Source organism: Amblyomma maculatum, chromosome 1 (genome assembly GCF_055883805.1).
Source record: "Amblyomma maculatum isolate TAMU_Amacu chromosome 1, ASM5588380v1, whole genome shotgun sequence".
In the NCBI taxonomy this organism is placed as follows: Eukaryota; Metazoa; Arthropoda; class Arachnida; order Ixodida; family Ixodidae; genus Amblyomma; species Amblyomma maculatum.
In genome coordinates, this window is record NC_139344.1 from 386,664,622 (window position 1) to 386,736,710 (window position 72,089).

Below are 72,089 nucleotides of genomic sequence, written 5' to 3' on the forward strand. Positions count from 1 at the left end.
CATTGTCTTAGTGGCATTGTGACACAGTGTCGTGCTGCGCAAATCATAAATGAGGTGAAACATGCTAAGTGACAAGCCGATTATTAAATTTTGAATAGGTAGCGCTCTAAGTTTTAGATGTAGTGCCTGGTTGTAATCAGAGATTTGTAGTCGGGAGTTAGTAATTATCATATCAGTGTCTAGAATTTCGATAACACAGTGATCCTCGTCTTTGAAGCTCCAAACAGAAGCCATCTCTTTGCGCAGGTATATTCATCATAGATGTAAGTTGGGCCTTTCCCTTTTCTCCTGGCAATCTGGGTATGTTATGCCTCAGACGGTCATCTTCATCATCATAATCATCATCAGCCTGACTATACCCACTGCAGGGCAAAGGCCTCTCCCATATTTTTCCAGTTAACCTGGTTCTGTGCTAGCTGCATCCACTTTACCCCTGCGAACTTCTTAATCTCATCCGCCCACCTAACTTTCTGCCGCCCCTTGCTACGCTTTCCTTCCCTTGGAATCCAGTTTGTTACCCTCAGCGACCATCGGTTATCCTCTCTTCGCACTACATGTCCGGCCCATGTCCATTTCTTCTTCTTAATTTCCACTAGAATGTCGGTAGCTTGAGTTATTTCTCTGACCCACTCTGCACGCTTCCTATCTCCTAATGTTACCCCTACCATTTTTCGTTCCATATGCCTCTGGGTTGTCCTCAACTTAAGTAGAACTCTCTTGGTTAGCCTCTCAGATAGTATCAGACATACATTAGTGTGAATGTAACAATGGGGGATGAAGCATTTACTGATGCACGATGAAAATCATGCCAGCGCGATAAAAAGCGGGGCAGAGGAGCAGGTGCATGCCGCCAGACGAGCACGGTAGAGGCTTTTTCTTCTGATCTGTACACTTCGTTATGATACTATAGGCACAGTGCGACTTCGCCTGTCGTACTATGCTTAAAATAGGGTTATGTTTATTCGATGTTATCATTTACACATACCTGAGGCGAGAGTGCGCCCATTTGAGTGGCGAGTGTGCTCAAGCCTCGAGCTCCACAATCGTACTGTTGAGCGGGGCACGTGTGCATGAGGCAGTCATTGCTAGGTGAGAGGGAATATGTTGCAGTCAACGGCTTGAGAATGAACTGAAGGCCGACGTAGGCGTAATATTGTAGTGCGAACGTGTATCTGGCGCCTGTCCAGCTGGCAAACCAATGCAGTCAGCGACTGGTATTCATGGATTGTATCCATGGCATAAGATATTTTGTCGGAAATGTTGAGATAGATAATGCAACCTGGGCACTCTACATCGGTTTTGAAATTGAAAAATTGGAAGCTCCATGCTGCGCCAGCCCACAAAGGTAATCTTCTAAGTTTATGTGAACACACTAAGCGCTTGCTCAACATGTCCACTATATTTGCTTTAGAAATCGTAAAAATACTTCATACGTTCATTCTTGTCACTATGAATAATGCATTTGCCCTCATTAAGAGGCAACTATGAGCGTGAGATCTTTTCAGGACTTTCCTTAAACGGCTGTCGACCATGTCTCTAGTGGACAGACACACTCACCCGAATAGCGTAAATGAACACAAGTACATACATCATGGAAGCCTTCAAAAATGTTTGAAATGTCCTAATGGAACACGTTTGGACCACACGCTACACTTATAAATCGATAGATCTATCGACATGATCTATATGGTGCAGCAAAAGGGCAGATTAGGAAGGTTTCATTAAGTGGCTTCTACCAATGCATGTATTAGCTTGTAGGCGTTAAGAGAAATTAAACTGCGCTTCAGGAGCTGGAATTCGATCCTTTCCCTTCTTGGCGCGCAGATCCGCCCCTACCCCAGGTATAACGGCATCACATTGAGGTTAACAGCGTTGGAAGGAAGGATGGCTTTATTTTGGCACCGCGTATAGAGCTTTTTTTTTTTTAAGTCGATATTTATTGCCTCAGGGCATCAGTAGGTTATGAGATGAAGGATGAATAAATGATTAAATGAATGGAGAAAGGTTGGCTGATTTTATGAAGTCCAGAAGTGAGCGATGATGAGGTCCCTGCGTCCAAGTGACGTATGAGGCAGGATTGGTTGCTGAAAGGGCAGCTATTCTCAGGTGCCGGATTCGTGTTGGCTTGAGTGCTGGGCAGTCCCACAGCAAGTAGTGGATGTCGGCCTCGACATCTTCGTTGTTACAGATCGGGCATCCTGGGCGAGGATATAAGTGTTGGAAGTATGACCACGTCCTAGTTACTGCTGGTGTAAGGGCAACACCGACCCGGATCCTCCTAAGCGCAACCTTCTCTGCACGGGTGAGACCGCGGGGAAGGGATATCGCACACGGAGGGATAAGTGCACGTGTGCGGCGCCGGAGGTGCTCCTTTCTTGACAAAAGGAGGGTAGCGTCGTCGACTTCGAGAAGCCGTGGGATTGATGCGTCTTGGTTCACGAGGCGGGTTGCAAAATCAGCTTGACTTTGGTAAGGCAGCAGATCCCGTGGGACCCACTCAATGCGTATTGACTGTGGGATGCGCGCCGCAAGCTGGTGGATGTCCTGGCAAATTTTAGGGCAGCGGCTGACACGTCGGAGCAGACGTACTGCTTGAAGTGCGTCAGTGCGGATGACAATGTGGGCTGTAGGGAGCATGGTTATAGAAGTCACGGAGAAGAGTGCCCCTTGAACTGTCACAAGCTCAACGCAGAAAGATGTAAGTGGTTCCGAAAGCTGAAACGTAGTTGTCTGATTCAGGCTAGGTCTCCGTCGACAGTGGATTGCCGTTTTGGCTTCACAGCCTTGCAGGCTTCCATCTACGTACACTACTATGGAATCTTGAGGCAGGTTAGTATCTTGCTCTTCAAATCTCTGGCGTAGCAACGATGCAGAGTTGGCAGACGTCGGTCTGCGGATGTCAGTTGGCTTGTTGTCTCCTAACTGTATAAATTTCCAGGGAGGGAGAACTGGCGCAGGTGGCTGAAGAATAATGTGTGACGTTGCATACGCCCTCAGTGCTTGCGTAGAATGTGACAAAGTGGCCTTGAGTCTGCGAGCATCTCGGCGCTGCTGCACCAGTTCATCGATGGTGTTGAGCTGCGCATTCTCCTGTAACGCTACGACCGGTGTGAGTCGTGGAAGGCATGTTATGGTCCTCATAGCTTCTCGATTTACGGCTTCAAGGCGATCCCATTGTGCCCTTGTAAGATGCTGGAACTGGGCCTGATAAACAATACGGGGCTGCAGAACCGCCCTCACTAACTGGCGTGCAACAGACGAGCCAGCGTATAGAGCTTCCTTGCCAGATACACATGTGTGCACAAATGCGGACTATGCTAAAGACGTGAAATCGGCAAGCGGGACTATTCTTCCATATATACTCCATCCACGCAAAAGCAGTCGTAGAGACCGTTCGCACGCCGCACACATTAGCGGGAAGAGGAAGGCCGATGGCCGTTTTCCCTTTCCTCTGACCCGAGCGTCTCGTTCTCTCGGTGAAGTGGCCCACTCAGCCGCAGAGACCTTGGACGGTCCTCGCCGTGCCGCACGCGCCTTCGGGTGCGTATACTTCCGCTACGGCTACGAAGAAAACCACCTACGGCTCAATGACGGCTTTCAGAGCCGAGCGCTCATTGCTGCTCGCGTTGCACCTGTGGATATAATGTTGCGGTCTGTGCACTTGTGGCAAGGAGAAAACGTTCACTCGTTTCTGTATTCTTCAGCGGTGAGTGGCACCTGTTTGATCACATTTGCTGCAAAGCGTCTTCGCTGTTTTATTGTTGTATGGAGACGTCACGTACTGTATGCGAATGAACAGAAGCAGCGACAAACACTCGACAGAACGAATGGAAACAAGATTGTCTCCCTCCATCTCTGTTGTTACCCTCGCAATTTCTTTCTTTTGTTTCTTAGCTCTTTTCTAACGGAAGCTAATATCAGTGGTACAGCCCCAAGCAAATATAGCACTGCTATTTTTGTGGACGTAGGTATTCTTCCTTGTCAAAGCCGATAATCGACTCTGAGCGTTACAATGGCTCTGTCACTGTACGGCTAATATCTGCTGCATGGTTTGACGCTATCCGCACAATGCTCATACCAGTCACACGATGCTGTAAGTTCTCCTTCCTTTCATGAACTTTATTACTGATTTATATGGGATAATGTGGCTCCGCAAAAAGCAAGAATTTATTTTTAGGAAGCTTTGCTGGTAAGAAGCAAGGTGATGTGAGCTAGAGTACTGGCATAGAGAGCTTATATTTTTGGTTCTGTGTAAAGCCGAAACGGTACTCGCGGTTGCAACGGTCCTTGTTCGAAAAAAAAATTGGAGCTCTCGTTAAATCAGCCCGACATGAAACTGCTTGAAGGCAAATACTTCAGCCGTGTTAGCTTGCGCTTATGCTGGAGACGATATGAATGATCAAACAAAGCCTTCAACTCAGCACTTCTGCTGCCGCACAATATTTACAAATATATAACCTTTTTGTGAAACTTTACGAAGTCTTGTGCAATTTCCGGTAAACATTAAATGCAAATCACACGCAGGCGGTCCATAAATCTAGTTACTTTGCACCCTGTCACGGTCACTGGGAGCAAGCTACTTTTCTCCTGGAGGTTTGCACATTTACACACTTTATACTTACTTTAATAACAAACACCGTTTTAGAATTCGCAAAATATAGCGCGGGAAAGTAGAATTATTTCGTTCTTAATTTTCTGTCGTGAATACCTACTTCTACTTAGTCAGTTGCGCCCATAATTTGTCTTCAGATCTGAAGAATGTTTCAAGTACTTATAGCAAGAACTATGAGCACTGGAAATAAAAAAAGCTCAGACTATTTTACTGACTGACACTCTGTGTGGAAATTAGAGGCAGCTTATGCACTTCATATTGTCCGACTATAAGGAATATAAGGAAGCCATTCAGCGATGATTACTGAGGCAGGCCTTTGCTATGGTATCTTAAAAAGGTGAAACGAAAATCCTTCACAAACTTGTTACATGGGAACGGGTTCTGGAAAGCTGTGTGTTACGTTGCTAGCTTACTTTCATTATACTATATTTTTTATTATTAATTTTATTTCATTACTTCTTATTGTCTCAATATCTATCTTTTCTTTACCGATTTTAAAGTAAGAGAAATTTTCATCTCCTGTTCCTGCAGAAATATTGTTCTTTAAGATGGAACTCTTTTTTTTCTGAGGTAAAAAAGTGTTTACAATGCCTGCCATACATTGATTAAATATTTAAACACTCATATAAATACGACACCACGTCAGAACTTCTCTTTTGTGGTTTCCACATTCAGCCTCCGTCGCCATTTTAATGCGAACCGGCTACATGGATGAGAGAAGTTAAAAGAGGTACTTAATTGCCCAGAGAAATAAATTGTAATACCTTTCGAATACAGGCTCCTTCACTTCGTAGCTTTTATGGAATACCTGGCAGATTTGCAGAGATGAAGTGGATACTAAGGAAGGAGGCTTTCTCCTTTGAAAACTGCTAGAAGCTGTAAACGGAAAGCCCTATGTTTCGATAAGAATCTTTTCAGCTATGCCCTTAATATCTCGAAAACGAATAATTGTTCATCTACACTGCACCGAAATGAGCGGCATCATTTTTAGCTACTACGGCTAACTTTCCCCGGAGATTGCACTAAAAAAAAAAAAAAAAAAAAAAAAAAAAAAAGAAAAAAAAAAAAAAAAAAAAACCTATGATTTCCGCAGTATTCATTCTTGTTTTAGACTGAAGTTCTCGCAGTAAGCAAGATGTGCAGCACGGAACTTGAACAGCGACACAACAAAAGCACGAGGGCAATGCCCAAGACGGGCCAACCTTAAGCACTCAGACTTGTTTACGGTTTCGTCCGAGGATACAGATTGTCAACGCAGCTGCCATGACCGCTTTTCTACGCCCCCTCTCTGCTTTCGTTTGCTCTAGGCCCCCGGCGCTTTTATTATTACGTGCAGCACAGATATCATTGTTTTCAGCGTCCATTGGAAAGCGTATTGTGTTGAGCCGTATCGCCGGTTCGAGGGCGAGCAGAAAATTGTAGCTCAAAGATTTGTCTCAACAATATATAGAGTGCTAAGACTTCGCGCGTTTCGTGTCTCATCTCAGTGCACCGCGACAGAGGCTCCTTTTCGGAAAGTAGCGTAGCTATAGGCGTGCACGGCAGTGTGTACGGTTCGTTGATTCTCGTTTGGCGCTAATTGAACGCTCGTTTGTTTTAAACATTTCGGAGGAACATATTTTATTAGGACACAAGTTATGTCTGGCGCAGCCGCACGAGGCGTTAATAATTCAGGATTTTTATATAGTACGAATAATTATTATAAATTAAATTAGCGTTAATATCTACAACGTGCGAATGACCCATGTAATACGTTATCGTTAGTCAGAGTGAAAGCGTGCCTAGATATGTGTTACGAAGGTGGTTATAAATTAAAATATTGAACGTGAATTGATCGGAGCACTCATCTTGTTGCTTGGAAGTGAGCACAATGCACTTTTTAGATATTTTGCTCTTAAGCCTGAGGTGTGTGCCGATGCCTTCAATTGCACGTTTTCTCGACATTTGTTGAGTGCGCTTTGTCGAATGTGTCCTCTCACCCTCGCAATAATATGCAGGAGAAACTAGTAAAATTCTATAAATACTGCTTACGCTGGTGCATGCCAGTATTAATATATTAATTAACATATTACCCAGCAGAAGGCCGGGTAATATGCTGAAATATTTTTGCTATACTTTTCGGTACAGCACAGCTTGCTTGTGTAGCAAGAGTTAATCATGTGACAAAGCTTTAAAAGGTTATCGGAGGCAGAGAAACAGACGGCCGCATAGTCAAATGAGCCCACCCTCTTGTGGCTGTGCGGAATCCCTAATAAGTATGAAAGAAGAGTGACTTTTTAAATTAAAATATATATATATATATATATATATATATATATATATATATATATATATATATATATATATATATATATATATATATATATTTCATTTCAATGGCTTCACAGCGGACTGAGCTAAATATATCTTAATGGTTTACTCTAATACATATATAGTAAAGCATAAGGGGGGAATCCTGCTGCCCTGATGAGCTATAGCTTATTGCGAAACATGTCATGCACTGCATGCCTGTATGATTTTCAAGATTTTTCCAGGGAGTTAAAGAAACTAAGTTGAGAAGTTTAGACAGAACAGACGGGAATGGCGTGGAAGGTTTCTGGCTCCTTGGCTTTGCAAGCCTGTCACGAGATGTTTGTAAAGGTGCCAAAAATGAGAGGTATATGCACCGCCATCATCGGTCGTATATATACCTGTGTACACTTCGGTTAAGACAGGTGAGGATTTTTTGTAGCTCTATCAGGCGCATTTGTCAGTATAATTAATTTTGTTATTATATCAAGGTGCTATTGCAAGCAAAAGTAAGAGACTTTTGCAAGCGCGTGCCGCCATCATGCAGAACTGCATGCGTGCGCCATATCTGACGAAGCACTCGATGTCAAGCCGGGCGCACTCTGTGAACTGATTTGTCAGGTTGCGGACTACGCCATTATCGACACCAGAAGTACTTCTAAAGCTGGTGCAGCTTTACACAACCTAGGCACGCGCTGGCAGTGGTCTCTTACATTTGTTTGCGAAACAAAAAAGTGTCAATAAAAGCAGGAAAGTTATTACACTGTGTTCATATCAGCATTGAAAAAGGCATTGTATTCTAAGGCAATGAAGCAAATATTTAAATTAGGATTTACACCTTTAAGCAATAAAGCAAAATATAGTGTCTTGATTTTAATATTTATTTTTCTGGTGCAAAACATATGTCCAAACTTTAAAGCCTTGCTTACCACAGTAAGGAAGCTTTCCTTGCTTTTATGACACCATCAGTCCCTTTGAATAAATCTTTACTGAGGGGTCCACAATGAAGGTTTCTTTTTTTGGCGTTGCTAGGACTAACGCAGCTCAGGCCTTCCGCCAGTCGTAACCCTGGACCAAAGCTTCTGCTTACTGCGGCTTCGCATATGCTGGAAAGTGCATTCAGTTGTCCCCTGTCGGTGGAATGCAGCGAGACACGAGCCGAGGGTTAATTTAGACAGGAGATAACAGATATCTTTAATATCCTTATGTTATGTTAAATTCGGAACGGCGACCGAAGGAACTGAAACTTCCAGATTGTGGGCCATAGAACAAGTTGCACCGCAGTGAAGCGTTAGACCATCTGCGTTGCTTTAAGCAGCGAGGACGGTCCTTGTGTTTTTATACACAAGGACCGTTTTGTAGTTCGCCTTGATTGAAATACTTGTTACACGACCGGGTTCAAACCCGCGACCACGTACGTGTTCAGAGGCTGAATGTCAAAGCAGTTAAGCCACCACGACGAGCAGTACATCAACTCGCCAGCTGCCAAAGGAAAGTGAATCGAACAAGGAAATAAAAGTTAACTGACTTTCCGAACAATTCTGAACGTCTGAACAATTTATCCGGCGAAAAATGAGAGTTTTTGCCTGTAAACACGACTCATACTCCTTGTCAAGCCCTATAGAGCCGTTTTAAAAGTTTGCCGTTGAAATGCATTGAAAAGAAAAAAAGAAAACAAACTGAGAGAGCATTTTCATGCTCGATACAGGTGTGTAAAGAGGTGTTTTCGGGTGAACTGCACTTTGACATTGTTTTTGTAGAATCTAACCCTACCGCACCTATTTGCACTCATTCTTGTTTTCCTACCCATGAATTCCTACTCCCGTTTACGGCTATATATAGAATACGATAAGAAGGCCCGTGTGGACGAGCTAGATCGATTCCCACTTGGAATTTTGCAGGCTACATGCGAGTGAGAGGTTACTCGCCATGGAAGGTGGTGAGTGGGGCCCGCTGACAGCATTACTCTGTATCGTGGTGCCCCTGTGCATTGTGTGGGTACTTCGAAGAAAGCACCAGCAAAGGCTGTTCAAGAGATATGGAATACCTGGCCCAGAACCCAGTCTTTTCTTGGGGAACTGGAAGGAGCTGAAGCAAGACCGCCTCAAGGTGAAGAACTCTTGGCTTTTGCGCTGTATGCAAAAAAAAAATCTTATAACAAAGTGAGTTGATAAGCAAGTATACTTTTAATAGACTACAGAAGGTGTGATGGGCTACGCTACGCCGACTCACGTTATGCTGGTTTCCGATGAATTTTTGTTCGGACGGCATAGAAATTAGTGTGGAGATGTAGCATGTCGATGCTAACGTCTCAAATTGACATACGGGCTATAAGGACATCGTTGTATAGGGCTCTATAATGACCTTAATGCCAGGAATTCTTTAACGTGCGCTGAAATCACGCAGTACACGTGTTTAAAGCTAGAGCCATGGAACCTCCGCGTCGGATCAAGAAAGGCGAAAAATGAAAACGGCTACTGAGGTACGCAGGCGAGAGGTCTAGCGTTTGTTGTGGAGTCATGAAGGGCTTAACAAAACAATCTCCTGGCGCCGAACTTAATGCTCGGGAAGATATTTAGAGTGCCGTGTTTCTTTAATCTATCATACCAGTTTGTGAAGCAGTCCTTTTTTGTTCCTTGAGTCTCAAAACGCGGTATTTTCTCTGCGTAAATTTAATATGAGCCTTAAATATTTATTCAAATGCTATGATAATGTATTCGACAAATGACTTGAGATAGGCGTACATTTCCACAAGCGTCAGGGTAACTTACACAAATATGAAACAAAACATTGAATAAAACAATTACCGGAGCATTAGTCCAATAAGTTTCATAATCTTTACCGCCATTTTTTTCACCTTGTATTCTCCGAGCCTGGGAAAGCCTCAGCAGCATAAATATCATCACTAGCGTCATTTCTTGACATAGGGTTCGAAAAATTAAACAATGATTTTGCATAATGCCGAATTGAACAAATAAAACCAAAAAGATCACCAGCGATATCTATATGGTGTTATGCTTTTGCCATGTTTTGAGGCCTTAAAGAATTGCTCTTGGTAATTTGCTAAAATTGAAGTCCTATGAAAGCATGCGCCGATGTAGATTCTGAGTATGCAGATTTCGAGGTAGGCCAGGAGTCTTGGAGCAGGTCATTAGGCATTGTGAAATTGGGAATTTACAAAAGCACCATCAAATTTTGTGTTCAACTGCTCAGCGTGGAATTTTGTTTTGATAATTTCAGTGGCGGAAGAGTACTATGTGAGAGTAAAAAAAAATAGTAATGAATGTAATCTAATGTTACCATCAGGCACGATGCCAGATGACCATTAGCTTCAGTTGTAGGCGCTGAGATTACTAGTTCATGTTGGCCATGCTTTCTGTGCACAGGCACCATCTTACAACGCACCGTTATATTTGGTACTTCCCATAGTTCCTAACTGCCAACACACAGACCTAGGTTTCTTTCCCCACCACGTGTTCTCATACTCACCATGGACAGACCGAAGCTGCTTTACAAAGATATCATACGCCAGAACAATTTACTCTTCGCATAAGAGCTTCCATGAAAAGCCTAAAACTACACACTTTCTGCCATCGTCTTCAGAGCATCAGTGCCGCGGACAGCTGGGCATATTTTCGGCTCATTGCAATCAGATTACTCCAAAATTTACAAATTTGGATCTGGCTCACTTATTGTTTTCTAGGAAAACATAACAATGTCTTATTACCAATGGCCAGAAAATGGCAATGTTATATTGGATACGTCCTAATATTGAGTGTTTTGTGACAGGGAATATACCTTTGCTCCCAGGAATTATCAGTAGACGGTCATTATAAATTATTTTTAGGACAAGTGATTTTCTCAGTCGCACAAACATGTACACCACACCAGCCGCCGATAACCCCTGCGCCAGCAAACTTATTAACCTTAAACGTCCATCTAATATCCTAGGAACAGAGGAAAGCTTTTCTTCCTAAGTCGATGCTTATCTGGCAGAGCCAGCCTTTCAAATCTGAAAACATCATTTAATTCTCTGTTACTGTCGAAAATACCGTTACCTTGATGCTGATCCATTTTACTGCAGTCTTTTCATGCATTCCAGAACTCAAAAGTTATCACAAAGCCAGTAGAAGTTCAGGGCGCTATGCCAGTGAAATCATTAGTTTCTCTGTCTATCTTTCTTTAAAGAAAAACCGATGAGCTTAACTTGAGAGACGGACAGAGAGAAAAAGGAGGCCCATAAAAGCGCTTGCATGCATTGGGAATGTGTTTGGGAGCGAACGCCAGAAAGGGAACGGTGTATTAAGCAGAAACGTTATTAGGCAGTCGTTGAAGCTGTAGAACAAAGCGGAATGCGCAAACGTTTTAGAAGTAATGCAGAAGTGCATTTTCTTGCCAGTGGACAGTTAAAAAGATCAGTGCCTCATAGAAACGAGAATGGTTAAGCAAAGTTTGCGAATTGAGCGAATCTCCTTCAAATAAGCGAATAAACGAAGGATTCAATGCGAAGTTTATTCTTATTGACACACACCAGAGTTTCCGTTCCATTCATGCTAACTTCTCGCTCGTCAGCTTGAATTTCACGTTCAAAGAGAACGTGTTGTATGCTTTCAATTGAACAACAGTTGCCACAGTGGTCTGCTATAATGGCCTATACGATATCAGGAGTAGTTTCTAAACAATGCATTCAGCTGAAGACGCATCTAGGCAAATTTCAAGTAGCGGTAGAATTTAATTATGAGCATAGTGTTTAAGTATGGCTCAATGTAACAAGGAGATGCATAGTGACGTGGCATGGTTCAGAATGAATTGTGTACTTCCTAGGGGTATATTTTATCGTTTGGGAGCATCCAGTTTCGGTAACAGAATCCATCTCAGCTCGTGGTTATGGTTGCTTCCCTCAAAACAAAGTGGCGCATAGCCTCAAGCGGAGCTAGCCATAATCAAGCGATGACTTGGAGTCTATTTTCAAAATGGAATGTTTAGTAAGAGGGAAATAAAATAAAAATACCTTGAATTCAGGAATAGCGATTACAGAAGGCAGAAAATGATCGCCATGAGCTAAACATAGAAGCTGATGTAAGGAAAATAGCCGAAAAATTATGTAGCTAGGTATTTCAAGGAGGATATCTTCAATATCATGGCATAAATTTGCGTCGCCCTGTCTAAGCATAGGTTTACCAAGTGATAGACCGGACGCGCTGAAACTATTTACTGATTAAGAATTTCAAGCATCCACCAGTGGAGATAACGAGGGGTTTTTTTCTGGATATTTGGTTTAACACTACTTAAAAGTGAACAGCACAAACACAGGAAAAAGAGAGGAACGAAAAACTAAACTAGACCGTATACTTAACGGCTTAAGCGAAAAACACCGGTAAGCATCTTCTGTGAAAAAATTACGGATTTGGTCAATAGCCAAACAACGCCGGTTCTAGATACGTGTACACTAATCTGAACCCATTCTAGAGGATAAACTCGTCATTTCATCCCAAACTTAAAGAATTACCATGCCCTCAAAAAAGTTTTTACTTAATCAATCCCATTTCATTCCCTTCAGTGCGCAAAAACGGGCCAGCAGCCAAGAAAAAAGTAGTCCAAGGAGGGGAAATGCTCGGGGCTCTTCCTCAACAACCACAGAGACGCACCCCCTGACGTATCCCGTTGCTGTAACAATCGATCATTTGCACATATCGGTTACTCAGCTACTCCCCAAGGTTGTTTTCCAGCCAAAGTAACTCGTCCCCAGACGACATTCTCGCATTCTTCGTGTACTTCTTCGTGTAAGTAGCGGTAGAATTTCTAGATCTGTTAGGAAAGCTTCTGCATAAATTCAGTCGATTGAACACATCTACAGACTCGTAGTGTGAGACGAGTCCGAATGAAGCAGCTCGATGCTGTCAGTACAGTTGCGAGCGCTGTTGTCTACCTTCCTTTGTTTTGGGCCCTGTATGCTTTGACTAGCCACAATTAGGCCTTGCGTCTTTGGAGATTTCAGGTTTCTATTTGTCAAGCGCTAATGTTGAGCGAGCATTCTGAATACTGCGCGATTGCAACAGAAATGAGTACGCTGGTAGGGCTGATGACAGCCTTTATACGTATGCTTGTGTATTGTACAATCAGCAATAAATAGCGATTGCTCAACAGACAACAAAATACCTGCCTATTTGCTCCTATAATATTTTGTGGTGTTGTTAATTTTTGCCCGATAATCGTCGCATTTTGCCGTTTTCCCCATGCGACTGGCTGAAAAACACCGCCATCCGCTGAATGTTCAAAAAATAAGTCCCAGAATATACACGGCCTACTTACCACTAATGTTTATTCGAAAAAAGCACACACATCATGTAGTCTCGAGGAAACTGCCAGCTGAGTCAGCGTTAGAGGTGCTGCAAAGGTCCGGGTAAAAGCGACAAAATGCTTAAGGCTATAAACGTTTCAACAAGGAAAGATCCCTGTGTGGAGAGTAACATGAGAAAATGAAAACAAAAAGATACAGATTAAGAATGAATAACAGGCATGCCGTTGAATGCAGTTAAATAAAGAAAGGAGAATTTATGTAAAGGGGTAAGAAGGTGTTCACATGGAGATATATGATTACTCTCTCAGACAGGCAGTTTTTTTTTTTTTTATAATAGGTTGCACGCGTCGCCACGGCTTTGAAAAAGGTACACTTATCATCCGTGTGCGGCTTTCGTGTTATCTTTTCAAAATCTTCCTCTTGTCGAAGGCTGGTACACAAAAGCCTTTCCTACAGTGAATGGGCAGGTTGTTTAATGCGCCAGTATTGAACGACGTTGACTAAGCTGAAAGCTTGCCTGGAGACCACTTAATCAGTGTACTTCTATCGAATAAACTCCAGATGTAAGCCAGCGCCTGTGCTGTTCGTTGCTCTCCTTGTCCTGATCGTACGCCGTTCCCATTTAAGCACCACGGACCTCTGCGAGTGACTTCATCCTCCCTTTAGTTCTCCATAATTTAAATTCTGTCTAATGTTATGCGAAGGTGCTCATTTGAGGTCGGTGGGCAAAGGAGGCTTGCGGATAGCTTTCCTAATAGGTTTGAAGGGCTCTGTAGGGTGTCTTTGTTTATACTTATCAAAGAAGTAATTGCTCATTTACCTTCTTCTTACATCTAATATATCTAGCTTCTAACATAAGAGAGTATATGTCTGGAACTAGATTTTCATGGCACTTTGTACATCATTATCCTAAGGACAGCGTTGTGCGTCAGGAAATGTGCATTTTGAGCTGAAATAAGCTGTAGGCTGCAGACCACGTTTAGGACATAGGGGAGGTAGTGAACACTGCATAACATAAAAACAAAATGAGTTAAGAAATAACATAAAAACAAAAGGAGTTAAGAAAAAATGACGTGGTATTTGCATGGTTTTAAATATTTTAACGGTGCTAATAAGACGGACGTCGCCTGGTCTGTGTGGATGCCTTTTTTTGTTTCTTAAATAATAACAAAGTGATTTTATGAGTCTTTCTCAAAGCACAGAGGTAAAAAATCAATTCATTTGTTTTTATGTTATCATGCAGGTAATGAACGAGTGGATCCGGGAGTATGGAAACGTTTTCGGCTTCTACGAAGGCGAGCTTCCAAAAGTCGTCATAAGCGATCTGGACACCATCAAGGAATGCTTCGTGAAAGAGGCACGCATTTTCCATGATCGAATGCCCTTGATAATTAACGTGGAACCCATTACAAGCAGTCTCCTCGCACTGAAAGGTACCTTTCCCCAAAGCAGTTTCTTTTAAGGTCTCAACAAAGGTAGCCACAAAACACGGCAATATTTGTGAGAAATAATGAGCTCACAATACAAATAATCCTCCACAAAATTTGTCTGCAAAAGGTGTGCACAGGAAGTGCATACAGAAAGTGCCTGCCGTACCCACACAATTGGTTTTCTCGACCCCTGAAATATTATATAACCAAATCTGATGTCCAAACTGAGCCGATTGTGGCCAATTCAATGACGACCTCCAAATGTGTGTGGGTGAGCCCCAAAATGGGGTGGCCTTCTGATCCACTAAAATTTGACCGTCATCACAATTGGACCAAATGTTATCTAACGTAATTCAACCCGGTGAGATCAGTGGTAACCTTCAAACCTGTGTGAGCCAAACACACAATTACCCCCCCCCCCCCCTCCCACCCCACTTGGAACTCCGAAATTTGACTTCGTTCGAATATTACCAAAATCTGCATGCGATCTCATTTCAGTATTGCCAACTCAGTGGTGACTTTCAAACTTAAGTGCGCCACACCACTAGATATGACCCCTTGACCCTTAACATTTGACTTCTTCAGTTAAAAATGTGATCAAAATTGATGTGCAACTGAGTGTGAGTAAGCACAATTCAGCGGTGGCTTCTAAATATAAGGAGGCCACTGGCAAACTTTAGCACGCTTGCGCATTCCGCACTCGTTGGAGTCTAGTGCACTTAGAATTCTTACTTATTCTCGTTTCAAGAAATGACTGCCTCTTCGGTATTACAGGCCGAGCAGCGCACGTCTGTAGTGTGTGACGTAAATAAGCTTCAGAAGGATGGGTTATTCAAACTATTTTACCTGCGGCTGTTTTCTTTCTGCATAAAAAGCATTTTAGTCTACATGGCTTCTCACCAATAAAGCACATCACGAAACAAACCTAGCATCATGGCTATAGTGCGGGCTTTTTGATAAGCATCATGGTTGTAATATTCTTTCTTTGCTTAGGGAAATGGTAATGTATCATAAAAAATAGTTTTCTACGAATTTAAGAATAGTGCGAATAAAGGCACCAGTGGCAGCGTTAGAGAGTGCTTTGAGGCTGTTTTATCTTTATTTTTTGGCACGGCTCCTTTTAATGGGAAATACATACTGCGCAGAAACTTCATATGGGTAACAACAAATGGTAACTAACATATACTAACTAAACACCACTGGGCTATACGTAGGCAGCAGGGAAGTACAGTTTTTCGAAGCCTCAAGCTATTCCTTTGTAAAAATATAGAACGTCTGCAGATTAGGGTTGCGCTTGAAATGAACCTTTTATGGAGCGACAACTGCCTGCTCCCATAGAGAGTGTGGCATTATTTGCTTATCGCACTAAGTCATTAAATACATCAGTGTTTTCCAAACATTCATTACTGCTACCATCATGTCATCAATATTCCTTGTGTATTTTTTTACATTCCTTATATTCAACTGACTTCAAATACACATGTAAAGGTTTTGGAATACGTTGTGTAAGATGTTGGATAAGATGTTCGTGGCTAGGCCTGTGTTTTTGCAACCGAAGGGGCAGTTTTATTCGGGCTATATTCGAAGCCTGCGGACTCAGAAGGCAGCCAAAGCACTAGGTGTCATGTAGTATATGCACTATGTATAGGTAAGCAAAGCAGGTAAACAATACATTTATGGAGACTTAGAAATTGACATACAAAACTAAAACTGTCTTATAAGCTCTTGGGAACAAACAAAAAGCAGTAAGGTAAAGTAAAGGGAGTGAAAAAGCTGATTTCCGATAACTTATCAGCGCTATCAAATCGTTATTTGGGAAACCTGTATGGTAAAACAATTCGCTGAGATATACCTATTTAAAAACATCATTACCGCCTACTTGAGGAAAGCAATTTGCATGAAGAGTACATCTGTTCCATTAGGACTAACGCTAAGCTATATAAGTGGAAATTTTAGACTATGTCTTAATACGCGGAACAGTTTGCAAAAGTGTTCAGGTTTATATAATTCTGGCAACTAGCTAATGCCCCAACCAACCGACACCAGACCGAGCAGACAAAATTGCATCACTACTGTAATATATTTACAGCACTCGTAGCGTAAATGCGCCGTCTTTCTGTCCTTCAGGTCATTGCAGGTAAAAGTCGGACAAACTCGGACAAGTGAACAAAATTGACTTTTTGAAAGGGCCCAAATAGACGTTCACAATAACAATTAACCAATTTGTGCCGGGTTTTTTTTTACAGGGTCTAAATTTTTTATTAAAAGCGAACTTCTTTCAGATGCATTTTTGGTCTGAGGCTGTATAAAGGGCATCAAGTAACAGGCACACTGATTTAAATTATTTCGCTAATTATAATATACATAAAATAAATTTTAGCTGTTATTTGAGGTATTATGTTGTAATTTGCAGGATTGGAGCTTGTCCTCGAAGCAGCAACGCCGAGGAAAAATTTTCTTAAATATATTTGCAGCTCGTGCTAAGAGGCGCACAAATGTCAGCCTGATAAATGGCTTCACACCGTAGCACAGCGACAGTGGACACTGCCGGCGTAGATCGCGGCGTCACGGCTCCTTCAAAGCAGGATTGGGACTGAAATGGCATTGCACATAGGGTAATAACGGGACAGCGATCCGCGCGGCCACAGTCGAAGGGCAATTGGCAACAAACCGTCGCGTGCCCGTTAGGATTTGTGTGGCAAACCTCTGGATTGAGCGACCTACTTCACATGCGCTCGCTGCACCTTCGTTACAGTGTGAAGACACCTATCATTGTGGGAACTGTGAAAACCTGCAACATTTTTTTTTAAATTTTTTCTTGGCTAAACTATTTCGAGGAAGAGCTCCAATTCTGCACATACAAAAAAAGAAATGGCTGCAGATTTGCTTCGGTTATTCCTATTGTGAAGCGATAGCTAAGGCGTGCATCTGTGCTGCTCGTCGCTCACGCCGTCCAGCCTCCCCGTGGCGGCGTTTCACAAGACGCTTCTCACGTTGTTTCGGCGTTTCCGCTGCTCTTTTAGCTTTAGCCTGTTCCGTTCTCTTCCGCAAACTTTCAGCTCGCAATACAATGCCCTCTGGATTGCCACATGTAACCAACCACAATAGTAACAAGTGCGGCTGCTCAATTGCTCTTACTATGAGTCCATAGCGCGGCTCCGGCCAAGGCGCGCGGGGCGCCTTTATGTATACTCGAGATTGATGTCAGTGATTATGCGTCTCGCCACATAGCTGCTCACGCCCTATGCTCTTTCCCACGCCAGTTGACCTTTGACCTTGACTTCAGCTTTACCTTTGGTGGAAATAAAGCTACCCAAACTGATTGTGGCTTAAGTTTCAATTTGACCTCAAAGCTGTTTCAAGGTCATCGGAAGCACACGGCGACCTTGGCTTTACTTCTCGTAGTGAAGCTATCGCTTAAAAATTATTTACGTAGTTAATAATTACCGTAATAATTAAAGCAGTCTATCTGTACCCACTCTGGCCTATAATGTAGCCTCGGCTTTCCTTATTTATCTATATTTATACTAATAACTACAAAGAACACCCTGTACAGTGTTCGACAATTCGATGTGGCTGACTGTGCGCCAGCCCTACATAACTGCTCCCATTCTGGCAGGTGACGAGTGGAAGAGAGTGCGCAGCGTGCTCAACCCGAGCTTCAGCAGCGTCAAAATGAAGCTCATGTGGCACGTGATGAGCGCCTGCGGTGACACATTGGCAGAAGTCATCTCTCAACACATCTCTACTGGTAGTGGAATCGTTGATGTCACTAGGCTTTCCCAGGCACTTTCCATGGACGTCATCACCAAGTGTGCTCTCGCGTGGCAGGTGAGGTTTCAATTTACAAATGAAATAAACTTGAATAAGCAGAAAAAGGTCTGAGTTTACATAAACCGCAGCCACCTGTCTCTCCGTCACAAAAAAACAAAAGAGCTATTCCGTCTCAAAGCTTGAATTATAAAGTTATTTTATGCATATGTGCATGAGTATCTTTTATAAAGTGCGTCATGTGTGAAATACAAAGATTGTGGATAGCCTAAATGCGGGCAAGTTGGTAACACTATCTTTTGAGGCAGAAAACCGCACAACTGGTTGGCCGTCTGCTATCCGTCTCGGCTAAAGGAAACCAATTGTTTAAATTAGACGAAATGTCCTAGCCCCATGAAACAATCTGAGCCCTGTAGAGGAATTGAATTTCCCATGCGGACTATTTTCCCTACTGAGTTAAATAGTAAAGAAAAATAACTAGCGTTTCAATTAGTTGCTTCAGGAAAAAAATGTTAATGTATAAGTTTTAGGTCGTATTCAAAATACCGCCGATAAATGTTAGCACAGAGTTAGCGTTTACATAAAACAGGTTTGTTATCAGTCTCAAAAGATTGAGCATGCAATAAAAGTATCATGGCCCTAAGATTGTGCCTTAAATATGGTTAGCACTGTTCTTGATAAGTAACGTGACTGGCTTTTCTATGTCATAAGCTCTATAAATTGACACCTGTCCCCGTGTGCCGGTATTAATTTCGGGAACGGAAGTGCTAGAAGTTTCTATATACATAATGCCAGATACAGCATACTGTCCATAGAATAATTAGAGATAAGAGCATTCTTGAACAGCATGTACGACATCCGTGAAAACTTAGAGCGCGAGAATAATATTGTTTAGGCCATGTTGAGGTGCTGCGTATCACCAATATATGAAACATCTTAAGACGAAAGGAAGTTGCATCATTCCCCCCGCCCCCCCCCCCCCCCCAAAAAAAAAAAAAAATCGTCGGCATTTCCGTTGGAGCTACAACAGCCTCACTCTATGCCCCAACTGCATGCCCTTTAGATTTTTGGCTCTGCAAATGTGGTACTATATTTAAGGAATGTTATCTTACTGGCGCCGCCATGCTGCGAGCTCGGGAGACTGGCACGCGCTCGTCTTCTTCGCTCTCGCTGCTCACCCGTCAGTCGGTTCCATGCCTTATCTTGCCGGTGCTTTTGCTTAGTTGAGAGTAAACCTACTTAACCAGTGTCACTTGCTTCTGTGACAATATGTACGGCTGTTACCAGGGGATGCATCGGGAATATCTTGGAATTCGTAGTTGTTGACTGGACTACGCTTTACTCACACGCTAACTCGATTCCAGGTTGACTGCCAGCGGAACTCTAACGACCCCATCCTAAAGCGCCTGCGGAGTATCTTTCTTGATGTGGACCAAGACATGATGGCATCTGCCGTGGCGCTTCCTTTCCTCCGAAAGATCTACGCTTGGACTTTTCCTTTCCTCAGTTACGGAAAACTTTTCACTCTGATCACGGACAATCTTCGCAAGGTCATCAGTGCTCGCACCCAAGACACCCAAGGGAAACCGCGAAGCACAGCAGATATTCTTCAGTTAATGCTGGACGCAAAACAAGAAGCCGCTAGCCAGATCGATGATAAACCGGGAATAACAGAGCGACACTTGGTGGCAAACTGCTTCGTTTTCCTGGCCGGAGGCTTCGAGACTACTGCCACGACGCTCGCGTTCGTACTTTACGAGTTGGCTAGGCACCCAGAAGAACAGGAAAGGGTATACGAAGAAGTTTCCCTGATGACAGCAAGCTCTGGGAAGCTGAGTTACGACGACATTCAAAAGCTCAAAAGATTAGATATGGTGATTAGCGAATGCTTGAGACTCTACCCTCCCATAGTCTTGTTCACGGCTAGGGTCTGCTCGAAGGACACAAAGTTAGGAGGTTACACTGTGCCGACGGGTGCGCACGTTATTCTGCCGACGTGGCACGTACATCGAAGGCCAGACTTGTGGCCGGAGCCGCACCGGTTCCTGCCGGAGCGATTCATAACTGACAGAGATCAAGCGGAGCGGAGACACATGGCTGCCTATGTTCCGTTCGGCCTTGGACCTCGAGAGTGCATCGGCCGACGGTTCGCTCTTCTCGAGTTAAAAACAGTTCTCGCGACACTGATCAGCCAGTACGTTTTCAGCACGTGTGAGGAGACGGAGGAACCTTTGGAGCTAACTGTGCCAACTGTCACTGTGAATCCGGTGACGAACATAAAGCTGCGGGTAGACCGAAGAGAAGTCTAGTAATGAAGGATTTGTGGCTCGCTGGCGCTGCGTCGAAACATAAATCGCTTAATCGCAGTACGGCCATCTCAAAATACTAACAAAGGTAGGTCTTCATCTCCATGAAAAAAAAAAAAAAAAAAAAAAAAACGTACTTCGCACTCTTAAATTGAAAACGATTATAGCGTGTCACACTGACTACGAAATTAACAAATGGTGACCTAAATAATGAACTAGTCGGCCTAGCTGATTCTATTTGTCGGAAATCGTGAAGGGAAGTTGTGTCTTTACACTCTTACCCATTGGAACATTGCTGATTATTCTTTCGCGATCAGACGAGTACATACATCGCAAACACTAGTTGAAAAGACGCAAATCAGTGAAGGAGAAGCAAACAGTACAGAGGTTGGACTAACAACTAAAATTCCTTGATGACTTAAGAGGACTCGCATAAAAATGCGCACGGACATACCTGTAACAGTGAAAGGGTGAAAATCGCATTCCGCGCCGTGTAGAAAAAAAAAAATACGACGCGCAGGTTGAGAGGCAGTTGTTGTGCCCCACCTTAGCTCTTGCACGTGATGGAGTAAGCAAGTGTCAGTTCCTGCTGCGGGCAAACGCGAAGCTCACCACGACAGCAAATTATATTTTGCGTTCCTCGAAGTAAGGTTAAGCAAAACGGTATTACCTCCCGTCTCTCGAATTACCGCACGTAGAAGAAAGTAGAGCGCTTAAACATCATGGTTATAAAAGGTTTTAATGCTTCAAATTTTACCTTTGGGGTTGGAGGAAGGCGAAAAGAAGCTCTCAAATAACACTCCCATAGACCCTATTCACCACCAGGTTTAGCAGGCGGCGGTTGTGGCAACTCTGTATTGCGGAGACGCCATAACAATGGGCGGTTTGAAACTAAAAAGCGTCTACCAGCGTCCTCCTTGCTGCGCGTTGCTCATTTGTTGGATACTTGACACGCCGTTAGGAACGCCGTCCAACCAGAGGTAGGATTTCACCGACGCCGTAACTGATTCGCCGTAGGCCCTCTCTCTCCCTTTCTTTCTCCCTCTCTCATGCTGCCTTATGCGTTGCATGGTTGCCAAGAAGGCTGCAATGACGTCACGTGAATAAGCTCTATAGGGGGTGTTTCAAGGGCTTGTTTTAGCTGAAAACAACATGTAGAGTCGACTCCTGTATTTCATTTTATGAACTTTTCTGACATATTAAGACTGCATTTTTATTGAGAAAAGCTTGTTAATTTGTGTAATAAGAACGATAGTTATTCATACAAAGCCCAGACAGGCAGTTGCTATAATGAGCGCCTCCGTTAGCACTTTAAATACTTAGAAGAAATGCAACTTGTAATCAGGTTTCGCAGGGTCTGCCTAGCGAAATTAAATCAGAAGATGGAGCCTTAGTCTTTCATGCAGCCTTCCGTCAGGTTTTGAAGGATGTGTTGATGTGTTAAACAAACCTGAAGAAGAATAGTTGAGGCGTGCTATATTTATAAAGAAAATGGCACGCGTACAGCAAAGCTGCCCGTCAATCTTCAGCAGAATTGATTCGCTTTTTTAAACACTTTTTAGAGCAACGTTGATTGTAGTTTGATGTCCGCCTTTTCACTGTGTGGTTCATGTGTGCCTGCTTTTCCGCGCGAGCTTACTTTCGCCTCTTTCAACTAAATTTCGGTTTGCCCAGCCTCTTTCCACTTTCTTCTCGTTTTCTGTGTTACGTTTTCTCAGTGATTTTTAAGATGAATCAATCCTGACGCACCCAGTGGTCAGCGTTACTGTAGTAGTTAATGCATATCAGAGCATAATCCGTAGACTTTTATGAGTCTGATGTAGCTACCAACACTGATCACTCATCATTTTTTAACGCCCTTGAAAGCGTGCTATATTAACAGATGCTTTCTCGTTGTAAAAACAATATTCATTCTCTATGTTTTTTGCATATAGCTTGTCAACTACGAAACAGTGCCTTTCTTGTTATGTTGGTTTATTTATTAGCAAAGTGTTCTTGGATATTTTTTGTTTTTTAATAACACTTGATGTTGACTGCCGGGAAGTATGTCTGACAGATCGTTAGTTTGAAAATTTCAGATTTCAGTCGGCTTCTTCCATATTTATGTAATGCCAACTGAAGGCATTTGGGGTACGTAAACAAATAGATAAAATTTATATTTATCCTGCGATGAAGCGCTCTGAATAAAAAGAAGCAAAAATTTTCGCTTTAAAGTTCTGGATGCCTTGAAAACAAAATCGAACACTCTTTGTGTTTAAAACTCACGCCCTCTAGAAATCCGGAAAAAAAAGGGTTGCATAGCTAGAGGTACTGTCGGGTCCTTTAAACGGGTGCGGTTTCTGATTACTGCATCTATTTAAAGTGCGCAACAGTACTACAATACACTTTAGTAAAACACTTCTGAAGGAAGAGTTATAGTGACGGAAAGGGTAGGATTTTATTTACAGTGGACTGATGTGAACACAGGGGAACAAAAGCAGGGATGCAGCGAAGCTGCACTGCACACTGGACCGATCACATTGCATGGCTTGGATGGTTCAGCGTCACGACACGGTCCATTAAAGACACGGCATGCATAACGCTCGCACACGGCCTCTAAGCTTTTACAACGTGGCATGACTAATATAAGTTAAACAAATCCTAACTTGCCGCAGAATTCCGAACTCTATGCTTCATATGGAACCCTTTACAACGTGATCTGATGATCCGTATCACGAGCAGAAAAATGAAACTTTGTCTTCGTTTATCAGTGTCAGTACTCTTTTCGAAACGTTGGCTAGTGGAGCGCGGTTTCCGTTTAAACCGCGTTCACAGAGTTGTCACAAAGTTTCACTCAACGCCTGATGCATATAGTCTTGTGGAGATCACTGTTGCGTCTCTTGGCAGCTATCTTTCCACTTTTGGGAACGTGGTCCCCAACGTTTGCAAATGTGCATTCGCATATGTAAGTATAAGTAGCAACTGGTCATGAAACCATGACTCGTGTCTGAATTGGTTCTTCGATTGCCTTGCGATTCAGCAGTAAAACTTAACTACACATATATAATTCAGTTAGGTAAAAGTACCATTCTGACACCCGCACTTTACGACTGCATAAATAACGTGATACTCGGATGCATTGTTGGTGCATTTCGAATGTATTTCTTGGAATTTGAAGACCTGTTCAGCAGAAGCTGAAATCAAGTCGATGGCATTCTACTAAGAAAGCGGCCTCTTAGAGGTGGACGAGCACTTGTACTCTAGAGTACTGTTGCGATTCAGGTCCGGGTTGTCAAGGCTCAGTGTCCACGAGATTAGACTAACAAAACGCGTCTTTATACATTATTTTCATTGCACTGTCCCGAACGACATCGGCACAGGGGCCGAAAGCTGCTGACTAGACGCGACTGTTATCACACAGCTAGGGCCAAGAAGATTCGCCGCGTGCAAAGTGAGAGCTTTTCGTCAGTGGAGCTTCTCATTTTTGCACTCTTCGGTTCTTCGGCTGACAAAAAAGCTGGCTGGAAACGTTTTTTTTTTTCGGTGCTCTTGAAAGCAGATATTATAATTACCTGATATACTGTGGCCAATGCGCGTCGATCCAGGTCGTGAAAATGAGCCGCGGACATTGTTTTCAAAGCGCGTATGTTGGCAGGCGCTTTGACATAAAAACAAAAAAAAAATCAATGCGGAATCACTCTTCGAAGACGATAGGCGAGCGATTGCGCATAAAGAACCATTAAGGCACTGTCCTGCTGCCTGTGTAAAGGAAGGGTGCACTTTTAATTATTTATTTATTTCAAAATACTAAATATACTAAAAATATAGAACGAATTTCCGATCGAGGTAAAAGTAGCCAGAAATTTTAAAATTACTTGGAAACTTTATTTCAAGTCGAATCAAATTTTTTCTGATACTCTTGTCTTGTGACTTATTGACACATTCTTTCTCAATGCATTCTGTGTATTGTTTTCGTATTTCTGTATTCTATAGTATTATGCATTCTTTTTATTCTTAGCGTCTCCTATATTCTTTTTGTGTTTGTGGTGCGTATCTTGTAAACGTGTCCTAGTGTGCACATTATGATTGACTTTTTCAGCCTTCGGTGCTCTGCGGCTGAACTACAAATAAAGTTTTGTATTGGACCGGCCACTAGCTTTTATAGCTATCGGTCCAAACAGTGTTCGCGCATATTTCTTGTCATCGCAATAAAGTTCACAATAAAAAAAAAAAAAGGTAGCAGGGCTGCCAGGAGGGGCTTACATAAGTTCACAAAGAACGCAAAGCTAGGAGCTATAATATAAGCACAATCAGGTAAGCTGTTCCATTCTTCTATTCCGTAAGAGAGCAAACAAAATTTGGAATAGTTTCGTCCTGCCATAATATGGCCGCAATCTCGTTTGCATGGTTCAATCTTGGTGGCCGTTATGGCGTTGACAGCAAGTATAATGAAAATGGCAAGTCTACTTTATTGTGGTGCATCAAGTACAAACATTTTAACCAGTCACTCTGTCTACGCACCTGCAGTGGCTCCAACATTGGCTGCATCGTATCAGCCATTAGTTACGGATGAAAGCTTGTGATAATCTGACAATATTGACTGGGTGCAAATGAACCTGGCAGCATGCCGTTGAATGCGCTCCAGTTGTTCAATATTTATGGCATGATATGAATCCAGAACGATGCAGGCGTACTCTGCGACGGGTCGAATCATAGTGCGATAAGCTCCGAGTTCTACGTTAGAAGAGGACCCTTAATTTTTGTGTAAATTGTAAAATTCCTGAATCCTTCTATGCATACGGCATTAATACCAGTATCACGCTTAAGATTGGCAGTATAATGGTTTGGCATAGGTAGTTGATCACGTAGAGTAGCCGGGCCAGGTATTTAATGGATGTGACTGAATATGTGGGTTGATTACCAACTTTGTAAACGTAATCTAAAGAACATTTTTTTGCTGTCAAAGTCATCGATGCTTTCCTTTAAAAGCTGATTATTATTGCCTCAGGTTCACATTAGTCCGTGACTTTACAAAGGTTAGTATTGGATTGTTGGTAGTTGGAAGTATTCTTAACAACGGAATACATTACACAGCCACCAGCAATTAATGCACGTGTACGCAGTGCCCTTCTTTGTCGCGGTTTTGGACATGTTCCCGACAATGGCACAAGACATGCGTACCATGTTATCCTTTAGTTCATGCCGACCGCGGCCAGGGGAGGTAAGTTAGCTGCTGTCCGAGGTCAATGATCTATCTACGTTTTCCGATAAGTGGTACCTAACGACCGGAGCCATTCACCACAAGCCGAGGCACGCCATTCTTGCGGCAGTTTTCTCTCTCCGCGAGATTAGCAGCGAGAAAATGCCTCAAGTCGTTCGATGCAGGAGGAGATATCTTCTTAGTAGAAACCTTCTTCTTGTTTCTACACTTACTCTGCGCAATCCATAGTTTAGTTATCTGTTGGAACGCAGTTTTTAAGCTCCGGAACCAGGATCGCGCATGACAGTACTATTGACGATTCTGTTAATGTTATGGTCTGGCTCAGTTTTGCAATGGCTGCTGTGGTGCCGCTAGGGCGAATCCGAAAGAGTGCTTGTACGTATTGTTGTGTGGTGGGTGCCATAACAGCCGCTCTAACACCAGGGGCCGACAACCATCCATCAAACTCGACCTTTCTTTCCAAGCAGGACGTGAAAGGTGAAAGCGCACCGTAATTTACTGCACATTTTTTTTTATTGGAAGGCGACGGTTGCCAGAACTCGGCAAGAGGAGGCAGCCGCACTCGATTTTTCTGGTCATACCTCGCCTCACCTTATCTCATCTCCTACATTATTAAGTCCTGTAAAAATATCACAGAATAAATCAGTAAAAATTTAATTTGGGAGAATGAAAATTGCACAGGAGCAAACGAACTGAAGAATTATTCACTTCGACCGTGTGCCATGCTGATTGCGTATAGGTTTAGTCCTGTTAAAAACACTCATAGTTGTCAAAAGTAATCGCATTAAAATCGCCTTGTGTAATTTCATTTGAAGACATCAGATCGCTGTCTTTAACACTGAACAGCTATTTTCTAATAGCAGATTGGAAAGACAGGGGAAATATACTATAACGAACCGTATTAGATAAACCTTTCCTGAGGAGTAAACTGCGTCTACTAAAGAAAAAAAGAACGCCACCAAAGTAACAGTCAACAAAAAGTCCGCGGTTGAAACAGCCCTCTGTGCTCTAACGGCTTGACTGCAGAGGACGCAAAGATCGAACAAAGTTAAAGAAAAATCACAAAGTGCTAACCGCAAAGTCATCAATTGACAGCACGGACGTCCATTCCAAGCTGACTTCGGCACGGTTGAAAGCCGACCAATTAAGACATCGTGGACAGCCAGAATCGGTCAGAGAAAGAAACATTAGAGAAGGCAGCCGGAATAACGCAGTTCTGGGAGACATTTTTGTTTCGGCATAAAGAAATTCACAGCTAGAGAACTACATACAACATTAGTTCATAAGTTACACACAATATTTTGCGTTTCAGAAACCGTTAACCTGAATTACTGTATGTCTTTCCAACCCGGGTGGTTAAAATAAAAGCACCCTGAAAAAAAAAAAAAAAGAAAATGCCACCGCTAGGATTTGTGGTCATTCCAGCGTGGGCGTGTTCCGAAGACCATTCGCTCCTTCCTTTTTCTTTTTTGCATGATCAAGTGGCGTTCTCGGTTGTTTTTCGCCCAGCAGAGCGTAACCGCGGAACCGTAAAAACTGGAATAATAAGAACACAAAACAATTGGGCGTAACCAAGGTGTTCTGTTATTGCTCTTTCAGGGACACAACTACGCGACATAACCGGAAAAGGCAAGCTTAATTGCCTGCAGCCGGCGAACATGAAGCGAATCCTTTAGTGCATGTCACAGACTCAGTCATCGGAAAGAGACAAAAGTGAGGTTGCGTGTTCGATTGTTTCAGAACGTAAATGTTTCTCGGAGAGGCGGCCATGATCAAACAAGCAGTGGTCCTCAGTGCCTCCCTGCTATTCACAGGTAAGCGAATGTTCATACCTTAGATGTAGTACTTTCTAGAATATCAATATAAGCTGTCTGGCTCCATTCATTCCGCCACTATACTAAAGACACATAACATTAAGCGGAAACCATTTATAGAGCACATGCTTTCTTCGACATGATCTTACGTGATTTCGTAGGTGTTGGTTGGATACTTGTCACTATCAACTTCACTCATTTTAGAAAGTTCTGAAATATGTTTATAAATCGCTGATTCGGGCTCTATTGAAAATCTCTGCTGTGCAGAAAGGCAAGCGTGTGTCTCCACTGGACCGAATATTGGTGTAATAAATTAAAGATCTATGTCAAGATAGATAGATGGATTTTTTGAAAGGAAAAGGCAGGAAGGTTGGCCGGAATAATTCAAATCTGGCCTGCTACTCTGAACTGGGGAAGGGGAAGGAGAGAAGAAAGAAGATCGTGATGGGTGACGATGTGGGAGAAGGCATATGAAATACTTATCTACAGGCACTGTGCCTGTAGATATGTCAAGAGGTTTTATTGTGCGTCTAGCAATGGCTTTCTGGGGTTTTGCTTTCTTCAACCGTTGGAATGGTAACCAAATAGCACTGTAGCTGAGTTCAAGCGGCAGAAACAGGTTCGGATGACAAAAAAAGAAAGTATCGGTCAAATAGTGTTTTATAAAAGAATAAGACTACAACGGCGCAAACGTGGAAGTGTGCGGTACACGTGAATCACTGACGTTCGTGAGTCGTTCATGTTGTTTTTAGCAGATAAGTGCTCCAAATATACATTCAAAAATCTTTAAATTATTTTACATAGTAGTACATTATGGGTGGTGGAAAAGGCTAGTGTTGACACTGCTGGCATGTTCTCCTTCCAGTTAGGGTATATACGTGATTCTGTGCCCGCACCGGTTCCTACTTAGCCCAATAATGTGTAAATAATCGATGCTGGAGGATTGGCGGGTGTATCAAAGTCGTACATGAAAGAAAAATTCTATAGCTCCATAATATCTATTTTCGCGGCCGCCAGCACTCTGTGTCGGCGTGAAGTCTGCTGCAGCTCCATCGAAGTTAAGTGCAACGGACCGGACCTTTATGCCGAGTAGTTTTGTGAGCTGAGAGTTAAGTGCGGGCAATAAGAAACGAAACTTTAATCACAGATATCTATGGCCTTCATTTCCGTTCCACGCTGAGGACCCCTTAAAATTTTAAGGTAAACTCATGAATGGTTGGTTGGTTGGTTTGTGGGGTTTAACGTCCCAAAGCGACTAAGGCTATGAGAGACGCCGTAGTGGAGGACTCCGGAAATTTCGACCACCTGGGGTTCTTTAACGTGCACTGACATCGCACAGCACACGGACGCCACTCCGTTTCGCCTCCATCGAAACGCAGCCACCGAGGTCGGGTTCGAACCCGGGTACTCCGGCAGAGAGTTGTGTTGCATACATTAGCGCCAGCAGGACGTTTCCTCGAGGAGATAACCGAGAAAAGGCAGTAAGAATCTCTCCTCAGCGTTTTCACTTTCAGCTGTGCTGTTGGTACTTTTTCTGGTTATTTTGCGCTTGTTAACCGGGTGATTCAGTGGTTACATCGCAGCCTCGTGATCAACGGTTGGCGAAAAGTACTAATTTGGACACTTTTCTTTTCTAGTACTTCTAAGCAACGCGCAAGGCCAGTTCTTTGGTGGATTTTTTCCCTGGTGGTCAAGGTGGTGCAACGTAAGTGCCGGAAGGAACATCACCATGTCTGTACCAAATTTCTTGAGTGAGTGAGATTAATCTGTTACGAGTATATGCTTTTGAGGCAGTATTAGAGACAGTTTCGCAGATCTTGACTTGTTCCTTCAAGCTCACGTATCATATAGGTGTACAATAGGGTTTAGCTACAGCTTTGTCGCAAGTGGTGGGGAGAATAAAACCCATAGTCCACTGCCCATAAAGACAGTTGTATTTTCGACCTCTACGAAGGAGACGAAGGAGAGAATCGAACCAAATGAGAAATAAGTTGAGCGACACTCCCTTCGTGATTGATGCATTACAAAAATGAAAATACCTGGAAAGGTATTTTGTAGCGATTACTTATGCTCCATAATATATTGATATGCGGTCTCATACTATATGCGCAGAAGAAATGTACAAAACAGGGACTATTTGACTAAGCCGGCATCTTTTTTAACGCCTTTGTCTTTGACGCAGGGAATATGGTGCCCCTTCGGAACACGTTGCGTCTTCGTTTGGTGCGCACAATTTCCGTGCCCGCCGCTTAGCTACTGTAAGTGGTTGAAATCCCATTGCATGATTCCTTTCAGAGTGCTTAGCGAGTTCTTAAATATCGCAAAATATATTATCAATAATTGTGGTCTAGCTCTCCTAGAATAGGGATATATTGAGACCAATTAAATGCACGAGTGACTAAAATGTTCAAGCCGTAAGCAGTACTCTTCACAAGCACTGTTTTTGTTTAAAAAAAAAAACGAAATTTTCAGAAATACTTGCAGCTCGGCTTTCCTGCTTTCTGAGGAGGATGCTGTAAATAAGTCTGACTTCGGATTCATTTGCATTTGAGAGCTACAAGTTCAAATGTTGGGTATTAAGGTAGTATCAATATGGTTTTCCGTTTTGCCATGGTTCTCGTGTCAAGCTTCCAATTTGAACAGCATGTCCTTTTTGTGCAACCAGTTCACGGAAACTATTTCACCACGTGATCCTTTTTATTTCAGGTGCACCGTTTTTAGGCTTCGGGTAGATCACCAAAAGCCGTTGTGAAATTGCTGCTCTGCCGATTCTTCCAAAAGGTTGTGTTAACGTCACGAACAAGTTGTGTAGAAAGAAACCTTTTTTCACCCCCCATATAAATCGATTCACACAAATAATGGAATAAAACGCTGCAACAAACAATTTCAGTCCTGTCCTTTTCGCTGCTGCTACTGGCCAACCTTTTCAGACAAATGTTCCAATTTATTCTTACCCTAGGTCTGTCACAAGCAGTAGCATATATATTAAATTTTTAAATATTATCCAGCCTATTATTTTTACGCCAATTGATGCTTTTCTAAGCAACTCTGACGTTACTGGTTAAGGAGGAGGAAAACTGTGGTGCTAGCAATTCCCGTTTCTCTTCGAAGCCGAAATGATCTAACTTGTATTCTGAATAAGGCGTCGCTGTTATAGTTATATACTGGTAACTACATGGGGTGCAATAGATGCTCCATGAGCCTTTTAAAAGGTACGAGAGTTAGGAGCTGACAAAGATTTCACCAGCCATTCGGAACAATTCAGTACTAAGAGCGCTGGATTGTGAATATTTGAGAATAAGTGTTGGAGGCTACAGCAGTAATTTGAGATTTGCTGAGGATGAGACCGCCGAAGAATTGACGCGTTTGAATTGTGGTGCTGGCGAAGACTCTTGAGAGTTCCTTGGACTGCCAGAAGATCAAATCAGTCGATATTGTCGACCATAAACCCAGACTGCTCATTGGAGGGTCAAATTCTAAAGTTAAAGCTCAGCTACTTTGGTTATCTGATGAGAAGAGAGGAGTCGCTGGAGAAAAATTTGATGTTGGGAAAGGTTGAGGGTCGCCTGAGAAGGGGTAGGCAGCGAACGCGATGGTTAGATGGCATCCTCGAGGCACTGCAGATGAAGTTACGTGATGTTAGGAAGATAGTGAGAGACCGGAAAGCGTGGCGTGACGTGGTCCATAGCGTCACGAAGAGTCGGACACGACTGAACGACTGAACTGAAGGATGAGATTGCCTTGCTAACCAGCTCAGGTGACAAACTGCAAAGAATGGTTAATGACCTAGACAGGCAAGAGAGAATAATAGGCCTATACATTTGTGTGCAGAAGAATAATGTCCAACAACCACAGAAAGAGCAGCAATTTGCGACGGGTAACTAGGATCTGGAAATGGTAAGTGACTATGTCTACTTAGGACATGTAATAACCGCAGATCCAGACCACGAAAAACAACAAGAGCACTCAGATTGGGCTGAGCGTATTCGGCAAGTTTTATTGCATCATGAATAGTAGTTTACTGATATCTCTCAAGAGAAAAGTATCTAACAGCTGTATCTTACTGGTACCCCTACATGGGACATAAACGTGGAGGCTACCGCAAAGAATTCTACGGAAATTGACTAACCCTAAATGGAGCTATGGAACCGTAAATTGTAGGTGTAACGTTCAGAGGTAGGAAACGTGCCTAAGTGATAAGTTTACAAATGCCGGTCATGATATTCTAATAAAATCAAGAGCACTCTGGAATTTACGGCACAAATGCGAAAGCCAAAGCATTGCTGGCGAGCATAGTGCATGACGTTTTCTCTCAATATCATTACCACACAATGCACCGTAATTATAATTGCTGGCGTCTCTCATAGCCTGAGTCGGTTTGGGACGTTAAATCTTCCAAACCAAACCAAAATATTATCACCGCTAATGTGATCATTGTCATCATCATTACTTGCAGCGTCATTGTCATCGCTACTATCAACCTCACGGTAGAAAAGGAGAATTATAATGTGCGTTTCACGATCCCGGGCGTGGCGCAGTTGGTTAAAGCGCTCCGCTGAGGATTCAAGGAATGGAGGTTCGATTCCCGGTGGAGAGAGGATAATCATTTTTTAATTGACAGCTATAGTGTGACGGAATGAAAGAACGCCGACAGTATGAACCATGAAAGGCTTTTGCCTTATAAAGGCACCTGCACGACATGTAATGACAAAGGAAGATATCCGGTTGCTGCATAACAAAGGGAGATAGGCGTAGTAAAAGAGGGAGCGGAAGGTTAGTCGGGTGGTTGCTTAGTTTGCGCTGTTAAAATGAATGCATTTGGCAACAGACCTGGTAAATTGGAGGGAGGGATACAGGAGAGGCCTGTGCCCTGCAGTGGGTGTAGTGAGGCAGGCAATGATGATGTCGTAACTAGTAACTGCATTAAATCATGGAACAGTAAGACTAGAAAGTGGTGTAGTATGTCGTAACTACAAATTGATGATAATAAATCTTGACTTAGTGCAACTTGAAAAGGGTACATCATGCCGTAACGAAAATAGATGACATCGTTAAGTAATAAGATTAAGTACTACTTGGAAGGTGACAGCGTCATTTGTTACGCTGGAGGCTTACGGGCCTACTCGAACCAGACCTGCAGCAATAGCACGCTTGCCCACCAAAGCAGCAAACCAGCAGTTGACCAAAGCAGCAAACCAGAGCGGGTGTGCGGATCCCACCGGCGATAGGTGGTTCTTTAACTATCTATTCTCCAATCAAGAATTTTTATAATAGTATTATTCACATTGGTCCCTTCCTGATTGATGTCATCTTTTGTGCCTGTGGCTATTGGCTTGCTTCTTGTGTATTTTATAATGAAGATTTTCTACGCATATTTTTTGCTCATTAGCTTACCATCATAGGTAACGTAAGCAAGTTATTACACATCTCCCCCCCCCCCCCCCCCCCCCCCGCCCTTTAGATTACGTTCATACGGGAAACTCACATTATCACAAGACGTTCCCCGTATGCTGCTATGGAGGAGGACGGCGCTGGCGAACACTGGCAAATATAGGGTACATGCAACTAAACAGCCAAGAAATCAGAAGAAATTAGAAGATGGAACCTTCACCATTGCTCGGTTGGTTGCCACTGGAAGAAAAATGAGGAAGTTGGGGGTCCACATGGCATCAGCGCAGGCAGCATTTTCTCTAATTTTATAACAATATACTTCCATGATAAAACTCTCATCGATCATCACGCCGAAAATGAATTCCCATTCCTTTCCTTTGTGTCAGTGGTGCTGATTGCCCCGTTTTTACGGACCCACATATTATACACATTAAAACAACACCGTAGCATCGAAATACCAGACATTGTGTTCCATTAAGCAAGTTCATTCTCTTCATTTGAAGACCGATTCCCTCTCTCTCTCTCTGTCCGTTTCTTACCCGCCCTCTGTAAATTGCGTTTAGCGAACGCAGTGGCTGGACGCAAGCCAGGAGTTTATGTACCTAAAGATGTTGTACATAAACAGCAAAAGCAGACAAGATACGAAAACCACCCACTTAATTTAGTATGCACCTACGAATAATTCTGCTGTAAGGACTTAATAGGTGGCAAAGATTCTCAAGAACGTCTCGGCATCACGTTTACGAATTGGCACCGTCAAGGATACGCAGCCTGTTCTGAAGGTCTCCGTTCGCTGGCTGCTTGAGGCGGCAATAAGCTTATTTCCTACCGCTGCGCCATGTGCACCAACCGAACGGAAGCATCGCAGTCAAGACGAGAAAAACAGGCGAGTTCGTGTTGTCAACATGGCCGCCACATGGGGCTTGGTACTGCTTGTGGTGTTTATGTTGACAGGTGAGTCGTGTTGTCGTTCTTGTTGGAGTTTTGAAGCCGGATTTTGTGCTCTGTAGTTTACAATTTCCGAACTTGCAGTCTCCCGATTTACTTCTTATATAAAGTGCCTAGCACATGAATAATCTTCCAATTTGCTTGTCTTGGAGCTAACCTTTAAATCCTACGCAGCTGCAACGTTTTGGCAGAGGCACAACTTTCACAATGTCTTCTTTTTAATTGAAATTTTTCGCTGCGTTTCACTCTATAGCAAGGCTTTAGCCGGAATGCGACTGCACGATACTAAAGCAATGCGATCTATTTTTCATGCTTTGCTTGTAAAGCTTAACATTCAAGGCCAGGGATGCGAACGAAGAAGCAAAGGTATATGCGTTCTGTTGGGCTGCGTTTGGTTTAGTAGCATATAAGCAACTGAGGATATCATGCGCCGAACACAAGGATGTATGCTGGGTTGTGAACCAATTGTGGAAACACCTTTGCATCTTGATGACTTGTTACTAGCCGCATCAAATATGGCGAGCGAAAAGAACGCCAGTTTTCGTGTTTATCGGAATGGCATTTGTGTCATAGGTATGACCATTACGGGGCCCCGACACTCTCTGTATTCAAGGTGTATTGAGCGCTTTCTTTATCTACGGTGGCCTAGCCGCCCATAAAAGCGATACCGAACCTGAAAACCCTGTTCTTCGTTTGTGCCTCTGATTATGTTGTGAATGTCGCAAAAGAATTCGGCTACTCGTGCCGATCTTAACTAAATTTGTGGCAATATTTCGCGCTTTCAGCAGTATTATCCTATTGTTGCCTTCAAAAAAAGGTGTGCCTGTCATGCTATAAGAATTGATTTCATCACAGGTGTTGAATTTAGTAAAGCTCAGTGGTAGAGAGTTTATCGCCAAGGAAATGTTCTGCCTTGTGGGCAAAAGCATGTGGTTGAAATGATATGCATTTGCAATTTTGCTACAGTACCCTTTCACTGTAGCTACACAAATTGTCCCCTTTAGCACTATTTTGAAATACGGATCTATGGCAGGAGAAAGAGAGAGTGGAATAGAAAGGTAGGATCGATGTTAACCAGGCGATTCCCAGTAGGCTACCCTACACGTGGGAGGGGAACAAAGGGAGAAAAAAGAAGAAAACATCTCCAAGGGAAGGAGTCTATCATGTCTAGAGGAAGATGGTGAAAGGGGCAAAGAGCATACATTTAAAATCTTGAGCTCAACCCCGAGTCCTTTAAAACCTTAACTAGAACTTTCACTGATTTCCTTTGTGATGAAGGAGTCCTCCAAGGACCCAGAATCTTTTCTGCAGGAAGAGTACGAGAGTCCATGCGGCGGAGTGTAGCAGCCAGGAAAGCACGCTCACACTAAGACTGAGGGTAGTCACAAAGTATATCAGCAATAGTTTCAACATCGGAAACGTGCGAATAATGTGACGCTCTGTCCATAATGCACGTATATCGCGGTAATGCAACATTGCCGTGAACGCCTTGGAATCAGAGAAGCGCTAAGAAGCGGCGTATTTGAAGTTAGAAAAGAACTATGCATGAAGACGGAGTACAGAAGAGAAGGCAAAAGAGAATCACGTTTTGTTTTTGTTTGTTCTTCCAATGTTCTGTACGTTACCTGACATCTGCAAGGTAAGCGATATATCGCTTATATGCGAGAAAAGTTGTCTATGGAGTGCTCGAACGATGTGCCGAGAAATCCATGAAATAAAATTTAAAGTAATTGCTTCGCCAAGGACAAAACGCTTGCGCCGCTATGATCGGGAGCAGGTATTCTCTGGAACTCAGGGCGTGGTTTAAAATTTATCATCTTCTTTCCTGTGATACGCTCGAGCGCCTAGATTAGTGCGGTCACCCCTGCACACCAAGCCAGTATCACGCTCGAAGCCACGACTGCATTAGCACTGCGCTATCGACGGGGCGGAGTAGGACTCAGCGCCGTGAGTGGTTTCGCTAAAGTCGCTGAAGTCGACAGAACGAGTCTTGAGTCTTGAAAAAGAAGGTGCGCTCCAAACCTTGCTAGCAGCAAGGTTTGCTATGAAAGTGCTTCGCTCTTGCATCAGTTTACGGCTTTCTCTTTTCTTTTAGAGACTGAACTAGTACAGTATGATGATCTGCTGACGTTTTAAGCGCTTTTGTGTCTTTTCCTAGCCGTGGTCTTAAAGTTGATCTGCCCCCTCCCCCACCAAAGTAAAAAAGCCTTTAGCGTCCGAAAATTCGTGCGATTTCCCCGAATTCTTAAAATTGCCTTATAACTGTGCTTGTGATTTGCCGCTTTTTCTTCCCAGCTCCATTATTTGAGATAAAGTTTTTCCAGAAATTAAAGATTATAGATAAATAAAACATCACAGCCCTCAGGGCACCAACGTGGATCGACGCGGATTCCTAGCGCATGTTGCGGTGTGGGTGGTGTGGATTGCCTCGAATGGGGGGGGGGGGGGGGGGGGGGGGGGAGGTGCACATCTTACATCGATCAGGCCGATTTAGGGTGCCTCGGCGCACGCACACCTCTGCCGCTAGAGCGTCGAGAGCGCGCGAATCAGAGGGCCTAGCTCGCGTGTGCGCTTGTGCCATCTGAAGTGGAAAGCAAAGCGTAAGCGCATAGCGGAGTGCGTAGGAATAGCGATAGATGGCGGTACTTGTGACGTTTGGGACATTGCGTATCGTGTTTTGATCACGAGTTGGAGCGAGGTCACTGTGTGCCGTATGTGAGGTGCTCATATATCGAGGAGCTCCTCCCCCGCGAAGACACTTCGCGAACTCGAGAAAGTTTAAATGACTTGAATGCTCATACACGCCGCTGGCCGGTTGACAGCACCATTCTGCCAAGATTTAAGACGAAAGCTTTTCCAGGCTCACGCGAAATTTGTCCGCGAGATTCCGCGAGTTTGTGCGAGATACGTCCGCTAGACATCGCATAGATTTTGACGTCGACATAATTCCCCCGTTCGGATAGTTAGGCTTAGTACCTATAAAAAGCCCCGTAGGGCCCCGTGCAGGTTTGTTCAGTCTTGCATGTCGGGAAGATTATGGCCTATATAGATGCCGATGTCGGAGACAACGAATCCGAAGAAAAGAAAGAAATTGTAATTTATCAAGTACACAAACGCGCTATATAGGGCAAAACGTAAAGAAGAACGAAATGTTTTCACCATTAAGATTTAGCTAAACTGTAAGTGCAATCCTGCTATTTTTGCCAGCTGCAATCGTGTGATTTGTCTGTTGGTTGTGCGATAGTTGCACGAGGGCTCCACTAAGGTTTATATTTTGGTGCACGCTCAAAAGCGGAAGTCGATGCGAAAGCCGGACACTTCATCAGAGAAATACTGCTCCAAACATGTCCACAAGGAAATAACAAACGGCGTAAATAACTCATAGAGCATTAGAATTCAACACATGTTAATAAGTGCTTCAGACACCTAATTCACCTTCATTGCAGCCACTCTTTCTAGAATGCAGGAGAAAGTAGCTCCGGCCAGCCCACCTATTCTTCGACGTAGATGCAATGTAAGTCTATCGTGTCTATGTGTCTACGAATTTGTTTCAAGAGCAACCATTGCTAGCAAAGAAAAGTGACCCTGTGCACTTGAAAAAAAAAAAAAAAAAAAAAAAAAAAACTCTTGTTGGATAATTGTAATCCTCAATTTATTTTTCCTTCACGCCGCACCGACTTTCTGCGGGCAACTTCTCTTTCATTCCAGTGCCAGGACAGCGAATCGGCTTCTGAAAATCAAGCCCATTTGCGCTACCCTTTCTCACTCTCTTCTATTTCCTTGCCTATCTGCGCATTGGGGTTGTGGCATGAATCGATTTATACAAGGAATTAATATGCCTAAGTTAACAAAAAATCCATGACTAAGGTTTTGCAGTAGGCAAATTTCTTCCCTGTACGAGAGAAACCAGTGTTTTTTTCAGTGCAGATGTTCGAGTGAAGTTTATTTTTGATGAGAACACTTGAAACGAAATATGCGGCGAATAGCTGTACTGTATAGTTCATGTTTGGTTCTATACATTGTGAGAATAAATATTTTCTTACACCAGGCACGGTTTAGTACACTGACAAAACGTACAATATTTGCTGAGTGGTAGTTCGTTATTAGTTATTGACCTGATATGCCGGCCGAGTCTATGAAAATTCAAGCTTTCATCCTAGCTTTAAGCACCAAGCTCTTATTCTCTAACTCGTATATACAGGGACGCATATGCCCCGTGGGTATGGTGTGCATTCCTCTTCGGTGTTTCCGTTCTCCGTGCCCGCTGCTCAGCAACTGTGAGTCCTAGGGACACTTTCTTGACATCTAATGTTTTTTGATGCTTGTTTGTGCTCTCATATTTTGTATACATTATGACAACATTTTTACTTTCAGCGACATACTGGAATCCCAGCTAAATGAGAGTGCGCAAAGCGTCATTTTCTGTAGATTACGCCATAGAAAAAGAAAGAGGAGTATGCCACTATAAAGACCGAAAGTAGTCATCTGACTCACTCTGGCAACCCCATCGTTCATTTCCTCATCACCTCCAATAAACGCTACACTATCTGATCATAAAAGGTTTGCTTAAATTAGACGTGTTTTAGTTCCCCTGCTAATTCTCCATACATTCCAGCCCCAAAAGCTGTTTAAAAATTCCTATGAAATGAATAATTTTGAAATGACCACCACTGACGGGAGACCTATCAGCGCTGTCGCGAAAACCCCGAAGGAGTTCGTTCAAAAACCGATCGTCTGAGTTCGTTTACACAATTTGTTCTAGTGGATCGAACAGAAAAACACAAAAAGAAGGAAAAATCCCTAGAGTTATGCCCTTGTTTCTGCGTTTGTTATATGAGCCATGGTGATTCCTGAAAATACAAATCATCTAGCCCGTCAGGAAGCTCTCTTAAAACATGAGTTCCTTTAGCATGCCATGTTGGATAGCTGCCTCAGCATGTATGGTTAACATGAGAACATCCTAATGCGCCTTCATAAGGGACTCAGCCTCGTACAGTAGTTCGGTAGTGCTGATTGTGTTTAACCAAAGGAAAAAAAACTGTTGACGGTAGTGCCGAGATTGTTTGCTCAAATGAGGCGGCAGTGGATGAATAAGTGACCTTTTGATTTTGTCTTGCAGATAGGGACATTCTGTTATCATTTGGGTAAACAAATGCTCGAAAATAATAAGATAGAATTTATAATCTATTTAAAGAGTGGACAAAATCGTTCTGTATTATGTATAAATTACTTTTTTTTCTTCCTTTTCCTCCTAGGTGTTCTCTATCCTAGCGGAGGAAAGTAAGCTACCGAAGTGTTGTTGATTTCGGGACGACGCTTCAACAGACTGCAGTGCCCTGTGCACTGTACTGCTACTCATGCTGCTGACCTTCGACCTGGCGGGAACATTGAAGTGTTCCTGACTGTCTTATATTCTGCGCGGAAAGTGTCTGTTAAAGTAAAAAATAAATATACAGCGGAGACAGCGGCAAAATAAGACGTTGTCAACAAGAAGGATGCCATGTTTCCAAGTTTATTAATTAATAAGTTGCCTTTGAGAATACAGGTAAGAAAGCCGACCTTGAATTTCCGCACAATTTTCGGACAATACAGCAACGCGTTGTAACTCCTGCCACAAGTACTTGGGAAAAGAACGAACGCAATTTGGCGCATTCCATTTCAAAATAAATACGGAACCACTTTAGTTCTTCCACAGCGTTGTGGAAAATACGAATTCCAAGAAGGCGAAACCCATCTGCGTTTGTCGCTAAAAAAAAAAAAAAAAAAAAAAAAAAACGAAAGGCACACACATGCACATACTAGAAAAATTAACCAGTGCAGATGTAGCTTGACGCTTCAGAAGGCTTGCTTGTGTTTGTGTGGTTGAAGACAAGGTTAGTTCGGCAACGAAAGATTGCAGTTATTGACTCTATACATTATACGTTTGCTCTGTTATGTATCATGGTACAGTTTTTCAATATTCTCACAGTCGAGACGCTCACCATTCATGTTTTCAAAGCAGAACGCAGGGTGATGACAGTAATCGATAACTGCAATTACATGCTACTCTCAGCAGGTCTCTGTGTTCATACCTGTTGGAGGGTGTATATCACAGGTGAATGTTTACGTCCTACTTTGCCCGCCTCTTTCTCAACAATCTGCGACACATTGCGCAGATTACCAGGTTTCTTCCTCAGTCTGCGGTTGACGAATAGCAGCTCGCATAACCCTTGATTTTACGATATGAACATATCTATACCAGCCTCTATAACTGCCCATAACTGTCTATAATAGTTTACAACAGCCTGTAGAACCGGCAAGAAAAAGCCTGCAGCGACTTTAGCCTGCGCGTGATGCAGCTCATGCTATATTGGCAGTGCTCAATAATTATGGTTATTCGAGTATATACCCTTTGTTTTTAAATAAGCTGAAAATAATTGAGATCTTCGACTATAATCTCTGTTGTCACTGCTAGAAAAAAAAAAGTAAAAACATGTGCATCTAAAATTCTACTTTTCAGTATACTACACTTGATGCTGACTCCCCCCCCCCCCCCCCCTCCTCACCCCTTTCAATGCACTGCAGTAATATTAGCGATTTGTGCCTTAGTACGTGACCTGGTGAAAAGAGCACAGAAGATGTAAAGACGAAGTAGAAGTCAAGATAACAGAGACGCTAGTCGATGCGTTTCTCTACTCCGTCTTTATTGCGCATTTTGACAATGAATGCATGCCCTATCTTCTAACTATACGCATAATTTAGGATACATCAATTAGGCAATACTGGGGGCCTTGCGTGCCCTTTTGTGAACTCGTAGAAACTATGAGTTCAACTCGATGATTTTTCTTTTTGGGCCCTTGCTTTGCAGGGCTGAGAAGAAATGTTCAACTAGACAAGAGGCTTTGCAGCTGGACCATTTATGCTTGACAAAAGTGGCATTAACATAAAAAGTAGTTGTTTAAAACGACGCATAATTTTTCTACCCGTATTAAACTGTCAAACTGGTCACTGTTAGAATAATCGTAGTAAAAACCCTATGCCTTCGTGTTGAGTTGATTTTGTTAATTTTTGATGGTTTGAAACGTAATGCAAATTCAAATTATACAAAAGAGACAAAATAAAAACAGAGACAAATTGGCTAGAGGAGACAGAATATTTTCTTTTTTTTTCTCTCTTTTGTCGCCGATACACATCATGTAGGAGGCGGCAGTCAGAAGTGCCATTACAGAAACTTAGTTTACGCTTGTCTTGAGGGGTTATTCTGTCTCTTGGCGCTTCTATGCTGAAACGCACCGATGGGAATAGTTGCTCGGCCATACAAAATTTTCTTCTAGAATCAAAGTGTTTTCCATCATAACTGGTTTTTATAATTCTTCGTCCATTACCCTCGATATTATTCTTTTTATTCCTAAATATGATTTCCTTTTTTATTTCACAAATTAATGCTCATTAAGCCTGCGTACCACCCTCAACCATATTTCAGTGAACTGATTTGCTCATATCTCTAATCCCAATTGTGTATTATAAGAAATCTAAGAAACTGTAATCCCCGCCTGGTCATGGTCACTCCCTCTTGTGTGCATGCGCCATTTTCATGAGGACAACAATAACAAGAACGACTCGGTAGAGGGGGCAGCGTGGCCCCGTTTTTTCAGACTAGATCCGGTTTGCTATGCTCCCTCTCCCACCAAACTTCGTGTCTTTTTGGTGTAAGGTACCGGAAGAAAACTCATCTTAGATAATAGTGATGGCGTCGACAGGCCATCCATGACAGTTGGCGGGCACGATCGTGTATGTTGGAAGGAAGCTGCTACACTTTTCACTGTCTTGTGGTTTAAGTCGTTTGAGAATGTACTTGGCAGACGGCAGTCCAAGACATGGTTTTTTTCTCATTACAGCGGTTTTGAGCGCGGTGTGACTGAAGGGGTAAACGAATACAAAGCTGTGTTTGTTTCAGTTACGTGCACCGTTCCTAAGCCTCATGTTTTCTACCTTACTTTTCTTACTTTTCTTGATTTTAGCCGCGCCGATTATATAGAGCAACAATTGGCACTCTATGAGATTCCTTTAACGAGTTTAAGCATATAAATTGCAATAACGATGCCAAATTTTTAATAATTTTCCTCGAAGACTTTGTGAAAACATGCCTCAATCCTTTTGTTCGTCCAAAAACAAGGCAAAATAATATATTCACGCCTTAGATGACAAGAGACTTATTGCATTTATCACGTCAGATTGCTAGACTACGCTGATCAAAGCGTTCTGGTGACCGCGTAAGCATCAGCCAATTTTCTAGCACCATGCAAGGAGGAGGTTCGTGTCGAACGAATGCCGGACAAGATTTTTATTATATGGTTACTGTGCCCAAATTATTGAAAGCTAAATCTCGTAAGTTCTGGAGCTCTGCTCTACCACCTGTGTCAACTTCGGATACACTGATAATAAATGATGTCACAGTTTTTGAACCGCTAACAATTGCTTTTGCTTCTAATGACTACTTCCATTCAGCTTTTATCAGAGACAATTCGGTAATTAGAACTTTCACATCTGAATCGCATTCATCCATCGCCGATGTTGTCGGTGTCTACTGAACGTGCGCTCAATATGATATTAAACTTAGACGCCAAGTAATCGGGCGGTCCTGACCACATTCCGCTGCATTTCTTCTTCATTGCTCTGTTTTGACTAGCAGGTACCTAGCAGAAAATGGCTAACAACCGGTACCCTCCTTTCCTCGCGGAAACTTGACAAGGTTGTGCTCCTATAGAAATCTGGTGATGTACAATCAGCATTTAACTACAGGCCGAGTTTTTTACAGCGCATTCATGCACACGAATCGAGCACGTTATATTCAAACGTATGGAATGTCTTAAGACTAATAACATACTAAGAGTTTTCCCGCATGGTTGCGTCGTGGCTTAATACCGTAACTCAATCGACATAACGCGTACATGACATAGTGGTTTTGTCGATACAGGAGATCAGGTTGATGCTATCTTTACAAACTTTGCAAATACCTTCGATACAGTTTAGCGTCATAAACTAATGCTCAAGCAGTTCGCTATACTGCAAAATCCGTCCCTGATTAACTGCACAATTCAACGCTACTATAACATCTTCAGGTGATGTGTCATCTGGGGTTGCCAAGCGCTCTGTCCTGGGTCCTCTTCTTTTCTTCTTATACATCAATAACCTGCCATTTAACGCTTCCGTAAGGTTACGCCTCTATGTCGACGACTGCGGTTCATATCGCACAGCTGAATCCCCAGTTTATGCTAGCCTTAACAATTCATTAGCTGATTGCTTCAAGTGGTCTAATACATGGCCAAGGAATATAAACTTTTTTAACGCGGTTTGTTGGTCATTATTACAGCATCGGGGCCCTTTCTTCTTCACATATTTATATAACACGGTCCAAGTGCAGAGAGTGCACAAACACAGGTATCTCGGTCTCCTGCTAACACGACATGTCTTGGTCAAAATAGTTTATTGTCATCTCTATTAAAGCCCTTAAATGACTATAGTATACTTATAACGCCCCTTGCTTATATCGCCCTTATATCGCCCCTCGGGAAACAAAGCTTCTGACATTTAAAAAACTTATTCGCCCCACCATTAAATACGCTTGCGTTTGGAATCCGTACAAACTGTGTCACGTCAACAAAGTAGAATATGTACTAAAGAAGGTTGCGCGTTTTGTTTGCGGGAAATTCGATATGGAATTTTCACCGTATGCTTTCCTCGCACAAATGTGCGTCAGTAAATTTGCCGCACGTCGTCATATTGAATGTCACAAATTCACGCACACCATAGTCAATTCTCCTTATCTTTTTTGGCTACATAATTATCTCAAACTTACCAAACCTTCATCTACAATGAGCCACCACGTCCAAATTACCCCCCCCCCCCGCCCCCCCCCCCCCCGTTCTTTTTCGCGCGCACTTATAACTTGAAGTACACTTTTTCCTTATAACATTGATAGAAAAAGTGCTTACCAGGCAACCTTTGTTCATTATCATTAAAGGAATTCCTCAATGTTTGTGCATAATGTTTCATATTTACTTTCCACGTTTCTTTGTTTCGTAGTGTACTCTCCTTCTGCAATGCCGTGTACAGAGATGTGCCCTTCCCACTGTGGAATTTAAAGATAACTAAATATGCCAGAGATTTGGTGCACGGTAGGTCAAGCGATAATTTTTGGTGATATACATGCTTTCCTGGAGGGTCATGCGCTGCAAAAGCACCTTTTTAACTCGGTGCCCCGATAAACTCCTTCGAAATCTTTGTACAAAAATTTAAGATCGAGGAAAAGGTCAGCGGTTAGAAGAGAAAGGTAAGAAGATATTTAGCCTTGCGGCGTCGAAACATTTCTCACGAAGGAACTCACAACATAAAATAAAAAAAAGAGAAATACAAGCGACTACGCATATTTGACTGCTGATATTTACGAGAAGAAGAAAGAAGATCCTCGAACCTCGACGCCAGTCCTCGGACTCTCCAGTGTACAAAAAACCTCATGGCTGATCCCACTGTCTCCTATCGTCAGGGTGGTTTCGAAGGGCTAATGCCGCTCTTCATACCCAGCGAAGAACCACCCCACCTACAGCCGAGCATCAGATTCCATCACCGTAAGCTGTGCCTTGCTGTCTTCATTTTAATGGCCATCATGACTGTAGCGTGTGCCTGCGCTGCCATTGTGGCGGCCGTGGCAGAACACTTTCGGCCGCCGCCTTCGTACGAAGTTGAAGGGAGCGAGGAACACGAGGTGATACCCAACAAGTCGGCTCGCATCGCCTACCAGAAGCTGACTGAAGAAGTTCGTCGTAAAGTTGTGTTCTGTTTCCTCAACACTAGCCTACCGTCGGGCTCGCCCTACCCGTTCGACGTCGACAACGTATCGGTGACACTCTGCGACGCAGTCGTATACGTCGCTGTGGGCCTGGACACTAATGCGACCGCTATTCGCTTGAAGAATCCTGCTCACGACGAGGAAGCCATTCGCAAGGTTTCCAAGCTGAGAACTTCAGAGCCCACCACTGCTGTCGCGGCGTACGCATGTGTCGGTGGGGAGGAGAGTGACAGCCCCGATTTCAAAGCCGTCATTCGCAGCAAGAAATCGCGGCTGACCTTTATTCGCAAAGGCGCCGACTGGGTGCGCCAGCGTGGTTTAGACGGACTTGTTTTGTACTGGAAGTACCCTACCGTGGTATCCCGGACAAACCTGAGCACTTTAGTGAATACGATGCGCATTTACTTCGACAAAGAAAAATTGCGCATAACGGTGGTGGTTCCCTGGAACGTTGTGACTCGTCAGCAGGGTTACTACGTTCGCTCTATGTTTGATCGGCTGGACGTAGTTATTTTCGACACGCACCGAACCGTGGACTCGAGCTCGTTCCCAGTGACGACCTGTCAGAGTCCTATGCGGGCTGTGTTCAGGGCCAAGCACCATGGACAGGCGGGGCTTACTTCCGTAGTGGATGCTCTCACTGCGGCCACAAGTGTTCATGACGTGCTCTTCAAAGCAGTCCTAAGCGTTTCTCTGGCAGGAGTATCCTTCACCTTGAAGCATCCTCGCCTGAAGAACAATCGCATCGGTATGCAGGCCATAGGTCCAGGCAGACCTTTCGGCAACACGAATTTAACTGGAGTGGCCAGCTATTACGACGTCGTAGAGACACTGCTGGTAAATCGCAGCTGGACGCGGTTTCTGCACGGGTATTCTCGATGCGTGGTGGCGCACGCACATGACCTGTGGGTTGGCTTTGAAGACCGTGTTAGCCTGCGTGCAAAGAAGAATATCATCCGCCATACGCGAGGAGTGGCAGTCTGGGACATCAGTATGGATGATTTTGCCGGTGACTACGGGCCCTCATGGCCGCTGCTACGTGAAGTGCGGGATTTAGTGCAAAGCTATAACGTGTACACTGTGGTAACGGACACCATGCTGTTGGCACCCTAATATAATAGACTAGATTCTACTTTAAAAATGCAAAGCGTTTCTGTTTTCATGTCACGTGATGGACGTCTGGAAACACAAAGAGGAAGAATCATGTCACGCTTGTATGGCTTTCATTTAACACACTTTTATTTTGACCTATACTGCCTAGTGAAGACATTGTCGGAACTTCATGTCTTCGCTTCTTCATGTTCGTTTTTTTTTTCAGGTTTCGGGAAGTGAACCCTTCGTGCATAATGTAGACTGATTACCATGAGTGCGGATTAAGTTATGGGGGCAAGGATCAATCCGACATATTTAGTTACTCTTTCATGACAAACAAGCGCGAAAAAGATGGACACGGAAAAAAAAAATACGACAAAAGCGTTCTCGCCAGTGAATGGTTTATTCAGAAAAAGAGCCTTAAAAGCAGAAGAGAGGGAAGATACTAAGAAAAGAAAATAGAAAATAAAAATTGGCGGGTGCTACATCCCGTTTAATCAGCCAAGTATGTGGCGTCAGACATGTAAACAGATAAGTTGAAAGATGCAAAAACGTTGTATACAAAATTCCAATGACCTACGGCCACGCCTACATTGGACAAACTGACCAATGCCTAAGTATACGTCTAATGGAGCACATGATTTCTTTTAGTCAACACCATTTGCGAGATTGCTAAAGGTTAGGAAAGCATAAGGGATATGTGCCGAAGTTTTAGAATACCACTGTTCTTTTTACGCACTCACGCCAATTCACGCGCTAGGTTAAGGAAGCCAATAAATTGCAAAATCACACGACACGTACGTTAACACCCCTCAATCACCCTAACAAGCCCCGAAATTGGATTCCTTGATGACAAATAATTTTATCGCATGCTTCTCTTGTGCCGATGTTCTCCGCTTTGCTTTACGTTTTTTTCACGCGCGTGTTTACACGTCCTGATTGGGATCACTGATGCGTCATCTAGATTGTATTTTCTTTGCGTCTTCCCTTTCGTGAGGTTTTATTGCTGTTTTTCCGAATAAGCCATTGTTTTGCGAGAAAAGAGCGCTTGTGTCGTGTTGTCTTCTCCGCCGTGTCCGTCTTTTCCGCGCTCATTTCCCATGAATACCTACCAATTAGCGCCCCTTCTCGCGCTGACGATATTTAGCTACTCCGTGGCTACAACAGCTAGTAGTGTGCAACTGGTAATATTGGAAAGCGTTCATTTAAAAGTTAACACCGCACTTTCTGTTCCATTTCATTGGGAAACAAGGTTTACGACCGCTTTTCAGAAACGGTCAGCAGCGCATGCGTACTCAGATCTATCTGTCCGTGTTTGCGTAATTATTCTGTTGCACACCTCAGCCTCTTGAAGAAGGTTAGAAGTGGATGTTTTGGGCGCTCGCGTCCCGCGCTGTCCTTTCTGTTTAGCGAGCAATGTGTTACCTATGAACTGCTTTGGGTGTCAGTTCTAAAACGTGCTAGACATCGGTTGGAATGTCTCTCGCTATTCGTTTTTTTATTTCTTCGATACAGCAGCTGCCTTTCAGGAGGGGGTAGAAGGTCTGCTCTGTGTTGCGTGTTTGAGTTTTCAAGCAGGATAATCTAGTTGTACTGAATGACAGGCTCGCTTATAAGTGCAGTCAGCATAGGAGTTGCTAAATTAATTTTCCCACTGTTAAGCGAGATAAGCAAATAGTTATACGTTGGCGTTGTCATTGCAGGTGATTGTTGAAAATGGGGAGGACGAAATAAGTGGGGTGCACTTTATGCAAAAGCGTCTGGAGCTTTGGACTTTAAACATAGTGAGCGGGGAAATATTATGCTTGTCTTTAGTATTATTACTGAGTCTATGACGGTCCAAAATCTCTCACATGAAAAAAAAAAACATAGCTACACAAATATTTCTATAATATATCTAGAAAATAATTACCCTAGTAATTTAGGGCATTCCAGTGTACCGCGTGTCTGAGCTAAATACGACCAAACGCAACAAGGTCCTGGACAAGCGAAACCAATTGAGCGATTTTTAATGTGTCACGATCTAGTCAGCTGGTATCGTTTAGCTCTCAATACTTTATTAAACGGAGCGCGCTTTATTTAGCGCCCTCAAATTGAAACGAAAAGCAAGAAACGCTACCTTGTGACAGCCGGTTATTAAGGCCGACGACGCGTCTCACAGCGCGAAACGTATTTTTTTTTTCTGAGTTAGGGCTGCAACTACGCCGGTTAGAATATTTCCCGGAAAGATGTGAGCCTGCAGCTGTAAATAGTCTCTAATTTTGTCATTGTCATCGTGCGCATATTCGGGAACTTGTTCTCACAGCATGAAAACACGTTAAGTGGGCTTCACCTGGGACACCATGTTGCGCAGAAGGCAGTAAGTTATTTTTTTAGACAGTTACCGGCATTATCTTTCCCACCAAGCTGCTTTTAAAATGGCTCTAATAGCGGCTACGGAAGGAACACAGGCTAGGGCCTTAAAATAGCCGCGAAGGGCTGAAATCAGGCCGTTTTCGTAATGCACTCGACTAGCTGAATGCTTTATGGTGAATCTGCTAAGGTGCTATGGAATAAATGTATACAAGCTAAGGATTTGGGCCCTCATAAAGTTTTACAAACTAAGGATTTGGGTCTTTAGAATCCATCCGCTCCTCTCCATGTAGCCTAACAAGCAGCCTAGTGTTTTACGTGTTTATGGAGTGATCTGAAAGTAGTCGTAATAGTTAATGGAGACCATTCAGAGGCATTCTAACAAATGTGTATACAGAGCTGGTGTATTCATCCGTGCGCTATACAGTGCTTACGATGGTTTTGCAGAAAAGATCGGAGGCAACACAGGAAGAACGAAAAATACGCACTACATAGAATTTTCGCGGAGTTGGTTCCGGATGGCCGCACATGCACAACCATTTCGCCGTACGCGTCAAGCCCACGGAGACGCTCGGATAGCGGTGTCCGGGAAACCTTCGTTCCGCATCGCGCGCGGCGGGCGGTGCAGGCGCCTCCTTTTCCGCCACGCACGAAATGTGTTTTCCATAGATTGCATCGGTCCTCGCGCCTTATCATTCAAACACACGGAGCGCCTGTCGCTACGTCTTCCGCTCCGCGAATATTTTTCGCGCACGCGGGCGTAATAGATTATTAATAAAAATGAAAAAACTGAATAAACATGCACTTTCACTGCTGCTTTCTACGTCCCAATTGTCTTTGTGCAGGAGTTTTCATGGCGCAAACTCTGAACTACCCGATGCTACTGTTGAACCGAAGCCGTCTCGTTACGATGGAAGCAGGTTGCCTGCAAGACGTAGACCATATGTCGTGCAACTTTCGGAGGCGAGGACGGCGCGTGGCGCGCTTACCCAGAATTAAAATTTTAATATAACATTGTCAGCGTGGAAAAATCAGTAATAAAGACTGAAACTTTGAACAATCTTAATTGTTTAATTCATTGCCAGCCATTTTAGTAAGAGTCACTGTCTTGTTTCGATAACCTTGGAGCTACGTCAATGCTCTGTTTAGCCAGTAATTTTTGCTATTTCAATTTCTCCACGACCGAGTCATATCAATACTTTCCCTTCTTTCCCTTCCTCCTTCGTGTCAGCTTCTTTAACTTTTCTTCTGCCTATCTGTGCTTTGGTGTGTGCCCGAGATGACTGGCGATAAGCCAGGATTACAAGTTAACTTATGTCAAGGAATAGGATCAACTTTAACAGGCTTGAGATACATGACTCCAGGATGGTTCGCACTATGCAAAAAAAAAAAATAATAATAACTGCCATGCTGGTAAGCTACGATTCCGCTACACTGTGCTTCCTATTGTTGTAAGGTAGGATACACACACTTGTTGAGCAGGCACATTAGTGGTAGCGTGATCATCTGATTATGAAAAAAAATAAGCACATATGCACATGGTTGAGCTTTCTTTACAAAACACAGTACTAGCCTGCGAGCGACATAATACAACGTGTAGAATGCTGAATGCAATCCAAAGTCCTTTTGTTTGCTTTCCTCTTTGACTGCGGATAGTGGAGTTTGTACTATTCTCGTCATATCAGAAAACTGATACGATTATTTTCGTCCATTTTGTGGACCCTGAATTCACTAAGATTTATCATGATGTGCAGGGGAGTCCGTTAACCTGCACCAGATGTAACGACAGTCTTAAGATGTCGAGAAAACCTGCATTACTCTAAACCAGAAATCATCCTGTAACTGTATTAAAAAGCACTTTGCGCATTTCTTACCATATTGGGAACTGTATATATACATGTTTTACGCTTCTCTCTTTTCATCATCTTTAGAACCAGGCTGCGTGGCTTAACACATTCAGAGTCCCAAGAACTCCTGTCATTCACCTCTCTCTAGGCAATATACCCATATCCCTGTAAGTGATTATTAAATTAGGTGCGCGAATATTTAGCGCCCCTACAAACAATATCCTTTGGGTAGGTTTTCTTTGTCACGGTTATGTAATTGAAATAATTCAAGGTTGGCAGACGTTATCAATTTGTTCCTATAAGTATCATTGAACATAACTGCGATAAAGCTACTAAAACACTTTAGTCGTCATTAAATAAAATATAAAAAAGTAAAAGAAAGGAACAGGGACAGAAATGGCATTCAGGACGAGAAAAAGGCAAAACAAACTACACCATGTGCACAGATCTAAACATTTATGCATATATAGAAGAGTGAAGCAAAAAAAAAAAAAAAAAAAACAAGAAATGTGCCCTTTAGTAGCTATTAGGTACGATAATGAAAAAAAAAATTGCGATGACTGCTGAAAGAATAATGAAATGAGATGGAATTTCACCAAAGAATTCAATGCATTACACAAATTGCAGAAACCCAAACTGTCTGTTTCTTTTTAATGTTTACTGTAATATATATTACACTAAATATTAAAAATAATGAGACAGTTTATATAAAAGACAGTGAGGCTTCACTAACACGTGTGCAAATTTTCCGCTCAGTCCAAAACGCCTCTAAAATTTTCAGGGCAATCTTGTCCCGACTATTCCATAAAATTCTAAGCCTACTAAACAACGTCTCATCCTCGCACTTTTGGCAATGAAGGGGTAAACCCTTGTTCTATCATTATTAGACCTTCCAGTCTATAGCCTATATATACTTTTCTGCACGTCAGTAGAATCTCATAAACCAAACCCACCACACAGCCTATAAAACTCTTTACATGCCTCTTATCACATTGTGCTTTCTTTCTCCTCCCCATTCTTGCACACAAACCACTCAGTGCTTTTGGCGCAGAAAACACAACCGGCAACTCATACCTGCCTGCCCCCTTCTTCAGGCAAAGCGCCACTCTATGAATATAAGAAATTATTTATAGGCGTTTATTTTCAACTTAGCTGCAACCCTTCTTTTGCCTTTCATTTTCTGAAGAAATGTCTCTGCCACCCCCAAAATACCCGTACCCTGGAATCCGGCCAGCTGAAGCCTTTGTATTTGGTTATTAAAACTATTTTCAACCATATGTTCACATGGCTTTAACAGGGCTGACTCCAAACAAAGAGAAGCAATCGCTCTTTTAACAGTTTTTAATAGGCTGACCCATTTGGATGTAGCCATTTTTTAGCCCGGGCAAAATACTTCCAACACGCCTCGCCATCACAAATTTCTTTATTTAAATGTAGGAACTGCAGCTTGTTACCCACAGGTAACTCATGGATGAAAGTAAGTCCTTTTCCTTCTAGCCTAAAAATAGAAACAACACTTTCCACACTTTGCGTCGATCCAGAGCTCTTCTACAAAATCACTAAGAAATCATCAACATACCTAAAAATTTTAACACCTGGACCATTAAAGGATGCACAAATTGCTCGGTAAACTGAAGATAAAAAGATGTTGCGTAGGACTGGGGCAACGCACACAATACAAATGCCCCCTCTCTGCACATACATATCCGTCCCGAGACGACACAACAGTGGACGTGAAGTAAAACATAAGTAGGGAAGGAAAATTGTAAACATTAACAGCAGCACAGTTCTGAAAAGGGACATATATGTATGTGCAGAGAAGGGGCATTTGTATTGTGTCATGCGTTGCCCCGGTCCTATGCAACATCTTTTCATCTTCAGTTGACAGAGCAATTTGCGCATCCCTTAATGGATCTCTTAACACTGAATATCTTTCTTACAAGGGAGTAATTTCATTCGCGTTCAACACAATCGCATCTATATATACGGCGACAAAGGTAATCCATACAGCTTCCTTAGCAGCTTTGTAGTTCAATATTTGTTCTCGTCCGGGTTTGCACCCGCGACCACTGCATGTTAGGGGAGCAGCTCTGACAACTGATCTAACATGGACAGCTAACAGACGACCAGCGGTGACCGCTTCGGACTGGTGATATGTACATTTATTTGTGACTGCTGACAGTTGTTATTTTAAACCCTTAGAGAGCTACCACAAGGTGGACTGTACAGGTTGATTGTATATTAAGATGCACGATACGTACGTGGTAGATTTGAGTGATGAAACAACTGATTAACTAATTAACTAATTAACTAGAATTAACTAATCAACATTTATATATAATGGTAGGAGCTAAAAACTTTAGAAATTGAAGGCTTTTCATTTTCCTGCATCGAAAATGCAGTTTTGTATATTTAGCGCCAAGTAAGGTTATTTTTAGGTAATAAAAACGGCTTGCCGCAATACACAATTGAAGAAAGGAAAAAGAAAATTTTTAAGCTTTGTGAGGACCAAACGTCCTAATTTTCCGCGTGAAGAGTGTACACTGATAAAACAATTAATGGTGCTCAGAAAGTTTTGCAGGTCAGACAAAGCAAATGCTTATTAAAACTGTAAGCGCCGAAAACGTTGTAGAGGTCGCACTTTTCCGGACTTAGGCTAAGCGAACGTTAAATAAATAAATTATGTGCCTCAATATCACGCTTGTAAAATGAGCAAATAAATTGGCAACTGTCCGCCAAACGCGTAGGGTCTTGCAGACTGCCATAAAAATGTAATAGGATACAGCGCTCTAAAGCCCTCTCCCTCTCTAAAACAATTAATGGTGCTCAGAAAGTTTTGCAGGTCAGACAAAGCAAATGCTTATTAAAACTGTAAGCGCCGAAAACGTTGTAGAGGTCGCACTTTTCCGGACTTAGGCTAAGCGAACGTTAAATAAATAAATTATGTGCCTCAATATCACGCTTGTAAAAGGAGCAAATAAATTGGTAACTGTCCGCCAAACGCGTAGGGCCTTGCAGACTGCCATAAAAATGTAATAGGATACAGCGCTCTAAAGCCCTCTCCCTCTCTATTTCTTAAAATACTACTCAACTAGCAAATCCTACTCCAAGTAACTCTGGCCTCTATTATGTTGACGTATCGACGGAAGGAGGCAAAATTCGAATCACTAGCTATTCTAAAAAACTCGGAATTCCGAAGGCAATTGTACTTCCCGCGGGGTATGCGAAGGTTCCGAACTAAAAAAAAAAATGGTTTATCGCATTAAAAATAGAACAAGTGTATTTACCTGAAGTGTGTACAGGTTTAGAACAGCTTTTCCTCTGTGTTTTAGGTACCTGGAACTTCACTGTTCCTGGTCTGCCCTAATTTCAACACAAATAGCAGTGGGTAGAATTCATGCGGAAGAGGATTCTTCATTTCCGTTCTTCGATAGGTGCCGAAACTTCATTACAGATAGCAATTGTCATTAGGAAAAGTTAAAGTTTCAGGGGTGTTGAAAAGAAATTAGTATGTGCCAACTGTGTGGAAAGGCGATTTTTTTTTATAGGTGGCATGAATAAAATCAATCTATGGCTTGAGAGCAGAGCTCACCGTTAAACTGAGACACGTGAACACTTACACAGGTAAGGGGCCATCCTTGGGAACCTATTTCCTTTCCCTTTAATTAAAAGTTCTAACAACCACTGCTCCCCAAATAACCCTGGAAGCAAGAGAACTGGCATTGAAAAAAAGACGAACGCTCGCTTTTACAAAAAGATTGTTTGGTCCTAGAGAATATGAGTGTATCAGAAAGTGAACCTTTATTTTTTCAAAAGCTTATTTTTCTTACTCTAAGACTCGATAATTCGCTTCGTGAGAGCTAGGGATCTTACAGATGGAAATTGGAGATTCTTTATGAAGTCCCCTAACTGGTTTAAGGAGCGATTTATGCAATCCTATTTGAAGCTTGGTTACGTTCTCAATACGGATGCGTCAGAGCGCTACAGTGTAAGCTCTTAACCATTTTCCTCTGGGCTTTGATGCATATCGTGCATATTTCACCACGGTCAATCATCCGACAAAACTATGAAGCAACAGCGGGAAACCATACGTCCCAGAAGACATCTCGATCGTCACGCAAAGGTTCTATAAAAAGAGCTCGTGACAAGAGGCAAGATGCACACACGAAGAGAGTTCTGGGGGTGCGAGATCTGATCTCGGGAAACTCTTCCTCCCGAAGACACGATGATTTTTGTGATCCTGATTCTCGGGTTGGCGGTTTCATTTGAAGGTAAGTTTTCTTTGGCAATATGTAGACTGTTATATAAAAAGTGTACCCAATATCTGGACACTGCGTGAGCAAACGACATCGGCAAAAAGAGCAAGTATTGCTCGAGAGGATTAGGTAAGGTTGCAGAGCGCAAATCGTGTGTTTTTCTCCGTATTAAGTGTTCCACTCAATTTGTGCTGTTTCACGCCAAGAATATCTACCAAGCACCCAATCTTCAGCTGTTCCTGAAGATTGAGACACTTGCCACCGCCACTGGCATCGGTGATGGAAGGTACCAACTTCAGGTGCCCTAACTTCATGACTGAGAGAACAGCATGAGTTGTACAGTCATTGAGCAGTTTAGGTACACACCTCCAGTTGTGTCACACGTATATGACGTCATGACCGTACAAAAATAATGGAACGGTAATTCTGTCAGTATGCGATAAGATGTAGTTAACTTCATCTGCTTATGAAAGTATGGCGTGGCGAGAGTATTCCGAGTGGCATAAGTAAATTATTTAACTCAATGCCTCCATTAGCAGAGGCAGCCTAAGAGACTTGAAATGGTTTAATTGATTTTATGTCGCCTTATTAAAAAACTATGTCTACCACAGGACTGTACCCTGCTGTGAAATACATCATTATTTAAGACGAGAAGCTTGATTTAATTAGTGAATACATGAGCCTCAGCTGCGCTTTGAAATAATTCACTCAAGAGCAACTTTCCTCTAACTCGTTCTTCCTCTTTAGATACTTAGTAGTTCATTAATGTAGTTTGACTGTAATGGTTAGCAACAATTAGTTTTACGAAAATATTTCTCTGGCTTGCGGCATGACAAAAATGCAGGATTTGGCTTTCGGATATGAAGATCGAAAGAGTAAAAAATTCAATTACATAAAAAGAATTATCAACTTCGGCACAGATTTTGGGCTGAGACGTCTGAAACAGAGGTTTTAAATAAAATGCCTGTTTAATGCGATGGAGCGGAACAGTCGTTACTAGCAGACAATCCCAATTGACGCAGAACTATCGGCTACAGCTGATGCTTGCGTGTACTCTTGCCGCAGTGAGTGGAGCAGTTGAGGTAATTCAAATACGGCGCCAGCACCCAGGCCCTGCGCCTGCTTTCCCAGGAGCAGGCGAGTATCCTGCTGCTGCTGTGGCCGTCGATACGGAAGAAGGAGTGCAATGTGAGGTAAGCTTTCCTTTCTTTACCAGGTGTAGCTACTGGTAGACGTGGTCGTGGTAGAAACACTTATTGACAGATCTACAGATGGTGGAGGCGAAGCCACCTTCGCGGCACTTAGGTGCCTCTTAACTTTGAGGAGACACCGTTACAACGCAAAATAAATTTCTTTGAGTGCAATAATCCTCATGACACTAGAGACCATCCTGCTCTGGTCTCAGTGGAAGTGCTGGGACTCATAATAGGCTCCCAGTAAGAGTTGGAGGCGTTTGGTGATAGGGATGATGGAAGGCTCGCGATGTAAAAAGGATGTATTGGAGGTCTCCTGGTTGCCGCAAAGTCTGCATGAGGAGGTAAAATGGTCTGGGTATCGGGCGTGTGAACGTACTGTATCGAGCAGTCCGAGTCTGCAGCTGTCGCCAGTGTGCGGCCTGCGCTGTGCTGAGGAATGTAGCCGAGGGAGTATATTCCTTGCGTTTGTCCCTGTAGTACGAGAGAATATCGGGAAGGAGAGCAGACGCTCCCCGACCGGTAGATGAGCCTCGACTCCTCTAGCCCGGAATGTAAGATCTTTGGATAGTGAATCATCCTTCTCGTTATCAGGGATGCCGGAATGGGCTGATATACAGATGGAACGTATGCGTGGCCGGGGCGGCCAGAGGTGTAGTAAGCGAGCAGTGTTTCAGTATATTTAGCCGTTCGGCGTTGTTTTGAATGAGAGATTTTGACTCGGAGATAGTTTTTATAGCAAGTAAAGATGAAAGCAAGCGCGATGGCTGCCCATTCTGTCTATGTGGAGGAATTGTTGATTATCGAGATGGAAGTTAGAAGCTTTGCGTGACTGTCGGCTGCCATCAGGACGATAGCGGAGCTTGACGTATATTCCGCTCTGACCACGTAGTCCACCTCTTTGTCCTTACTATACTGTCAGTGAAGGGAGTGAGCCCTAGTTATTCTGCGGCCTGCGTCTTGCTCAAGGTATTTATTTTTAGGAATGTGAGTAAGTGAAGCTTAGAGCAGAGATTAGGAGAAAGGGGAACACCTTCAATAGGGTGTGCAACTGGGGTAAGGCTTAACTGGGATAATAGAGAGTGGCCAGCCGCTAAGTCGAATACACGGGACATTTGTCCCGTTGATGTTGCTTATCTAAGTTCCTGAAATGAGTTGTGTTTTTCGAGTTTGGGGAGTCGTGCGTTGGATGTGCGGGGGAAGTTGTAGAGCGTTTTTCGTGCAACTTTGTAGAAACACGTTCACCTGGTTCTCCCCTTTTGTTTTAGGAGGGCGAAGGGGAAGCGATATTCGGCTGCTCTCTTGAGTTTGCTTTGCAGAGTCTATGAATTCTTGACGCGCACAATGAGAGGGAAGGACAAGACTTAGCAAACGAATTTCGGACACTAGTGGGATAGGACGGGGTGCCTATCTTGAGGGAGATCATTGGGGTGCCTGAATAGTATTGCTTGGGGCGGTATAGAATAAGTTCTGGTCTTGAAGGGGGACATGTTGGGGGACATTCCTTTACATATGTGTCGTTGCTGGTTAGTGCCAATTATAGGTGTTCTTATATATCGGCGTCTATATCTCTTTCGGCAGGCGGATGTGTTTGCGCTTCAGCTCGTGCTAAGTAAAGTGTAAGTAAATATTAGTGACGTTATCGTTGGTACGCATCCCGGTGGTAGGATGTAGTAATAATAAATATCGCCAGCATCAGCCGCCTAACTATTCTCTCACACCTTTCCGATTATCCTTCTCCTGAACTTACAGGTAACCAACTCAGATTATTCAGTTAACCAACTCAGATGAATCAGTAGCGGGACGGCGGTTGTTATCATCAAATTACCATCCAAAGCAGTGCGCCTTCAGCGTTTTTAATATCAAGGTGCTCAGAAGCAACAGAGAATAAGCATTTTAAAAATATTTCGAGGCTTACTTTTGGATTTTTGGTTTTGAGGCCTTTTTTGAACAAGCGTTCTTTGAAGTGCAGTAATGGCTTCAGAGAGGTTCGCCACATCTGCCTATCTACACCTTACCTCCTGGTTCTGTGGTCCCAGTAACATCATCTCACACCGGCTTGACGATGTGACCTATATATAACCGGAACAGACTGCTTTTAGAGAGGGCACAGATCACTTCCAGTCAAGGCGTTGATGTCTAAGCATAGCCAAACTCCCTATCACGTCACCTCTAATTGTTGCTCATTACTTCACTTCTGCTTTCTTTCGCATGTGGCTTATACTTGAACTTAATTATTAGTCTCTGTGAATAGGAACCAATGAAGTTCATCAGCAAAAAGAGCCCTTTAGTTTGCCAAATGTACGAGCACTTCGGCTTCTCCTGGCGTATTTGCACTCTACCATGTTTTGAGATCAATGTGAATTCCCCAGAAACTTAAACGTGTATTTCATAGGAGGCACTGCCTTATATATTCTCCCTGAAGTGGGTTAGTCTAGGAGCCATTTGCCTGATCGGCTCACAGAGCCTGGGTCTACGGAAGCAAAACACAAAGGACCACCGAAAACTCTGCAATGCTAGTGCTCATTACAGAGTACTTTCACACTAATTCGGACTCTGCAACTACGTACGCCCTCCTTCAGCCAATGAGGTGCTTGAGGCAATTAAATACCATAAATTATAGCACACCATACCACATTATATCACACCATACTACGTACACCATACAATGTAATAGGTTGGTTTTAGGGGTTTACGTCCCAAAGCGACTCAGGCTATGAGAGACGCCGTAGTGGAGGACTTCGGATATTTCGACCACCTGGGGTCCTTTAACATGCACTGACATCGCATAGCACACAGGCGCCTCGCTTTTCGCCTCCATCGAAAAGCGACCGCCGAGGCCGGGATTTAATCCCGCATCCTTGGGAACAGTAGCCGAGTGCCGTAACCACTATGCCACCCCGGCGGGGTCCATACTATATACTATACTATACTATACTATACTATACTATACTATACTATACTATACTATACTATACTATACTATACTATACTATACTATACTATACTATACTATACTATACTATACTATACTATACTATACTATATTATACTATACTATACTATACTATACTATACAATACTATACTATACTATACTATACTATACTATACTATACTATACTATACTATACTATACTATACTATACTATACTATACTATACTATACTACACTATACTATACTATACTATACTATACTATACTATACTATACTATACTATACTATACTATACTATACTATACTATACTGTACTATACTATACTATACTATACTATACTATACTAAACTATACTATATCAGCTCATATCTTACCATACCATGCAATGCCATATGATGTCATACCGCACGAAATTATATCTCACTATCCCATGCCCTATCACACCACAACGTAGCATGCTATACCAGAGCAGGCGATGTCATGTCATTTTTATTGCTTCCTTCTGATTTCTATCGTTCCTCCCACTCAATCATTAACATTGAAAGTTGTGATAACTTTGTGTCCTGCTTGGTGAAGAAATCCATTTTCCCATGCTCGTTATTGACGTTTTTTGCGCCCTAATGTGCTGCTTTCAATCTAGCTCTAAATACCAAAGGCAAGCCGAATTATCAACTTCGCTGTATAGGCACTGTAGTTTGACTTATAAAGCGTCACAAAATATACTTTCATAGCCTATTTGAATTCTCCTTGCAGCCGTGCCCATATAAAAAACGACATCGCTTCTTATGATTTGTCGCTAGAGCAGCGTTATGTTTTTGGCATCCGTGAAAAGTCACGTTTGTATTTACCTAATTAGAAATTCTAAGGAGATCTGAATTGAAAAGAACCTCATATGGTCCTTGATGATTGTCGTGCGGTATCGAGGCGTAGTATTTGACTTCAGTGCCGATGTACGGAAATAAACATCATATGGTGTCAGTCCTACGGCTGTCGAATTTCCTTCGCGTAACCTTGCAGTTTAAATTAGCGCTAAGAATAAACGGTGGGCATTATTTAGTTTTCTGTAATGTTTCAGCTGATAATTTTACAGTCCAGATGCATTTACTTTAACAATATACTTCTCACAATTGTAGGATAAATACACAGACAAATTGTTTCATTGAGTCGGTATATATATCTCTGGCAATCTTTGTGGAGTTGTGACTAAGCACCATCACCAGCCGCTTTCTCGGAGCTGCGGAAGATTTCCAAACCAGCTCATATAATTTTATACCGAGTGCAATTGCTACCCTGTGTTAACTTTTGTACCAAAACCGATAGAAAAAGACTCCAAAAGACTGAAAAAGACTGATGATGGCTGCAGCAAAGCGCAGCGCGCCTTTGTGGGCTGAGTTAAAATGTTCGAAACTCTTATAGTTCAGCTGCCGCTTCTATAGAAACTTACTTATCTCTCATGTATGCTCAAGCAAAAACACGTGAAGCCTGCGGCAGGTTGTTCGCGCAATTAATAAAAAAAGGGTGTGCTTTTTGCCTTACAGAACGTCATTTGCCCGAGAAACCGCAGGTGTGAGCGGCGGCAATTAGGATGCATCCGCGATTATTGCGTCACCGGCCCAACATGTGAGTAATGCTATTATGTAAGTTAATTTAGAAAGAAAACAAGCAATGTTCTCATGTGGCATGGTTGCCTGAAACTGCATTTCTTGAGGCTGATAATCTTAAAGGTCTCATGTTCCCATGTTTTTTTCAGGTGCTACTTGTAGTTGTCTCCAGGTGATGAAATTAAATTTGAAGGTGTGAGATTGTTGCTTTCAGCTTCACAGCTGAAGCGATGCCATTAATGTGTTGCATTGTAAATATTATATCTTTTAAGACATGCTAGAAAAAGGAAGAGTTTGACCGCTGCCCATAGTTTGGTTGTTTGGTGGTACTTTAACTTGAAGGAAAGAACGCCCGCATGAAGAAGTCAAATAACTAAGTGAATAACAATATGGTGAAGTGCATGTGGCAAATAAAACGAGATCAACATTTCTAATCTCCCAGCCTCCTTCAAGAGAAAACCATGCAACAGTAGAATCTTATCCCAATTGGGGGCCAGCTATGGAGAGGAACATCACTTGGGTGTGACGTTAACCTTTCACGTAGTATGTATGTAAGGCCTCTGTCAAACGTTTACAGCCCAGGGGGTCTACTGAGCGATACTATGTGGCTCGTAATGCATTTCCAGATTTCCATACTCGCTGAAGGCCAGAAGATTTTTCGTCCTACCCTCTTCAATGGCTAGGACTTCCACGATTATTACAGAAGTTATATTATACGGCTCAAAAGCAAACCCTCTGGGCTGTAAACTTTTGATAAAGGCTGTTCATGGCGGCGTATAACTATTGCTAGCACTTCTTCTTTACAGTCCACAGCAGGTAGGTAGCAGTGCTTGAATTCAACATTTGTGGCGCGAATTTCACATTATTCATGCCGGAATTATTCAGATTGTTTTTTCCTGTAGCGAATGCAACAGATAACATTTCATTGAAGAGTGCGTCAGCAAAGACATATGTGCCACCATCTTTAGAAAGGCATATTTTGGCTCCAGTGGTAGTACGATTTTTTTTTCCCGCAATATCATGCGTAATATGCATTTCTAAAATAAAACTCACTGGCATGATCCTTCGGGTCTTTACCTGACAAGTTACTGCATTTTGATGTTGCTAGTTCCATTACTAGTTATTCATTTTATGAATATTTGTACATGCCTTTAAAAATTACCACTGCTATTCTGAATGAATAATTTGACGGAGCACGAGAATTATCCCAACCCGGAAACCTTCCAGTGTTTCTTCCGGACCATATATGGACAGTGAAAATCAGACAGATTTCAATGACTGGAAAGACTACAGACATGCTGTAGCGCGAGATTAAAGAACTGAAGATAGACCATAATGGACGCCTTCAGCACGCCCTCGCTCAAGCTTAAAAATAGACAAACAAAATGTTTGCATTGAGCATAGAGGCAGAATTTCTTGAATACCTCTAAGTAGAAAAATACGAAGAAGAAGACGTGGGAGTTCATCATCACCTCTAAGAAAAACTACAAAGAAAATCATTTCGCACCGTTTTATGGCGTCCTTGCCGTTATTATAGACGTGATGATAGGTCAGAATGTTGTTTCGTATTTGTTCATGCCATATTTTGTGCCGATGTCACTCTAACCATTTACTGACCAGCTCAGCTACAACCAGCCATACAACCAGTATAACACATTGCATTCTTCAAGGCCTGAAAATGACATTTCTTCAAAAGGTTTCATTCGATGGAAAAAAAAAGTAGGGTGCCAGATGGTTAAGAGTGATAAGGAAAGAAGAGGAGGTTAAGGAACAAACACTATTTAATTGACATCTTGGAGGAAATCAAGAATAAGAAATGGATACGAAGGCATATAATGCGAACGCAATATAACGGCTTGTCGTTGAAGGATTTCAAAAGACTGTATGCAATTCAAGACATGGCAGACGCTATTCGATATGCGATGACAGTTAAGTGGGCGCATGAGGAGAGGAAATTTGTGCGGATAAAATGGCTGCAGCTCGGACTGCAGCGAGTGGATTCGAAATATATTGGAGAGGATTTTGCGCAACCAGTCCGCGCATTCAGGGCTGTTTTAACAATAACGTCAGCCCTCATAACGCTGCATAACCATTTATATTTTCAGGTGTTTTAATAGTCCCCGGCGCTGAAACGAACTTCCGATGACGTCTGCAGCCGACGAGTTTGCCTCTTTCAATGATAATAAGAGAAGCGACGTACAATAAAGGTATATATGCTACAAGGCCAATAAATCCGCTTTATGACGCGCCAGCTGGCATTGACGTGTGCTTGATGATAAGAAGGGAAAAGGCTCTTTGTAAATCTGCTTTCTTGACATATGAAAATCCTGCTATCTCAATCTTAGCATTAGAGAAGCGACTATCGACATAAAAAGAATCTCTAGGGGCCTGTTCGGACCACTTAAGTGCTATGAGGCGAAAGGCTCTGTTTGAAATGCCGCTCATTCCTGCTTTACTGCGGCTGCTTCTGTATGTGTGGTGCGGCATTTGAGGAGACGCCAAATGAAATGCACAGCACGGATCCCTGAATTCGACGCCCGGAAGGTGAGCTTCGTATATGTGTGAATCGCCCGCTGATGTTATCGGTCATTACCGGACGAGACGTCATGATGACGACAGTTCCGGTTATTATACACGACTGGATGTGACGTCATGATCCGGTCATGCCCGATGGCGTCACCAGGTGATGACGTCTCAACCTTGCGGTATCACGCGGAGTCTCGCAAAGGAGTGTGACACTTCTTGCGGACGGACGCCCATGAGCTTACTGGTGTTCACCTTAAAAAGAGTAAATAATTGACACACGATACCACTACGTAATTCTTGATTCCTTCATTAAATTGCGCGAGAAATGATACGTTACGGCTCTTTCATTGTCAAGGTACGTGAAAAAAAGGAATCCAAATAAAAAACAGGGCGATGACCTGAATCCAGTACTGTTTACTACGCGGCATCGCTGTGCCATATTCGGGCTTCTTTATCTACAATCAAATTTGCAATACGCACCATCGGAGACAGGCGTTTGGAACACGCGTTTGGTAATTGTGAGCAGAAGCGCATTATGAGCTAATTATTGCCGTACTTCCCCAGCCCCCATGCGAGAACGCCAGTCCAACTTACATATCCACATGTATGTGTGAAACTGTTCGCTCATAAAATAAGTTATATGCTTTGATTGTCGTTTCCATGCTCCAGGGACTCTTATCTCCGATAGCAGGGAAATCAACATTTGATCAAGTTGAGATAAGGTTTGATTATAGATAAGACAGCCTGGGAAACTGCACGCAAAAAGGTTGTCCACGTTTTGCAGTGAAAACATGCCACTTGTGCAACGTGCAAAAGGTGCGGCTGCAACCACTGCTTATCTTTCTCTCTGTAAGCACCCTTAGTGTGAGAAGCCATTCTTTCAGCCCAGGAAGATTACTGATACGTGTCACAGCACTTATTAAAGCTGCAGATATGTATTGTCCTGTAGTTGCGTTTTCGTAGATATGTCGCTGGCGTCGCCTGCTCACCGGTGTTGTTACCGCGAGTACGCAAGAAGTGTTGAAGTCAGGCCGAGTGTGGCATGAGAGAGGCGAAGACAGAAAAACGCGCCGGACATAAAATTGTACTCGCAGTATCTTCTTAACTCGCCGGACATCATGGATGGAGCGTATTGACGATATCATCTCAACGTGGGAACCAGCATATGCGAAAAACTATATCTGGTTATTTTCTTAATGTGTTAGTTACACACTGTCATCCGTCTTGCGACTACTAAAGACCGATATTCCAGAGATACATGTGTATAGCAAGTCCATTTACTTCCTTCTACATTCATTCATTTTTCCTACTCATACGACATTAGTGCTCCAGCATTGAAAGCGAAATCCGGATTATAACTTCTTTCTTTTCATCGCCAAATTGCAAGCCTTGGTCTCTTTTCCAAGTCTTTTTATTCCTCTTAGATATAAGCGCCGTATATCAAAGCCGCAACGCGAATATCTAACCGCACAAGTCATTCAATTCAGGTTTCGCACCTTATCTTCTTCGATCCTTTCTCGAGCAGCTACACACTGGAACGGCCTTCCCTATGATATTATAGCCATCGCATCGTCATCTTATTTTCGAGAACGAGTAATCGATCATTTGAAATGTTAAATAACCATCGCTGTTTTTCTCTGTAGTGTTTCAAGTGTAATCCCACCCCTCATGTATCCCCCTTAAATGGAGACCTTTAAGGAATAAGAATCTGAACTGAACTGAACTATGATTGTCTTGCCGACACTTGGTCTGGCAACACGCTTTTAATAGTCTTCCAACAATTGGTCAAAGCCAATGAGATGAAAAGCGTTCATAGATATTTGGCCTCGCGTCATGTTATCACATTATAATTTTCCTGCACTCCTTTCGGCTCATCGGGAAATGTTTTTAAAGCTTTTGAAGTTTTTTGAAGGCACGTGCGCGTGCAACACAAAAGGTCCCATCGTCAGACTAAAATTGAAATGTCTAGTAAAAGACGTAAATAATATGCGAATGTTGATTCTCAACAACTGCGTGCGCAACTCAGATCTAAAGAGGTAAACGTATCGGTTCTCAATATAACGGCGGTCATAATGGTTCTAATGTACGTGAACACTCTTGTTGTAAAGATCCTTTGTGATACTGGGAGCACTTATGTTTTATGCTTAAAAGATGGTGCTTGTTTTACAATTAAGAAGACAAGAACAGTGAAATGGGGCTCAATGTGGATAAACGTGTGCATGCTTAGCAGACACGGCGTTTAAGCAATACTGATCTGAGAAGGGAAAGTGTGGACCACCTCCTTGTTTAGATCTCACGCGTTCCGGCTATGAGGTGGTAATCCCCATTGCACCTTCAATAAATGAAACGCTCTGATATCTTCCCGGGTTATATTTCGCCTCCGTCGTCTATCAAGAAATATCACGTTGTGTTTAGCAATGCGCTTGGCGGGCCGTTTTCTAGTTTCCGACTGACATGGAAGGAAAGCGGGGAAAGGCCCAGCCAGAGACGGCAATCGTCTTTGCTCTTTAAATAGTTTACACGTTGTGAGGAGATTGACCGGATATTTTTTGCACCACCTGTACTGTAGTATACGCGAAATAAAAGCACTTCTCATTTTCATTTCGTGGCTGTTATCTCCTCGTGTCCCGAACCATGCTGCAATGAAGAACTCAGCAATTCTATTGGCAATGCTGCTTTGACAATAACTGAAGATTGAATTCAAAAATACTTCAGTAAAGAAAGGAAAAGAGCTATTTATTTATTTATTTATTCTTCAAAAGTATCTGACGAGACATTACATGGGGGAGTGGGCGTTACAGGGCAAATAAGTATAACAAAAATCATAATGAGATGAGTTCGATGAGCCGCTTGAAAATTTTGGGGTCGATGATTGCAGCGTTTCGGTGGGCAGGCTATTCCAGTCCTGTGCTGTGCGCAGGAAAAATGACTGTTGAAAAGTAGCACTATTCACCAAAAGGCTGGCTGGGTAGGCTTATTGCGTACGTAAATGATTTTTCTTACACGTGTGTTGATAATTGCATTTGCCTAAAAGGTGTTTCGGCAGTCGTCAGTAAGCGGAATCAGCAAATACGAAAACATTAGAGGCCTAGTTCGGACATTGAGAGGTCGGCGTGCTTATACACGCTACAAGTGAAGCTTGTAGAGAAACGTTTCAAATTTTACAATTACCATAGTTCTCATTCTGTGAAACTTTATGGGAACCAACTTAACAATTAACTCTTTACCCCTCCTGTTTTTTTTTTCCCGACGCTCGAGTGATCAAGGGTGCAAACGCACTAGCAGCCGCCGTAGGATAAATTAAAGAAATCGTTCTTCACTACTAACGCTTGAATTACAGGCGCTGGCGAGATTTTAGTAATGAATGAATAGTGGTACTTATATGAAAGAATTTCAAATTAGCTGCTAAAGTTTTCTCCACTGGCATTAGGCAACTCTATAGTATGATGCAATTTTCCAGTACTGATTTCGACAAAAGAAAACATATTTCTTGCTCTAATTTCTATCAATTGATTTATCTGTGAGCCAAACCCATTAGCTGTGAGGGATACACGTGCATTACTTGACAACAGCCTAACCTTGATTGAAAAAAAAAATACCACTGTGTAGAAATATAAGACAAACGACTTCGTAGCCATCAGAAAAAGACCTCAAGTAATTGTTTTATGCCGCTGGATCCCCGGCTGTAGCTAGCATTCGTGTAGCTTATGGCCAAAGCCGCGTTCTTATAGAAATACAAATATGTCGGAACCACGCGGAACAGGTGACATGTATGAAAGTGGCAGCTCAGCCAGCTCACTATAATGAATTTACTTCTTAGAAATAGTGTTCGCTTCTAAGGGGTCGCAGCCACGAAAGCTCTGCCTCGAAAAAGCAAAGAAGAAAATTTGGGCATGAGTGCAAATTCTCAAAGATCAAAAAGAAAACGCTCCATGGGACGGAGACTACAGTGGTAGTTGGAAATGGCTTTCAAAGTTGTTCCCTACATTCGTGATTTTTTTCTTTGAGACATCAAAGTTATAATATATATATATGACGTTTTCGCTTTTTTACTTCCTAATAATATAATTTGTTACTAATGTGGAGTAATGTCAGAAGCATCTATTTGTGTTCATTGTTTTTGTTCAGAAATAAAACAAAAGTTCGCTGATTATTACTTCCTATATACGCAAAGTACTTTCTATGGCTATGAAGCAAAGGTTACGGGGGCGTGGCTTTCTTCGTAGTGTTACTACACCAAATAGTTTAGGCTCATCTCACCTCAGTTGTTCCAGTTTTACCTTTACTCCAAAGTACTAGTTTTACATCTTCGAACTACGCATAAATCTGTTCTTTTACACCCCACAGAGCCTAGGTTAATGTAATATCGCGGCTAATTAACAGCCCACACAACGCACGTTCTCCTAGCAAGCGAATCGTGAAAGCATTCCTAAATCGGCAGAGAGACGCAGCAGATGTTCATTCCTTCATTCATAAAGTTTCATTCATGGGGATGACCCGAGGATGCGGTCCAAGTACTACGCTTCGCGGGCTTTCACACAGGCAGCGCGTCCATCGGCATCACAGAGCATATTTTATTAACATTAAAGTGTTCTATGGTATCTTTTTACTGCCTAGTATTTTATTATAATCTGGAAGTAATAATATTTCATTTGCGTAATGCTGTGACATTCCACAACACGATCCGCGAAATTTCTAGCACTCTATTGTGCCAGCTATGCAGTGAGTTGTTGCTTGACGGCTCTGTAGATTTGGCTGCATAGGCGCAGATTGATTTCCACGAGCGGCCTTGTACTCTCGTTTACAAGCACTGGACTAAAGTAATATTTAAAAAAGAAAAAGAAAGGAAGGAAGTGAACAGCTTATTGAATGTGAAGTAGAAAAGTAGTAAAAACAGCGTACATTATTTCCTTAGTACCTAGTACCTACACAACCCTTCAACTTCCTTACCCCAACCTACTCTATTTTATGTATATACGCTATTCGCATAAGCTCCTTTTTTATGTAACTGCGCAGCGCAGTAATGTGGATGTGGACAGGCTGCAGTTATGGTAAATGAGGCAGAGATATTTCATGGAGCGTTTCCAGGATCCAGTGGCGACGTCTGGTGTGGTGTAAGTATACTATAAATAGAAATATTTTTTAACCCAATGGGTAGGTATTTATCAACTTAGGTGAAGCAGGATTCATGAAAAAAATTCTCTTTCGTAGTGGGTAGGGTGAAGGTTGTCTGCTGCACGTGTATATCAGAATAGGAGAAAACTTTCGAGTTTTACGTTAACACGGGAAGGTTGAAAGGCTGCAGTCCGTAAAGGTTAATCTGTAGCACTTTCTCCAATGCTCTTCCGATTACCCAACTGTAGCTCAGCAGCTATGAAATGAATGTTTTGTTATTATTTGTCTTATTTTGTAGAAAATAGCTTAGGATGAGATGTTTTCATGCGTCGACAGTTTGCCTTCTGCCGCACCGAAAGACTGAAGATAGTAGAAGTGTGCTAATAGCATGTTTACCAGTAAGGTAATCAGAATATCCATGGTATGCTTCTCATGGTCATAATAAGCCTGACTGCTTCCACTGAAGACAAACCTTGTTTTATATCTAACTCAGAACTGGGATTGCACAACAAACTTCCTGCTGGTCTCTGCTGCGCTCAACTCCTTTTGGAGAACGCAGTCGGCTACATTTAATGGCCATCAGTTATCTAGCATTCGCATAAAATTCTCTCCCCAGTGCCATTTCTTTTTCTTGATTGAGGCTAGGAAGTTAGTAAATCACTAACTTTCAATTTCTGTCATCTTCATGGGCTAGTCATTCCCCACGGGTAGCGCTCCCGTTTAACACAATAGACCAGTGACACGGCAACCAATGAGGCTGATATGAGTGTATTGCATTTTCACGACACTTGCATCGTTGCTGCTGTTGGTAGCGCCGCTTTGAGGACACTGCAAAATGAGGCTGTTCGTACAATTATAATGACTCCATAATTTACGCCTACCTTAACATGAAAGCGCACACAACGCTACTTAATGGCTTTAGATGCAGGAGCCTGCCACTAAGAGCAATTCAATGATGACAGCTTACAGTAATGACGTGCAGAGCATGCGGCAGTAAACTGCTTATGAATTGTGGAGAGCTTGGCTACCTAAAAATAGCGGCTTTGTTTCATAAAGATTCAAGATCTCATTTCCTGTTGTTGCAAGCAAGTCTGACTTTGACTCCATCTTACCTTTTGTTGCAAGCAATGCCACGGGGCCTGAAACGCACAGGTTTGAAGAAAAAAAAAGCCACGGGAAAATCATTACCAGTGCATGAGGTATATACCCTAAAAGAACACTAAAAAGACTGCAAACTTTGAACTTAAATTCAGTAAAGCTTGGATATTACAGAGGTGCTTACGTGAGGGAGCTAATAATAAACGTTTTCTGGCAAGGACCTATAAAAATATTGAAACACAAATTCTGCTGCTGGTGACACTCGGCACAGCGATTCTTGAAAAAGCGGTGCTCTTACCAATAATTAACTTATCTACGTCGTATTTAACATATTGTGGAAGAAGGCTAGGTCGAGACGGCGAGGTCGTGACGGCAAGGACAGCGAAGCCTTGTCTAGCGTTTTAATCCGATCACGAACCCAGGCACGCGCCGGAGCCGGCGCCGCGGGACAATGATGATGGTATGTGCAAATGAAAGAAGAAGATGATGGCATGTACAAATGAAAGAAGATCCACAGAAGGCTCACACAATCTGCCCGGGGGGTCGTAAGGGGCCAGCCTGGCCGCTCCTAACTAAACGATGTACCGCGGCGCACAAACGGTTTCAAGCGAGAAACATGAACAATTACAGTTCCACGGTGGCGTCGATCGGCTGGGGGATCAACAGGCGTGACTTTGTAGTTAACTGGAGAAGTTTGACTGATGATCTCGTAGGGATCAAGGTAGCGGTGGTGGAATTTGTCACTAAGGCCAGGGGTGCACAGTGGTGTATAAAGCAGTACTTCGTCACCGGGAGGATAAGAGACGACGCGATGCGTAGAATCGTAGCGACTCTTGCGTCTTCCTGGCACGCTGCTGTGTTGAGGCGGGCAAGATGACGGCATCTGGCCACACGAGATAAGAACTGGGTAGGTACCGATGTGGAGTAGTCGGGCGTAGAGAAGAAGGAAGCGTCGAGAATTGTAGTGGGAGGACGGCCATAAACGAGGAAAAATGAAGAATAACCGGTAGTCCGCTGTACTGCTGTGTTATAGACGAAAGTGACGAATGGTAGAATAGCGTCCCAATTTCGATGATCCGGTGTGATGTACATGGAGATCATATCCGATAAGGTGCGGTGAAATCGCTCAGTCAGCCCGTTAGTCTGGGAATGGTAGCTTGAGGTTGTCTTATGAAGGGTGGATGACGCGTAAAGAACTTCGGCAACGACTGTCGATAAGAAGGCCGCCCCGCGGTCACTTAGGAGCACCCGAGGAGCGCCATGACGCAATAGAATTGATCTCAAACAGAAATTTGCTACTTCTTGAGCGGAACCGGTCGGTACAGGTACTGTCTCAGCGTAGCGTGTAAGGTGTTATAATCCGATGGTTACCCCCATTGGAGAGAGGTAGGGGAACATATAAATCGATGCCGACTACGTCGAATTGCGTGGCGGGACAAGGAAGAGGTTGTAGAAGGCCAGCGGGCGAAGAAGTCAGCCGTTTGCGACGTTGGCACAGAGGGCAGGATGCGACGTATTTGGCAAATCAGTAAGATAGGCCAGGCCAAAAGAATCGTTTTTTCACGCGGTCCTAGGTTTTGTCAACACCAAGGTGACCTGCAGTAGCGTCATCGTGGAGAGCCGCCAGTATACGTGGGCGAAGCACACGCGGAACGACTGGGATCCAGCGAGTTCCATCAGGGCAATACACGAAACGGAGTAGGATGCAATCATCGAGCTTGAAATTACGAAGTTGTCGGCGAAGCCGAGCATTGGGTGGGTCCGAAGCGCCAATAAGGCGGTCGATGATGGGACGGCAGTAGGCATCGGCTAAGTGCTGTGAGCGGAGAGCGTGTTTGTTCTCAGAGTCGTCAAATTAAACTTGTGATATAAGTCGGGGAAAGAGATGGTCGGCTGTGATCATAGGTGGAAATGCATTGGGAAGAAAAACAGCAAGCCGATTCCGAAAGTGGACAGCGAGAAAGAGCGTCGGCGTCTTGGTGTTGGCGACCCGATTTATAAGTGACGTCGAAATTGTATTCTTGCAGGCGTAGAATCCAACGGCCAAGTTTGATTCCAATTCCAGCGGCCAATTTTTGAGCGAAGACAACCAGCAAAGAGCATGGTGATCGGTCACAACTGTGAAGTGCCGACCGTATAGGTAAGGGCGAAACTTTTGGACAGCCCAGACGACGGAAAGGCACTCCTGCTCGGTAATGGTGTAGTTTTTCTCAGCTGGAGTCATAGTCCGACTGGCGAAGGCAATCACTTTCTCACGCGAAGTTGCATCGCGCTGCAGAAGTACAGCGCCAAGACTGAGACCACTGGCATCAGTGTGCAGGATGGTTGGAAGCTGAACATTTCGACAGATTTGCCTGTCTGGTTGGGTTGATAACTAAATAAAACTTGAAATTTCTCCAACCAACACTTTTATTTTATAAAACCCGACGTTTCGGAGCCGGCTCGGCTCCTTCTTCAGGGGTGCATGACGCGGGACTGCGTGCAGCTATAAGTAAAGGAATGGTCGAGGGGGAGAAGAAGGTGGGGGGGGGGATATAAAATAAAAGTGTTGGTTGGAGAAATTTCAAGTTTTATTTAGGATGGTTGGAGCGCTGTCACTGAAGTTGCCAAGAACAGGGTCTGATGTGAGGGCGTGCTTCAGGTTATTAAAAGCAGCTTCGCACTGCTCAGTCCACGCGAAAGGGCTGCGTGCTTTAAGTAGTTGATGAAGAAGAGCAGCAATACTTGCAAAATGCTTTATAAAACGCCGGAAATAAGACGACAGGCCGAAAAAACTGCGCAATTCTGTAGTTCGTTGTGAACGAGCAAATTTCAAGACCGCGATGATTTTTTCAGGGTCTGGACGAATGCCGTCATGGCTGACTAGATGTCCCAAAATTTTAATTTCCTTCTGTGCAAAGTGGCACTTCTTGGTGTTGAGCTGAAGGCCCGCTGAAGCGAGACACGTGAGGACCTCATTCAGGCGCGCGAGATGGTCGTTAAAAGTTGACGAAAAGATGACAATGTCATCCAAGTAACAAAAACAGGTTCTCCATTTTAGGCCACGAAGCACAGTATCGATCATCCTTTCAAATGTCGCTGGTGCGTTACAAAGTCCGAAAGGCATAACATTAAATTCGTAAAGGCCATCGGGAGTTGCGAAAGTAGTTTTTTCTTTACCGTCCTCGTGCATAGGTATTT

General features: G+C 43.0%; 2 protein-coding genes and 1 long non-coding RNA gene across 3 annotated transcripts; all 3 read left to right on the forward strand.

Moving 5' to 3' along the window:
- Positions 1–8,830: 8,830 nt before the first annotated feature.
- LOC146208444 (cytochrome P450 3A4-like) lies at positions 8,831–20,841 on the forward strand. The gene is made up of 4 exons (XM_084587277.1): positions 8,831–9,010; positions 14,446–14,635; positions 18,252–18,463; positions 19,768–20,841. The coding sequence occupies exons 1-4, from the start codon at positions 8,831–8,833 to the stop codon at positions 20,710–20,712; spliced, it is 1,527 nt and encodes a 508-aa protein (XP_084443403.1). The 3' UTR covers positions 20,713–20,841.
- A 13,118-nt stretch (positions 20,842–33,959) lies between these two features.
- On the forward strand, positions 33,960–39,550 carry LOC146208445 (uncharacterized). Its single transcript, XR_014703388.1, has 3 exons — positions 33,960–34,068; positions 37,509–37,576; positions 39,318–39,550. It is a non-coding gene; the product is annotated as an uncharacterized LOC146208445 (long non-coding RNA).
- Positions 39,551–44,557: 5,007 nt separating this feature from the next.
- Positions 44,558–46,003, forward strand: LOC146208446 (chitinase-3-like protein 2). Its single transcript, XM_084578559.1, has one exon. The coding sequence runs from the start codon at positions 44,558–44,560 to the stop codon at positions 46,001–46,003; it is 1,446 nt and encodes a 481-aa protein (XP_084434685.1).
- Positions 46,004–72,089: the final 26,086 nt, after the last annotated feature.

Bases quoted from the DNA above. Each gene is read 5' to 3' on its own strand.
- LOC146208446 (XM_084578559.1), top strand. From the start codon at position 44,558: ATGGCTGATCCCACTGTCTCCTATCGTCAGGGTGGTTTCGAAGGGCTA.
- LOC146208444 (XM_084587277.1), top strand. From the start codon at position 8,831: ATGGAAGGTGGTGAGTGGGGCCCGCTGACAGCATTACTCTGTATCGTG. The intron at 9,011-14,445 runs GTGAAGAACTCT...GTTATCATGCAG, and splicing joins TGAAGCAAGACCGCCTCAAG to GTAATGAACGAGTGGATCCG. The intron at 14,636-18,251 runs GTACCTTTCCCC...CCATTCTGGCAG, and splicing joins CAGTCTCCTCGCACTGAAAG to GTGACGAGTGGAAGAGAGTG.